Source organism: Larus michahellis, chromosome Z, assembly GCF_964199755.1.
Source record: "Larus michahellis chromosome Z, bLarMic1.1, whole genome shotgun sequence".
Taxonomy (NCBI): domain Eukaryota; kingdom Metazoa; phylum Chordata; class Aves; order Charadriiformes; family Laridae; genus Larus; species Larus michahellis.
The window spans coordinates 70,806,159-70,877,871 of record NC_133930.1 but is presented as its reverse complement, the minus strand read 5'-3'; the positions used below and the strand labels follow the sequence as shown (position 1 = coordinate 70,877,871).

Here is a 71,713-nt window from a genome sequence, read left to right as displayed (position 1 = left end):
CTGTTTTTGCCAGGTCAGAGATGTTTCTTTCTGCGTCTTAGGAATTAGACAGCATTAACAAATGTCAGGACTGCTAAAATATGCAAACAAAGGCACTATATCTTTGACTGGAATAAAAAAAGAGCAACAGCGTTCTCAGCCTCTTTTCCAGGGACACGCAAAAGCTGTGCAAACACAGAGGCACAGCACGCCATTTACTGAGATTTACTAAGGGAATGTAATCATTGCTGGTTTTGGGGTGGTTTTGTTTTGTTTTGTTTTGTTTTTTGCAGATCCCCCATCGGCACCGTACTACAGGCCGACACTCCAGGTCGCTCCACACCCGGCGGCAGCGAGCGGCGGGACGGCGGAGCGCAGCGCGCCGTCTCCCCGCCCCGCGTCGTCCGCGCGCCCGCCGCCCCGCTCCCAAAACGACGGCGCTTCCTCTAGGTGGCACACGTACCTCTCCGAAAATCCACACAGAGGCGGGCACCTGCCTCCTGCGTCGCGCTGGGCAGCTTTTTCGGCGGGTTATTGCAGTTTTAAATAATAATAATAAAAAAAAAAAAATAAAGAAAAGGCAGCCCCGCTGTCCCGGCTGTGGGGGCTCCGCGGGGGCTCGGCAGGGCGGCAGGTGGGAGATGGGACATCGTGTGTTTGCCACCCCAGGTAAAAGCGATGAGCGCAGAGAGCGAAGGTCGCCGTCAAGCAGAACGTTCTTGCAAAAAAAAAAAAAAAAAAAAGCTTTGAAACCAGTGGTAGCTCATGGAAACTGTGGGAATCGTTAAATAAAGTCAGACTTACAAAACAGTGGATGTTCGAATAGAGCAACTGTGTGGAGAATACAGAAAAGCCCAATTCTGCCCCAGAGCAGCCTGCCATCTCCCGCAGATGTGGAGAGGTGCACCATCAGCCCCAAAGTGTGACAAACAGCTTTGAGGGTGCTGCCTCTGCCTGGTCTGTTCTTGTAGCCCATGTCGTCAGGGGTTACACCTGTCACAGGTATGACCTCCATCTGTCTGCTACTGACATTAAAAGTGGTATCTCATTGCTTGCAGGCATTGCCCACAGATGAATGGCACATTCACCAAACATCCCATCTCTCCACTACTGCGATCTGCTGTCTTGCAATAGCCTTGTTAACCACTTCCTTGCTCTGCTCTTACCTCTGTGTTTGGAGGTCCTGGTGCTTACTCTTGACACTTGAATATATGCTGTTAAAAATGCTTTCAGGGGAAGGCAAAAATGTATAAGGAAAGATCAATATTATATTTATTGTTGAAGGCCTTATTCATAGAGCACACACAGTGATGGTGCTCTGCTTTGCTGTCACCTCTAAGCAACATCAAGGATTTAATTAATAACATACAAACATAGGATGTCCACAGGTCATGACCCAACATGTGCCATACAGATATGCATACAACCATAAAATGCAAAAAGATGAATGCAAAAAGATGATAAGGAGCAATTCTCCAAGCCTTCCAAGATTCTCCATTTTCTAAGTGCTGACTATTAAGCAACCATTTTTTTGATCTTTTAAAGTTTGCTTTCAAAAACCACATAAAGCTCTGCTAGTCAGAAGCCCTCTCCATTCAGCTGAACAGATGGAGCAGCTCTATCCTGCACTTGTGGAGGAGATCACATGCCTGGTACATGCTGTAGGCACTTGAAAGTGCCACCAACCAGCACCAACCACCTGGGACGCCAGCACTCCACCAGCTGCAGCAGCCAGCACACCCCTGTGCCCAGGGTTTTTGCCTCTCTGTTTGGTACAGTCACTGCTTTGGAATCCAGCCAGAACGGCTGCTGCCAACCTGATGAAAGAAGACATGACAAGCAGGCTTAGGATGTGATATTAAGGGTCAGCTTTTGAAAAGAAGCTGTGCTGCCAGCTGCAGAAACCCTGTCACTCCTCAGTGAGGTGTCAGACAGGGACCTGTGCCTCACATCACAAAATTTAGCTGGGGGTTTGGTAGAAGGAGGGCTTCTGAGCTGTGAAGTGTTAGACTTCAAAGGGGGGAACTGGAGTGTGGGATGTGATCAAGCAGGTGTGCAGCATTAGTACGTTAAGGTTCATTGCAAGATTACAGACCGTCTGGAAGATGTATTGAACACAGCAGCAATCAGTAACTGAAAGAAAAAAAAAAAAGAGAAAGATAGTAACTCAGCTAGTAACTCAGCTTTCCCTTATTGTAAATAACGACTTTCAGGTTTGGTTTTTTTCAGTAGAAGCAAGTATTTCCAATCACATTCCACTCCTAAATAAAACCTAGAAGTAAATACATACGGCTTTATAGAGGACTGCACAGTGGTTAGAGGCATCCGAGACTCTAGGAATGGTAACTAACGTGCGTGTGTGCTGTGACAGGTGGGCACAATGCCATTCCAGAGGCGACAGAAAGCAAAACACCTGTGTTTCCTAGGCGATTGTCTCTTTCGTGAATATGTAACTTGAGAACAAACACATGCCCAAATGTGCTTGATGGCAGCCATCATAGGCCGTTCCCCCCCCAAAAAAAACCCAGAACAGCGTGTGGTAACTCGTCGTAGCACACACGGCAGCTTGCACTGCAGCATCAGCAGGTGCAGCAAAAGCAGCAGATGAGCCGTATCCTCCCTCCACGCACAGCAGCCGCTTCTGCTGACTACTCGACCTCTGCAGGAAAGCAATGAGGGAATCAGAAGCTATCCCTGCCCCTGAAACAGGATGCCACTAACTGGTTGTTCAGCGTCACAAATCATCCTGAGCTGCTTTTGTTCACAGAAAAAAAAAACCAAACCCAAACCATGCACACCCACACAGAGTGTCAAACCTATCATTTTTTCCCCACTTTGAGCACCCTCTGTGGCTTATAGCCAGGAAAAACAGCTTTAGAGGGATTAATTTTACAAAAGGGAGTGGCACTATAGAATAATGACTATATCTAACAGCGCTAAATGGAAACATGAAAAGGCATATTGTAATATAGCAGCATGAGAAAAAACAGCTAGTCAGGTAATTCTATTTTTAAGAGAGTATCACAAAGTTGCAATCAGTGAGGAGTCTGCTATCACCCCGCAGATAGGATCTCCAGAGTCACAGTGCCTCTTCCACCCTGAGAAGACTATGCTGGTTGGTAAAGAAAGATGACTCAAGCCACATTTCTAAACAGGATTGTTCTTTGATAAGTAGTCTTATCAAAGCTTTTGTAGGAAACACTGCATACATAATAAGTTTCAAATGCAATGTGACACAAGTTTAACATGCTTAACCACTGAAATAAAATTTAAAAAAAAAAAATCTGCAAAAATGAAGTTTTAACTACAGACACATTAACAGCTTATTCAGTTTAACAAGAAAGGGATAAATCACAGATAGCAGAGATCTCAGTTAGAAACAGTTTCATTTTAAACGATGCCATAATGTGCTCTCTTTATTGCTTGAAACCACCTAAGCTGTACATGTATTATGAAATATCCCATTCTGTTTGATGAGATCATATGTGCATTATTTAAATCACAAGAATGTCAGCATTGCCAAATTATAAATTTGACGTTATTTTGAAAGATTTTTTGTCAAGACACTCTGATTTTGGTACTAAAACACACTTATTTTTCCATCCACTCATATTTCGATGACCCTTTGATAAATTACAAGGCAAATCTCTTTCATGATTCTATTTACAGAAAGCATCTGTGTTCTCATGTTAAAAATAAACCCTCTATATCTTAAGTCCAAGGTCTGACTTTTAGAAACAAGTAGAGTATCAAAGTATACCTTTCCTGACCATGGAGTCTCCTTGCTTATCCATAATTATGACAGCTAAGCCCAATAAAAGTGATTTTATAACTGAATTTTGGATTTAGAGATTCCTGTATAGAAAACTTTGTCACTGAGGATTGAAATGTTTGTACACATGTAACATCAGATTTGATTGCCTGATTAGTCTTGTTTTGGTGTGGGAGATGTTAACTTTCACTATCAGCTGCGAATACAGACCTAATCATAACACAGGCATCCCCTGAAATTATTTAGACAGAAAAGAGTCTTACCAATAAAACAGGGCGTTTAACTGTGTTCAAAACTGTAGAAAGGGCATACTTCATGTCACAAGGCATGAGCCAGAAACAGCAGTAAACCCAAAGCGGAGCACAGAGAGCCTAAATCATGTCTTAGGAATGTAGGGAAGACTTAACAGTGCCTGATTTGCCCAGCATAAACAGCAAGTGTGTGCTCTGCAGTACAGTGGTACTGTATGAACTGTTCATCAGTACTGTACAGCAGTAAGTATGAACTCTACAAAGCACATGTTGCACACATAATATGCACTCAACATTTTACTGGGTCTTATAGGGTAGGCTATTGCATATAAAAACTGTAGGATAGTAAAGGAACCCAAACGCCAAACAACATCCCGTCATCAGTCATACAGAAATGTACAAATGCCTTCAGTCAGATCTACTACATTCCCCTCCCCCACAGTTTTGGCCTTGATTCAGGCTCAGACTCAAAACTCATCCCTCAGCCCTTCCCTCTGCCCATAATGCTGCCAACTGTTAGTTTTGGCAGCATACCCTGCATTATTTAGCACATTTATTAAGAAAGAGAAAAATAGCCCATATTCAAAAGTGGAATGCAAGCTAGACAGAAACTAAAACTTCATCCTAGGCTTTTTTCTCTCCTGCACCATCCCTTCTCCAGCACAGAAGCCTACGCTTCATCCTGCCTAACAGCAGGGTGTGACCAAAGCCTCAGACATCAGCTGCCTCTCCACGTCTACGCCTTCTAGACATTGCAGAAGGGCTTTGGATGACAAATAGCAAAAGACAAAGCCAGTGGCAGACTTATTTTTGATGTTTAAAAGACATCAGGTAAATGACTTTTCAGAGTGCACATCTCCTTTATTTTGGAAGGCTGTATGAAGCCTGGAGGATGAGGGACATTATGACATGCCAAGAGGCAAGGAATTGAAAGTTCAACATTTGGAAAGAAATTGCTTGAGGAATTGAAAACATTATTCTAGTTTCCAGCTAAACACTTACTTCCAGCATTTAATGAATGCTCTGGAGAAAGAATGCTGTGGTTAGAGTCAAACCATTGTTCCACCATTCTGATGAATTTTTAAGAACTTTGGTGTAGCCAGTCTGCGGAGTGACATTATCCTGTTTCCCGCTTTTTGATAGTCACAGTTTCTGGGCTTACATGATTAGGTAAAAGAAAGATCTTAGCTTTTTGCAATAGACTTGAAAATGTGACCCCAGGAGCTGATATAATTAATAGACAAGCTAAAGATCACCAGTATGTTTGGGGTTTATAGTGTGATAATTGAAAGTGTGTTACATGGTGACTCATGGGTTGGGCTTTACAATAGCTGGACTAACAGTATACAGACTCCCCGTATCCTCAGCAGTCTGCAGACAGCTTGGGAAGATCAGGATTGGTATTCCTAACAATTAATTTTCAAGATGATCTACAAAGGAGAGCAGGCTAGAGGGAAAGAAATCTCCTAATGCTTTTCTTTTTCTTAAAACTTCGAGAGCTTTACAAAAACAAGACAAAACTAATTTAATACAAATTTTTTGCAAGTCACGTTTTTTAAAATATCTTGACCTCCTCCCTGTGTTCCTTACTTAAAGGTAGGACAGGCACAGCCAACAAGTGAAAAATTGAGAAACAACCACTAAACTCTCAGATAGCAAACCTCACTTTGCAGTCAGCTGACAGGAGGTCGGAATAAAAATTGAAAAGAACTAATTAGTCCTTGATGTCCATGGGCTCAGGTAAATAAAAATTTCATATTCCGAGATTTCTGTATGTTGAAATAATGCACTAAATTGCACCACCTCCAAGCCTGTTTGGAATGATTCACATCCTTGAGAGTTGACTGTAACTAGAAAATCTCTCTTTTGTTCCCTGTGGAGATGCAAATACATAGCTATAGAGAAAGAGCAATCAATAAGGATAATTTACTACAAGATGAAATTGAACCTACAGATTCTCAGCATGTCTTTATATGCAGATAAATTATAGTGACAAAGTCAGCAGCTTTTAGCAGCTAAACTCAACCACTGCACTCCTGATCAAGATAGAAAAAAATGGCACAGCGTGACTGATTCTCCATCTCAATGTGATAGATGCATTACAGCTTAAGCAGAAGAGTTGTCATTAACAAAAGAAATCTATGTACATACACATGAGGACTGGATTAAATGTTTAATTATAACCTGCTCATTGTGAATTTTATGGAACTCAGTAACATAGTCATTGATGGTGGAAGATGCCTGACATCTGCCTGACATGTTAAGCACTGCCTAGCTCTCAGACAGATGTTGCCTGACTCACCCCCTTCTCCAGACACTCCGAAGATGACAGTTCCCTGCAACTGCAGAATCGCAAAGCCCATCGACAGGGTGCACAGTAGCTTTTACCATTTAATTTTCTATACTGAAAACATATCTTAAATTCAGTAGCCTTTCTCCTGCTGTCCCACAGGCCTATGAGCACAATCCTTGCATGTGTAAGTGGGACAAAGAGACAGGGGGATTTGCTCAGCACTGTACAGCTGACTGATGGGGACATGAGGATTATTACTTAAATTCCAAGTTGTTTTGCTACACAGACACCACAAAAACAAGCTGGGGCTTGCTAGACTTTGTGAACTGGTGAATATTTCCTAGATGCTGCATTCATGTCTTTCTCTGCAGTCAGATAAACCTTTGGATATGAAATCTAAAATACCTAATAATCTAAAATAAAAAAAAAATAAAATATCAAAAACTGAGATCTAGACAGCGTAATTTCTGATGCTGTGGTTTATCAGCATTTCCATAGCACAAGCCACAGGACCAAATCATTTGGCCATCTATGGACTGGGAAACTCTTTCTGGTGGAACGAAACTAAAGCCCAACTGACAAAATCAGGGATAGCTTACAGAGGAGACAGTCCACTAGCACCTGCTTGTGTTTCAGTAGCTTACAGCTCTCTGACATAGGCAAGTCATTGATTTGTTGTCTAGTTTGAGCGCTTCCTCGACCACTGATTCATCTATTCTGGGAGAATATTTTGTCAAAGAGCCCCAAGGAAACAAATGGCATATCCAACATGGTAACCAAACATGGAAGTAAGTTTCAAGGTTTCTCTCACTGAATCAGAAATGTTGGCAAACAGCCATAAAATTGCCAGAAGTGTGTCTATGCAGTGTTTTGTAGCGCTTGTGTACACATTGTTTGAGAGAATACATGAAGAAACACTGGTTAAAAAAGAGAAAATCCACTTCCAAAATAGTGTCAATACTATTAAAAAGAGAGAGACAACTAAAGAGAGGCATCTAAATTTGAGTTAGTGCTTATGCTTCCACTTGAAAGAAATCCAAAACCAGCATGTTTTTCTGTTCTGATTTATTTGCATGTTTATTTTGATCCGGCTAAGGAATGTTAGGTCACCAGTGCTGTCTCTCTTCCCGCTTCCCAAAGAATGAGACCCAGCTGAGGGAAGAACAGAACCTCCTACTCCAGATATAACTCCCTAAAGGGTGTTACCTGGAAGAAAACACATCTGTGACAAACCTGTCAATAACTTTTTTCCTGCCCAGTGATAACTAGCCCAATTCTGTGCCAGACCAAGCAGAAGAAACTGAGGAAGAAACAGACTTTTTCACAAAGCCAGATTCTCCCCTGCTACCATTAATTCTCCCTGATATAGGCAATATCCATGATACATATTATATCTATGATACTAATGTAGGCATTTAGTATTTGAGGGGGGCTTACAGATAAGCAGATTGCCAGAGCTCACACATAACTATTGTGAGGTGTAGTTGGTAGGAGAACTGGCCTGTGAACAGCTGATGTTTTTGGAAACCGGAAGCCCATTTCTCTTGCAGTCATGTTATCACCCAGTTTAAGGATTTTAAAAATTTTCTGCCTGTTTTGTTTATTTGTATGATTTTAATTTGTTTTCAAATCCTTACTACTGCATCCCCAAATATTCCTGTTATCCTATGATATTCCATTCCTCTCAGCTGACATCCCTGGTGATTTCCTACAGGAGTCAATGATGTTTATTCTCTCTGGTGAAAGCAGTAACACAACTGATGATGGCGATTTTTGCTAACAACTGCACCTACTTTATCAGAAGATGATACATTAAGATTATTCTGTAGAAAAAAAAAAGAAAAAAAAAAACAAAAAACAAAAAAAAATTGTCAGGTTTTTCAAAATCCAAAGCTCTTTAACCTGTATTAAATCACATTTCACTGTGGCACTGAGCTGTTTGCTCTAATTGTAAAACAATGTTTTGGAAGAACTTCAATTTCTCTGGAGTCGAATCACTGTAAACTAAGAAAATCCGCTGTGAGTAACATTTTCCTCTGTGGTAAGCTGCTTTTGAGTAATATTGAGCTAATTACATATTATGTATACTAAAAATTACCTTCCTGAATCTCTCAACATTTCCCTTTTTTCCTTTTGACTGTAGAAATCAGTACCATTGCAGTGCTTGTAAGGTCTACCTGCTTGCTAAGTGATTTGTATTTATTTGGCATTTTGTCAATGTCTATATGCACATTTAATATGCCTGCAGCACACATTGGTGATGCAGTTATGAAAGGCGTGATGCCTCCCTAAATGACTGCTTTAAGGTCATGATTGCACAACTTACCCTTGCACGATTAACTTTGAAATGGGAAGAAGCCACTTCCAACTGTGTAACAGCTTCTTTAAAGCTACCTTCAACTGGACACTGAAACTGTCCTTCAGCCAGGAACTGCAGAGCAAAAAAAAAAAAACCACTGTCTGAGATCCCAAGCTCCAAAGCAAGTAGTTTGCAACTGAAGTACCTTATTTTCTCCATGGGTAGGTTTTCAGTTCTTGGTCAGGAGAATAAACATTTATGAATTTGTAAAGACAGTCTTTTTGAAGGCAGTTGTCTTTTCCCTAATAGCATGGTGTGGTTTTTTCTGAAGTGCAGGAAAAACCAGCACGGACTCCTCACTTTGTCATTCATGTATGTTTCACAGTGTTACTTCTTGAGGTTTGTTAAGAAACGCCAGCCTCTTCTGAAAGCAGTGTGAAGGAATCCTATTTACCACATAGCCTTGGAGTAACAAATCAGTTAAACAAATAAGTAGAAAGCCTGCCTTTCTTTAGACATGATTTTCATGCTTTTTGATTGTTAAAATAACATGCCCTGCTTAAAACTTTAACAATATGTCAGTAGATATGGACTGGTTTTGTTTACCTTATGGCTATATGCTTGCCAAAGCCCTGTCAGAACCATCTTTCTATCACTAGTGCGTGGCTGTCCTGTAGCTGACAGTCAGGAGCAGTACGAATGCTGAACTCTGATGAACTGATTCTGCAACATTGGTATTTACTCCAGATTCTGTCAAAATTAGCTTGCACTCTTTTTACATATAGCTTTCACCGCTTGGGTGTTTCCGCTGTACAGTGGTCTACTTACCAGTGTATGTAGATTTAGCTCTTCTTCTTGTTTCCTTTTTCTTTACTATAGAGGTCTGAAAGATGTTTATTTTCTTATTTTCATGGCACACGGTGCTTGAATCACAAATTCATTAGTAAAGAAAGAGGAAATAAAAGGAAAAAAAAATAAAAACAAACCAAAACATACAGAACACTAGGAAATCACCATATTGTGTATAAATGCTCAATTATTTAACCAGAAGCAACTATTTATATCAAGAAGCTCTTTATCAGGAGTGGAACTCCACTCATTTCTACATATCTGATCACGGAAATGGTGGCCAGTGTGAGCGAAGAAGTGGAATGTGTCACTAGGGTAATTTGATTATAAGAACATGGCAAGCATTGCAAATAAAACCACAAATTTAACCTTCACATGGACAGCCTTCATTGGCCATACCAGTTAGCATTCTTCTGTTTGCTGCTGGTGGAAATTGCCTGCACCATTTGGTACTGAAAACAGGGAGCTTTCTTGCTAGTATAGCTGTGCCTTTCTAAAGTGTTAGGCCAAGAAAGTAATTTTGTTGTTTTGATAATATGTGCTAATTGTTTCAGTTAAAGATGTGGGTAAACAAGTTGGCAGCATGGTTGGCAAACGATTAAAAAGAAGACAATTGGCGATATGGAGTAGGATTATGATTGCAGACTTCCCAAGAGAATGAGCAAAAGATCCCATGTATCTCATAGATCCCATGTATCAAAGGTTGTGTCCATGTGCTACAGTGAGGAAACAGGTCACTTCCATGACACTTCACAGTGAAAGAAGCAAGGGCGCTTGTGAGCCTCAAGAAGCAGCGTTGTGCAGCCTACCTGAATGAAGAAAAAAAGCGAGGAGCTCTGAATGAACAATTCTTACTTCCTCTGTCCCCCCGCACAGCACCGTGCGCCGGCACGGCCCAAAAAACCTTTAGCTCCGCGCTTGGTGGGTGACTCGGTGGGTTCCGCAGAGGATATTTTTCCTGTCACCCAGGGGGTTCCCCCCCGCGGCCCCGCGGGAGCGGTGGATGACAAAAGCCGGTGGTCGACGCGAGGGGCGGCCGGGCGCGGGCCCGCAGCGGCGGGGGGGAGGAGCTGTCCGTGGTGCTGCCACCGCCCCGCGCCCCCCCGCCCCGCCCCGCCCCGCCCCGCCCCGCCCCGCCGCTTCCCACCGCCCCCCCCGCCGCCGCTCTTCCCCGGCGCTGGGTCCCCGCCAGCGCCTTGTCATGCCGAAGGAGACCTCGCCCGTCCTGCGCCGCCTTTGTTTGGAGGAAAGGTTCAAAGTCTTGACCCGGTGCTTCTTTTTTTATTAAAAAAAAAAAAAAAGTAAAAAAAAAAAAACATAAAATGGAGAGACCGCCCCGACGCCCGCCCGGGAGCCCGGCCCTCCCGGCCCTGCGAGGGCAGCGCAGGGCGCTCCGCCCCGCCGGGGCAAGGTCGGGGGCCGGCCCCTGGGCTCCGCTCCGCCGCGGTGACGGTGACACGGGCTCAGGGACGAGACGGGTCCCGCGGGGCCGGGCCGGGGCGGGCCGGGGCGGAGCGGCACCGGCTGTGGGGAGAAAAAAAGCGGCGGGAGGCTCCGCCGCGTCCTCGGCAGGCGGAGGCGGCCCCGGCGGCGGCACCGCGCAGCGACCTCCGGGCCGGGGCCGGGGCCGGGCCGGGTCGCGCTGCCCCGGGCTGCCGGGTGCGCGGAGCGGCGGCGCCGGGCGCTCCCATGGGCCGGGCCCCCCGCGCGGGCCGCCATCGCCCCCAGCCCCGAGCAGCGGCTGCAGCGCTCCGCGGAGCCCGGCCGCCGGCGTGCGTGAGGCCGGGGCGGGCCGGGGCATGGCGCGGCGGGCGGGCAGCACGGCGGCGGACGAGCTGGCCAACGCCGCCGCCCGCGGCGACCTGCAGCGCCTGAGGGAGCTGCTGGACGGCGGGGCGGACCCCAACGCCGTCAACTCCTACGGCCGGACCCCCATCCAGGTAGGGAGGTCCGGGAGGGGGGTGCGGGCGGCGGTGGGGGGGCAGCGGCCCCTCCGCGTCCGAGGAGCGGCGGCGGCAGCGCCGGGGCAGCCTCCGGCGACGGCCGCCCCCCGACGGCTGGGCTCGGCTGTTGCTTGAGCGGCGGTTCCTGTCGCCTTTCTGGAAAGGAGAAAGTCTGCGACGGCCGCAACAGAGAGGTTTTAGTCTTAGCAACCCTTGACTTTATTTTAACCAACTGAGATAGGATGACTCAAAACCGAGAACTTTAATGCTCATCTCGCAATAAACGTGCAATAAAAAGTAAGGAGTCGCCTTTTCAGCAAGAATTACCCTTTCGTCGTGCCTCGTCTTCTTCTGTCTACGTCTATTACTATTTGTCCTTTCCTTTCCCATGAAAAAAGTATATTCCCCGATTCTCACGACATATTCACTGACCCTTACGAGTGGAAATAATCCGCGTGCGGTAGCCTTGCCCAGCAGACCCTGCAGGTACAGAGCTAGAAGTCCCCCTGGGGCTCAGTCCGCCCACATTTTACAGTCGCGTGAAGTGGTAGATAGATGTAGTGCCCGGTGGAGTCGTACGTACTAGATTTATAAAGCCGAGTAATTTCCGAGGTAGTTATAGCCAGCTTCTTCTTAGATTTTCGAAATAAAACGAAACTGGAATAATCTGAGAAGCTATATTTAAGTTTTAAGGCCAGTCCTTCCGAAACTCTCTCCTACAAAATGTCGGTGTTGCATTTCACTCGAAACACGTATCTGTTGCCGTCCTCCGACATGTTTTTTTTCCTGCGCACCTTGGCGCAGCAGGGATTTAGCCCATGCGCTGAACGCACTGCCGGGTGCGCGGGGGGGAACGCAGGTTAGAAAACGGCGAGCCGAAGGGGGAGGGCTCCCGGGCATTTTAGTGCTGCACTGTGCAGGGAAGTCGGGCTAAAAGTGCGTTTTTCAGTCTCTCCGGGGGGCAAGGGAAGCGCGGGCGCCGCACTGTGGGGAGGGTAGTTTCCGTGCACACGAGCGTCCCTTTGTTAAGGACCCCCTGGAAAAGCGTCCCCGGTGAGAGCGGGACGGCGGCAGCCCCCCGGGAGCCGCTCCACCGGCACGGCTCCGCGCTGGCCGTTGCAAAGCGGCCCGGGACTTGCCCTCGGCTCCTGCGCGGGGGTGCGGCGGGAGAAGGGCGAGCCCCTTCCCCCGGTCCCTCTGCCCCGCTGCCGGCTTCTGTCGCGGAGCAGCTCCGGCGCGGTCCAGTCCCGCACTCCCCCGTTCCCGACGGGGGTCCCGCACCCCTCTGACCCACCTCCTCTCCTTTCCGCGGGCGATCCCCCGCTCCCGCAGGGCCGAACGAGAGATCCCGGGCGGTGCTTGGGCGGCGCTGACGCTGTCTCTCCCCGCAGGTGATGATGCTGGGCAGCCCGCGGGTGGCCGAGCTGCTGCTGCAGCGCGGAGGCGACCCCAACCGCCCCGACCCGCGCACCGGCTGCCTCCCGGCCCACGACGCGGCCCGCGCCGGCTTCCTGGAGACGCTGGCGGCCCTGCACCGCGCCGGGGCCCGCCTCGACCTGCCCGACGGCCGCGGCCGCCTCCCCCTCGACGTGGCGTCGGGGGGCCCGCACGGACCGGTGGCCCGGTACCTGCGACATCCGCCGCCCCGCGCCTAGCCTCCTCCGGGGCCGCCCCCCTCCCCTAATTTATTGCCTCGGTAGACGCGAAGTCGAGCAGCACTCACGTGTTGTGAATAGTCCCCGGGGTCGCCTCTCCCTGCTCGGATGCATGAAGGACCGGTGGGATACGCATGGTTTTGTACGCTGTATTTTGCACGTTTCTGTATGTTATCCTGCACTTGAAATTGCACGCCCCTCCACGTTCTGTCCCACTTCCACCCCCCCGTTTTGTTTTTTTTTTTCCACACGAGAGTCCAAACACTGTGAAGAGAAATAAATATGAAGGAAAACCCCCGCGCAGAAATGGCACAATAAACAAATAAACCCTTCGTGTTTTGACAGGACGGCGTCTGGGCTTTCTGTTTACCCTCCTCCCCGGGTCCCCCCGCTCGCGCTTCCCAGCCCTCCCCGTCTGAAGGGGACGGAGGAGGCTCCGGGCTCTCCCGGTGCCGAGCCGGCTGTCCCCCATTTGGTTGGAGGCTCCGGCTAGATCGGACTCAAGGGGCGCCGGAGCCGATCTCTGCCTCACCCTAGCAACACCGGCCGGGACAGCGGGGAATTGAGGCTTCCTGATGCCATTGCGGCTTTGGCAAATACCTTCGTACAACTACGTACGGTGCTGTGCATGTCTGTGCATGGGCCCGGGGCGCATCCGTGGTTCTTCTCATGAATGTTGTAAACATGGGACCTGGAAGGAGAAAATAAAGAGCGAATTGTGTCTCTGCAAGCCCGATACCGCCCTCGCTTGAAGTGATAGGTGTTTTACCAACTTGCAGGTGACCTTCCCTGAGTTACTGCGAGTTTAACAGGATTTTGAAGAAATCATGACGGTTGCAAAACGAAGGCGGCGTGGAACTAAAAAAGTAAAAACCGTACGTCCGAGCTTGGCCCCAGGGTTCCCCAAGCTGCTGGAAGGGTGGTGCGTTTGGTAAAGAAGCAAACAAGCCGCTGTAATAAGAAGTGGCTGTAACGACCGTGCTGCTGGAGGAGGAGCGGGGGCGGAGGGTAGATTAATTACCTGGGAGGTGATGATCCATCTTTCACTGGCCGCCCCGGCGCGGGGAAGCTGGGAGACCTTGCCTCCCTCTCGGACCCTACGCCGGGCAGTGCTCGCTCGTCCCGCCCGTTGAGGACAGAGAAGGGGAAGGATGGCGGGGCAGCGGGAGAACGCTCGTACACTTCCCCAGAGCGAATCCTGGGCGCGCTGCAGAGCTGCCTCTAGACAATTACAGGGGAGAAAAAGGTTCTCTTCGTGTTGCATTCCTACCGAGTGTCCAACTCCTAGTTATTTCATACATAGGCATTAAAAATAATATATATGCTTTTATATAACCTATTGGATGACGTAATTTATCACAACACAGTTTCATACAAAGCGTGCTTTATAATTACTTTGCATAAGTTGGCACGCTATTAATATGTAGTTATGCCGTTTATGTGCGTTAAACATCTATGTAACACCTATATTAAAATATGTATAATATGCGTACATATAAAAACATTATGATTATGTATAAAGCCTACGTATTTGCTTATGAATTATTTTTATATGCTTATGTTTAATTATAACTACATTATATGCATATAAAATATGTACAAAGCCTCACATTATATTTAGTCTATGTTCATGCTTGTTTATTATAAGAACGCCTAGAATATATATTTTATACATATCTTTAAGTAGAAAATACATAAAATTAGAATGTGCGGTCATAACACCTTATGAAATTGTGCCGTATTCTGTCTTAGCGCACAGGATAGCCATAAGATAGCCAAGGACAGCACTGGGAACAACAGCAGTCAAGAGCCTGCATCCTATGCCTGATGGAACTGGCATGGAGCCAGGACCAGACATAGAGATAGGGCAAGGCTAGAACCTGACCACTCTCTTTACAGAAAAGTAAGGGTCTAATAATCCACACTTCCAACCCTAGTTAGACCAGTATTCTTATTTTTAAAAAGTCGGTTTCTCCACGAACTGGAATTCTATTTAAAATTTTTAGTATCTCCCTTACGGCTTATGAAACAACAATAATAACAACTGTAATAACAAAAATACTAACAACTATAATAACAGCAATAATGCTAACAAACAGCACTGCTAACAAACAGCACTGCTAACAGCAATAATAACAACGCATAAAACCGGCAGGGAAATAACAGACTTTTCTAGGCTGGCCGCACCAAAAGAACAGAATATGCCCTCAAAACCCAGCAGGGCTAAATGCCGAATGGCTATATAAATGTGCCTGACGCCGCAGGTGCGGAGCCTCTGCCCGGGCCAGGCCCATGGCGGGGGGTACTCACCCCACGGGAGAGTGGGGGTCCCCGGCACCATCCCGCTCGGCTGCGGAAGCTTCCACCGGCACCTTTCCTTCCGGCAGCGGCATCGGCTCCAGGTCTTGGAGTCCTCCCTGGGAAGAAAAATAGTGATTGTTAGCAGCAAGCAGCAGCAGGAGCAGCAATACACATTTCGAGAAAGCCCGAAAAGCGTTAAAGTTTAACGTGGCAGACAACTCGCGCTTTTCATTTTTAATATCGTAGCTGTAATTGAGGACGTGCGCACACACACATACACGACCTGGGCGCCCTGGGCACGGCGAGATGCTCCTGTGGCCCGGCTCGGCCATGCATTCAGCGTTGGTGGGTATTTGGTTTCTATTGCCACAACTGTCAGCTCATCCTCCCACCGCCTCCCCGGCACCTGCACCGTACACCGGGGCAGGCGTTCATTTCGCTCTCTTTTGCCTTGCCTGTGGCGGACGAGTCGCCACGGGAGGGGGAAAGGAAAGGAAGAGGAGCTGGGGAGGGTGGGGTGGATAAAAATAAATAAATAAATAAATAAATAAAGCATCCCTCGAAGAACTGTTTTAATTTCGAAATGGCTGTTTTCACTCACTCATTTCCCAGGCTTGAAATCGGACTCAGTCCAGGAGAAAACATGACAGGCTCTTCTTCATTAGCGCCGCTGTTAGGGTTTTACTCTGTGCCCAGGCAGAAGAAGGAAACTTCTATCGACATCGGCGTTACTACTGTTTGTCCAGCCGAGAGAAGGAGGTGTTTGTTACGGGGGGGGGGTGTTGCATAAGCATATATTCACCAGCCCGCCCCGGGACTCCCCGCCACCCACCCCCGGAGCCTTCCCTGCCGGCTCCTTGCAGTCCCTGCGCATCCCCGGTTCCGCGCCCAGCCGTGCCGGGCCGTGCCGGGCCCCGCCGCACCGGGGGAGGGAGAAGATGCACCCGCAGGACTGACACCTTCCCTGCCCATCACTCTTCCCCGCGCCTCGCACGGAGGTACCCCGCAGCCTGGGAGGGGGGGTGCGCCGACAGAGGGGCTCCCGGCGAGGTGGGGAGGACAAGGTGGGGGGAAGCGGGACCCCCACTCCCCCCGCCACACAGAGATGCTCTGCCGGGCGGCGGGCCTCACTCAGCACCGTCTGTCGGGGGGCTCGGAGCCCCTCCGGCCGGGAGGGAGCCAGAGACGGCCCGGCGGGGCGGGGGAGGGGGCGCCGGCAGGTTGCTCCGGGCTTTTCAGCACTTCTCTGCTGCTTCCCCCCCACACCCCCCCGCTCCAAAATCTCACCCTTCAAACGGAAAACAAAGCGGTCCGGCAACTCGGAGCACGGCCGGGGAGAGGGTCGGGGGATAAGAAAGAGTTAATTACCCGTTTCGGTTACCGGCGGGGGGAGACGAGATCCGCTTTTTTTTTTTTTTTTTCGCTCCGCTACGCAACGGCCCCGCGTCGCGTTCAAATGACCATGTGACAAGGAAATAGCTGCTCGCCCGGGCCAATACTGGCCTGCGCTTTTAAAGCGGCAGGGATCCGCTAGCCGCCTCCCCTACAGGGTACCAACGCCGCCCCCGGGGGGACGGGCAGGGGTCGCGGTGCGCCGGGCTGCCGTAGCCCTCGCCCCGCCGAGGGCCTTCCGAAGGGAGCGGCGTCCAAAACCAACGGAACAACAAGAAAAAAAAAAGACCAACAACAAAATAACACACACACACACCCCCCAACCGGAGCGGGAGGCGGCGTGTTTGGAGGGGACAGCCCTGGGGGGGGGAGGGCAAGGACATGTCGTCAAGGCTTTATTTGAAAGCAGGGGAGCGCCCTGCGATTGGCCGCCCTTCACGCCCGTTTGGTGGTGGTGCTCCTCGGGGCCACCCGGTGGGAGGGGAGAGGAGCCGGCGGCCTCCCCCGTCCCCATCCCCCGCCGCCCCGTCCTCCTTCGCCCGCTTTCGAGGCGGGAGCCATCATCATGGGAGGCGTTTAAGGGCAGAGGAGGAGGGGGGAGAAGAAGGGGGGGGAGGGAGGGAGGTGAGGCGAAATGGGGAGTAGAAATTAGTCAAACGGAAAACAACAAAAAAAAAAAACAAACCAAAAAAAAGAAGAAGAAAAAAAAAAAGAAAAAAATCCTCTCCAATGAATGGAGGGTGAGGGGGCCGATTCACCGGTGGGGCCCTGCCGGGGAGGTATTTCTACCTCGGCACACCGAGGGCTCCCCCGCACCCATGCCCCCCCGGATAAGGTGCACCGTCCGCTTCGGGCGCTCCCGCAGCCGGCGGCGGGCCCGGGCGCTGGGCTGGCGCATCCTCCGCCGCCTCCTCGGGGCGCTGGGCCGGCGGCCGCCGCCGCGCCTGGCTCTGCTGCTGGTCCTGCGGCGGAGGCGCCGCGGGAGCCCCCGGCCCAGGTAGGGAGGGCCCCCACACCGGGGACCGGGGCTGCTCTGGGGTTGGGGGGGGGCGGGGGGAGTGCGGCGGAGGTCGGGGGCCGGGAGCGGGAGGCGGTGGCGGCAGTGGTCGCCCCGCGGAGTATCGGGTGCCCGCCGCTGCCCGCGGTGGCCCGGCCGCGTCCGTGCAGCGCCGCGGAGCCCCCTCCGCGCCACATGCTCAGATTGCACCGGGAACACGTGAGGTTTGCACAGGCGTGGGGGTTATTTTTGTTATTTTTTCCCTATTTTTTTTAACGCAATAGAAAACGACAGGTTCTTGAAAAGTTACTGTGACTTATTTCTGCCTTTGCTCTCTCCGCGTCCGTCCCCCCCCCCCCTCCCCCGGAGAAGTTTTTCATTTCTTTTTCTCCCGGGCTAATTTAGAAGAAATAAACCCACCAGCCCCTATCAACATTTGCAGACGGTTCCTTGCGAACAAGGAACATAATGCTCTGAAGAGAGAAAATGGCCACTGTTTCGTGTGTATTGCTTTCCACTGTTGTAAATGACACCGAAATACAGTGGCCTGTTTTGCCTTCCCTTACTGTTATATAAATATGCGCAATAAGGGTCAGAGCAGCCGAGCAGAGTCAGAAAGAGTAATTAAAATACACACGTGTAAAGGAGCATGAGAGGCATTTTTAGAGACTTTTTCCTGATTGCACAATGCAAAATCGTATTGTTGTGGATCTGCACGGCGCGGCTTAGGCCTCGATAATTACACATAATTAAACATTTAATGAAAAATAAAGCGAATATTAATTTTGATGGGTATTCGAGCATTGTTCCACAAAATTCTCGTAGAAGGTCATTAGAGGGTTCCACAACCTCCTCTATCCAGAGCACAGACTGGAGAAGGACAGATGTAGAAGAGAAGGAAATAGAAATATTTGCCTGAAAATACCTACAAAAATAGAGATTATATATTTTTGTGTATATATAAATATACGTAAAAAAAATTAACCCTTCAACTATAGGACTCGAGGTGTGGAGATAAAGAAATTCACAGTTTGCCTGCACTAGTCTCTGGTTGGATCACTTTCAGTGCCTTTCGAATATCAATTGTGGGGAGATACACACATACATACACTTGTGTTTATATATATATGTATAAAAATCAGAAACAATACCCAGTATTCCTTGCTACCTTCAAATCCAATGGGGTTTTTGTATTTCTAGTAGGCCGAATTTCTACATCTTATACTAAATGGGGGAAAAAGAAACTATAAACTCTGGCTGACCTGAAATGCACGAATCTCGAGTACGAAACATAAATACGAAGGTGCTGATTATCTCGAAGTAAATTAGGTGTAGCAAGGACAAGACACTCTCATTGATGAGGCAGTGTGGCTTTTTTTTTTCCTCTCTATTTCCACACTTGCTGTAAATACTGCTCTTTTTTTTTTCCTTTTGCTTTGCTTTTATTTTTTTTTCTTTTCTGTTCTTCCTTTTTTCTCCCCCCCACCCCGAGCTTTTCATCGGGTAGACCGAGTTCTTCTAAAATGCCGGTTAGGTCTAAAATAGTCACTGAAATTTGCTGAAAATCTGTTTCTGAAGGGGCTGGAGAGGGGTAAGGAAAGCGTGTGTGTTTAATCTAAAAAAAATATGAGATTTTTTTTCCCTTTTGCCTAACCGCACTCTTTCCATAATAGGGTGTAACAACATTACAGTCACAAAAGTAATGCAGAAATATTTTGGCAGCTCGGAGACAGGGAACCCCGAACCCGTAGTATTTCAGGCCGCAGTCTGCAGCAAGACGGTGGCTTAATATTCGGATTAGGTGCAAATCTATTTCGGGGGCGGGGGGGGAGGGAAATAAATTTGGCAATAAAGAGAAAACAGCTCTTTTTGCCCTTATTTCCTATTTAGAGAGACGGATCCTATTCTCAAGCTTTGCTCAAAATCACTTTGCTTGATTAAATAGACAGAATGAAGAAAAAAAATGTCATGCCCCGAGCAGTGCGAGAAAGGCGGGGGGGGGGTGTCTTTCGTTGAAACGGAGTCCACGAAGCTGCTTCTGACCCCCGAGTGGGTCCGAGACAGGGAATGACACTGAAAATCTGTCTGACTGAGGCGACCCTGCAGCCACACACCCGCCCAGAAAACGGGGCACGCCATGAGATATTTCACTTGCCACCTCTAAACGTAGTTATTTCTTAGGACGATGGGAGAGGTTTTATTTGTTTTGCCTTTTTGAGTGTGCGTGTTTATCTGTTATTTGTCTTCGCTTTGCTGTTTGTTTTTTAAGGAAGGGAACATTTCTCCTGACGAACGCTTAATTACTTTTTGTAAATTCTTAGGTGATTATCCAGAACCAATTGGGTCATTTTACTTTCCGATGACTCCATAGCCCAAAACGAGGGACCGAAATAATACGCATCTAACATTTTCTGGAAGGTTTCTAATAAAAAAGTAAAAATATCTAGGGATATTTTCACAGTTATTTCCGGCAGCATATTACATTCAGAAATGCGCTATGTTGAAGTTTATATCACACAATTTGGAAAACAGAGACAGAAGAATTTATTATTTATTAATGCAGGTGGTTAAGTTGTTTGTTTCTATTTGGGGTTTGTTTGGGGTTTGTTGGTTGGTTGGTTGGTTGGTTTTTGGGGAGTGGGGTTTTTTGCGTTTGGGCTTTTATTTTTTTGGGGGGGGGGGTCATTTTTGTGTTCAAAATACAAGTTTATCCCACAAGTTATAAAGGTCTAAAATTAAGGTGCTAGATTTTCCTGTTCTTACACAATATGTGTAATGAGGGAAATTATCTTTGCAAATATATTAATATTTTAAACCGAAGAGAAGGACACTGTTCAACTATTTCTTTTCATCGGCTTTTCTTCATTTTTAGCATAACTCCAAACAATTGATTTTTTCGCCCCTTAATTGTAAATCAGGCTACTTCCATGCAACCTCTCCATTGCACCCCCCACCCCTGCCTTTCCTGCACCTTTTTTTTTGCCTATTTACAGCCGAGGAAATCCTAATATTTTGTTCTCTGTGGTTTGTATCTTTGTAGTATTTAATTAACCCTAAATTTATTACCGAAATATTCGTTAGATGATAAAATAACGCACGTAAATGTTAAATGCTGTAAAATACCTTTTTTTTTTCCTTTTTTTTGTCATTAAAAGGTTAGTACTTGCTAAGCCTTAAACAGGGCGTAAGGTGGCTGGTTTTAGTAACTGAACATTACCTTTTCTGTCCTGTATGCTATTATTAAAACATCTCAGAACAATTTGCAGGATTGGTGTACTGTAATATTAAAATGGATCTGTTTTCAGTGTCAAAGATGTGCATTGTTGAACAGCGACTTTAAAAAGAAATCAGACGAGAGATGTAGGACAGGAAGACTTCTTAACGTGGAACATTTTTTTTTCTTTCTTTCGTGAAAATATCTTTGCAGTAAGGTTTGTTGGGAAGAGAAGGTGGTTTCTCCTGCCTCAAGATACAAGTATGATACAAGGGTCCTTTTCAAAACACATCATCAAGGGCTCGTCTATTATTTCCCCAACTTCAGATATGACCGTGTGTTGTTATGTTTCGAGTATTTTGAGGTCGTTTGGTGGTACCATGATTGTGCAAAATAGGATTTGCATTTGGAGGCGGGGGGGGATGGATATTAGTATGACTTCAGTAATGTAACTTTAAATTGTGTCATTTTAATGGTACACTAGCTTGATAAGTGATTTGGAGGGTCAGTAATCGTTAGCACGGGACCGTATTTGCTGTTTTACGCCATTCTGCTATTTCGTGGGTTTTCACGGATTTTAGCAGGGATGGAAATGCAGACAGGCCATCTGACTCCTCTAGTAACGTCTTTACTTACAAATGTGTTGACGTGTGAGTGTATACATTTTTTTATACTTATATATTCACAAAAAGACACATATTTATACACGCACACAGATGCATAAAATACCCTAGCGGTACTATTTCACAAAAAGTAAAATTAGCCAGCGATAATACGCAACCCTGCCGCTCCTCAATATTGATTTGAAATTTCAAGACACCTGACACATGTAACCAAGGAGGTTGTCTCCTTGGATTTATCTCTACGTGGCTACCCTTAATGGCAGAGAGCACACGAAGGACGGGAGGGCACTTTGCCTGTTGGGTGGGGGATCCTTTCCTCTTAATTTCACACACTTTGCGGACTTTTAAAAAAATCCACTTTTAAAGTTTATTTGGTTTTGTTTGTTTGTTTGTTTGTTTGTTTTATTTAATCGCCCGCCAGCCCCGGGGCCCACTCTGCACCATGCGCTGCAGCAAAGCCACGGTGGGTGGGAACCCGTCGCGGGTCCCTCATCCCACCCAAGCCCCCTTCAAATGTGGCACCTTTCGACATTTGACGCCACTTTCCGCAGAAACTTGGGGAACCCCCGACTTGTTGCCGGGGGGAATAAATTTGTGTTTATTTCTCCTCATCCAAGGATGCCTCTGCCTTTCGGCCGTCGGTACACGTAGACATAAAATCGTCGTTTTTCCCCTTTCGCCCCGTTCCTGTGCCCGGGCGGGGGCGGCGGGGGCGGGGGGGAGATTAACGCCGAAGGGAATAAAGGTGCATCTGCGCGGCAGATACTGCTTCTGTGGCAATCGCACCGGATTTCTGCAATTAAAAAGAGGAAAATGGGGAACTGACACGGGAGGGAAGGAAAAAAAAAACCCAAACCAAACAAACTAAAAAACTTCCTTAATCTGTTTTCTGTATTTTCGCACTTCACTGTCCGACCTCGGCGGTGGCTCCGAAACCCCCCACCCTCCGCATCGCTCTGCGGGAATGCCGGAGCCTTAAACTCCCCCCCCACCCCTCTCCTTCGCCTCGCCTCGCCTCGCCTCTCGCCCAGCCCCTCCCGTAGCCGAGCTGCCGGAATAAATCCTTCCGCGGGCGCCGGTGCCGACACCCCGCTCTCCTCGTAGTGGGGGGGTCGTCTGGGAGCGAGTGGGGGTGTCAGGGCAAGCCGCCTTGTCCAGGAGGGATGAGTGAGAGGGCGGAAAGCTGCGGGAGGAGTCAGGTGCTTGGTTTTTTGGGCTTCACAGCGGCAAGGCGAGGCCCTGGCCAGCCTCTGGCTGCCGGGATGGAGCCGTCCGTCCCTCCCCTCGGCAAGGCCGGGGGAGAAACGGTGCTCTTCTGTCCTGTGCCGTGAGGCGGGTGGCAGCCTTCCCGCGGGCACGGCTTTCTTCCTCGTCCGGGCTGACCGCTCCCGGCCGGCGGCGGCACGGAGGGACAGACCCCAGACCCGTGGCTTGGGGGGCTCGGGGCGGGGCAGCCCCTCCCGCCCCCCTCCCCCAGCTCCGGAGGCAGAAGCCAAAACTATCCCTCGGATCCAAATACATCCTCGGGGACAAGGGTCCCCAGGAAAACTCTGAAGTGTCCCCCCCGCGCCCGCCCCACACAAGATAACTGCGGTGCGTCCCACCTGGCAGCCCGGGCAGCCCCGAGAAGCCTTTTGCCGGTGAGGCTGCGCCCCGCTCCCCTGCCTTCACCCCCCCACCCCGTGGTGAAGGTTGAGGGGGCCAGGGATGCGGCCCCCATCCCCCTCCTTCTCCCGCACTGACGGCACCCCCAGAGGGAGGCAGCCCCTCTCCGGGGGAAGGAGGCGGGGGCGGTGTTGGTTGTGGTGGTGCGGGATATGAAATCGCGCTCCCCCGTGGCGGTGCCGAGCTTCCCCCGGCTCTCAGCTTGGGGAGCAGACTGCCGGCACCCCGCCGTCCTCCGCCCCCCCGCCTCCCCGGTACCCCCCCCCCCCAAGGAGGCTCCGCGGATTTTAACGTAGTCACCAACACCGCGCGCGGAGCCGGGGGCGGGGCGGTATGCTGCAGCGCCCTGGGGGGGTCGGTAGGGCCGTACGCGGGGGCCGGGGGCCTCCTACCCCCCCGGTGGGGGGGGCCAGGGGGCGGCCGCTGCCCTCGGGGAGGAGGAGCCGCGGCGCGGTGAGGTCCCGGCCGAGGGGAGAGGGAAAAGCCGGTGGCGGCCGCGCGGTTTGGGCCGTCGGGGGGGGATGGAGGGGTCCCCCCGGGGAGAGGGCTCCGGTGACCGTCTGTGCAGCGCCGCCGCCCGCGGGGACTGCGAGGAGGTGCGGAGGCTCCTGGACGCGGGCGCGGATCCCAACGGGACCAACTCCTTCGGGAGGACCCCGCTCCAGGTAGGGAGCAGCGGGGAGTGTGGAGGTGGCGGGGGGGGAGCTTGAGGAGGGGGGTAGCTGTCCTCTGCCACGCTGGCGGAGGGGAGGGGGGAGGGATTTCATGTTTTGAATGAATTTTTATTGTTCTTACCGGACTCGGACTCCAGCCGCAGCTGCCTAAAATACAAGAGGGCGCTTTCCTGAACCTTCGCCCTCCTGCAAATACAAGGTGGAATCCAGAGGGGCACCGCTGGCAGCAAACGAATTATGGTAGAGGATACTGAAAAGGAGAAGTGGGACTGCAAAATCGGTTTCCAGATGGGTGCAGGGAGTTGATTGCACTTCGATCAACTTTTCTTGCTTGTTTGTTTGTTTTAAATATAGCCTTAACGGGCCTTTTTTCCCCAAGGAAATCCAAGTGTGGTCCCATACTAGTATATTCATGTGAAAGAACGACACAGAAGACGGCGTAGAAATCGTCACAGTGTAGAAATTGTAACTTGAAAATAGTATTAATAGTCTTCACTATTATTACTAGTATTTTTAATTCTATTCACTATTCATCAATAGATGTAATATTGATAGATAGATGTAATAAGGACTGGTGTGCTAGAAGTGTGTTATATTAATCGACATACTTAAGCTGAAAGTTTTTAAATGCTCATTGAACGATTCAGGTACTGTGATTTAAACTGGAGTTGTGTATGAAAAGGTTTTCTCGAGTTGTCATTTGAAGCAACATATTTAATAATTCACCAGCTAAGCTGAACAGCCATTTTGGTCCTTGCACTTTATATAGAAAAGGAATATTTTTTTTTAAAGTAAGTCACTCAGAAAGACTCTTAGAAAGTTATTCGTTTTATTTCTGTTGTAGGTTCAAATTCCAGATGAAAAGGGTCTCCAAGTCGTTGTAAATTTTCTCCTTCCTCCCCTCATTTCAGGGTGAGACTAAGTTCTGTTTCCCTTACCAGCACTTTGCAAAATGGCTGCCACTCTGACATGTGGACTCTTTCTATCTTTCTCAAAAACTTAACCTCTACAGGAATTTATGTATTGTGAAATTTATAAGCATTTTCACACTTCTATTATAAACAAAACCAAGTATTTGTAGTCCACAGCCAAATTCTCTGGAGAAAGAAAGTAATGAGAAAACCTATTGTCTCAAGATATTTTCTGCAGTGTTAAGATTCAATTTATGGAGGTTAAAATTCCATTGAAAATGACCAGGAGGATGCAGGAAATAAAACCCCCAGTGTCACTTTCTTTTGTTTGTTTGTTGGGGGGGGTGTTTGGGGTTTTTTTTTTTTGTTTGTTTGTTTGTTTGTTGTGCTTCTGCACAATCGTGCATGATCAGACCTTACCAGAGCTTTCTGCTTTCGCTTTATCTGCAGAGTGGCATCAGGGTTCAGAAAGACGGTTTTGAGCATTACCCATGGGCGCTCAGCTGCTTTCCTTGGTCCTGTGAGAAGCAGCACAGGTTTAGCCAGAGCTGAGAGAGAGAAAAGCGGTAGAATTCAGGAGTGGGGTAAAACCATACCAAAAATAGGCGAACTGTTGCTGGGGAGGTTACAGCCAGCTGCCTTGCCCGGCTGTTCGTTGGTAAATCAGTAACGCATCCTAAGCGGCAGGAGGGATGCCTCAGGGCTCCTCAGGGCTGACACAGAATGCACAGTGTGTACATATATTTATGTGCATAATGTGTACATATATTTACGTACACACATATATTTATGTACGCAGTAACGCATCCTAAGTGGGAGGAGGCTTGACACAAGGCTCCTCAGGGCTGCCACAGAATGCACAGTGGGTACATACATTTATCTGCATAGTGTGTGCATATATTTACACCACACTATTTATGGTATAATAAAGGGTACATATATATGGTATATGTAAATGGCACATATATATTGTGTATATATATATGTATGCACCTGTGGATACCCCACAAGCACCATATATACCATGGCATATATAAATCGTATAAAATGTGGAACAGAACATACACATACGTATTACCTCGTCTGGAAATCACGCGCATCGTAGCTGATATCTTAATTTATCGTGGAATCAGAGAATAACTCTAGTAGGTAGGGACCCACCAGCCTCACCGCGTACAGCTGCGCGCATTTACGCGGGTCAGGGCTACGAACAGCTGCCAGACGAAAACCAGGCACTAAAGACCCTGCCAGCACCCGCTGCCCCCCAGCCCCCTGTCTCCCCGCTCCCGGCTACCTCCGGCTACCCGCGCTGCCGGGCGGCGCTGACGCTGTCTCTCCCCGCAGGTGATGATGCTGGGCAGCCCGCGGGTGGCCGAGCTGCTGCTGCAGCGCGGAGGCGACCCCAACCGCCCCGACCCGCGCACCGGCTGCCTCCCGGCCCACGACGCGGCCCGCGCCGGCTTCCTGGAGACGCTGGCGGCCCTGCACCGCGCCGGGGCCCGCCTCGACCTGCCCGACGGCCGCGGCCGCCTCCCCCTCGACGTGGCGTCGGGGGGCCCGCACGGACCGGTGGCCCGGTACCTGCGACACTCGCTGTCCCTCCCCGCCGCCGCAGCGGGAACCGGGCCGGCCGCGGAGGGGGATGAGGGCTGACACCCCCCCACCGCTGCTTGTGTCCCCCGCTGACGCCCCCTCCCCTTAGATAGGTCTCCTCTCCTCCCGGGCGCCCGGCTGCTGCGGAGGGTCTCCCTCTGTCCCTCTCCGGCACCCCCAGGGCGCTCCGTGTCCTGCTTCTGCCAGGCAAGGCATACTGATGAATTTTCTAAGAAACAGCGGAAAGAACCGAAAGACGGCGGCGGGGAGCACTCCTGGTCCTTCCCGGTAGGCGGAGGACAAGCAGCAAGCGATTCTCCAGTGCTCCGAGGCGGGGAAATTTCGTCGTTTCCCCCGCACCATTTATTTTTAAATTGATGCGGTTTGGAGAAGTGAAAACGCTCTGTTTCCCTTAGCGGCTTGCTCACTGCCCTGCAATCCACTGCCTCGATCTCCACCAGATACTTGTCTTATTCACAGCGGTATTGATTTTATTCATGTTCACACAGTCCTGGAGAGCTTTGCGTTTTAGTGTTAGCTTGAGATTCTTCTCTATAGCGCTAGGAAATAGCGAACGCCTTAGTCATCCCGTTTAAAAATTTAATTCATCTCCAAATCTTCTCCCCTCATCACCCCGCTCAACTTGGAAAGTCTTAAAACATGTAACACTGAATGAGACTACAATTTGAGAATTACTGCCAATGTTTTGTATAGATGTATTCAGGGAAGGCTATCCATATGAGAAACCAATGGGTAGTCGTTTAGTTACCGGGTAGTTTTAACATTTGGGGATATCTCGTTGATTCAGAAGATCTGGCCAACGAGCTCGGTATTTTTAAGACAGCTTTCCATGTCTTTAAACCAGATATTTGGAAAAAAAACCCAAATGACTGGGCTTGGTTATAAATCTGAATTTCTTCACAGGCATTGCCTCTGTTTTTCCTACGCGATTTCCATCATCCCCTCAATGTTCGTACCACTGATGTATGATGAAATACCTGTTATTATTCAACAGTAAAGTATCAAAGAGGTTGGCTAAAAAAAATCCTTGTGTTCAACTATTAAACGATCCTGTACGCAGCACTACTCGGTGTTGGGCGGTGTTATTTATTTCGACTTTGTTCGTCGCTTACACTTTTTATGTCTGTGCATAAGTACGTGTATGCACACACAACATGTTCACGCTGGTCGAATACACAGGGCTTAATACGCGGGTGTGTATTATTCACGCACATACATACTCGAGTTAAAAGCATCCATCAAACTCATTAATTTCCGTATTTAAAACAACGCTTACAGAGCAACAGGAAAGATCGACTGCACTTCGTACTTTTGCATGACTTTACGATCTTTCTAAAAGCGGATTTTTTTTTTTTATGTTTCGTTTCCTTATTAAAAAAAAACTCCAAACGATGGCAAGCACACATTACAGACAGAATAAGGCATCACGGGCGCCTGCTGTGCCTGAAGGTTATTTTTTTCCCGATTACCGCAGATACGTTGGTGTTTTTGTTGGCCGTGGGTTGCTCAGGGCAGGGATCGCGGCGCCAGAAGACGCGCTCCAATGCCCCGATTTTTTGCCTCCAGTTTACCAAAGAACGGCTTTCTGCCGCTCATTTTTTAAAAAAAATAGAAGGGGGAGGGGAAAAAAAATATCTCTCCCCTCAAAGAAAAAGTGTTATTTCCTAGCCATTTCCTAGTTATTTCTCCCCAGAGGGCGTTCGGCGGGAGCGGGGTCAGCAAATCAGTCTGGGGCGAGGGCAGAGAGGGCGGGACGAGTGTGTTTTTCTTTTTCTCCCCCGGGCTGCATGCAGTCCAGCTCAGCCTTGGATGGTGGGGACCGAGAGCAGGTGGCGGTCACAGCCGTCCCCGCTGCCGGCGGACCCCGGGCGGTGCGGCGGGGCGCGGAGCATCCTTCCCTGCCTTCTACGGCCCCCGCTGCCCGACGGCTGCCCACCTAAGGAGCCCCCTTCCCCGCGGGAAGGAGGGTCAGAGCCCCGGCGTGTCCCTTCAGAAACAAGTCTGGCGGAGAGGCGTCCACAGCGGGGTGCCCACGGGGCTTTTCCACGCAGCCTTTCCCCGCCGGGGAAAGCCGTGCCGAAAGAACCTGACTTTCCCAGAGGCTTTGGCCTCGGAGCTGCCGAAGCCCAAAACTTCCTCGGGATGTCATCTGAAGAGAAGAGGATGACGGGTTTTGGGGACGGAGTCAGGCGCGGTGATTTCGGAGGCGGTGTAAGTGCGGTAGGCGACAGAACGGGGCACGGCATTCGCCGGGGTGAACGACCCTCCTTTTACCGTGAACAGGGAAGGAAAGGAAGAATTCGCACTGCTTAGAAAAGTAAACAAAAAGGTTTCTCCCTCCAGGTGTCCCGCCCAACCTCTATGAAAAAAAATATTCTCAACTTTTTTGTCTCTATAAAAAGGTCCTTAAAAAGATAGGTTCGTCACGTTGAGGTAGCAGCTCTATGTTGCTTTCCTTTCTGTCGTAAATGTTCACTCTTTGGATAAGGATCCAGCAGCACTATGTATCACAAAGCACCCTTCAATTGTGTGTGAACGCCAGCACCTAGATAATTTCACTACATGTTTTCCATTGTGGTATCCTCTGTCAAGCTTTTATTTTTTTTTTTAAATAAAAATACCCTCAAGGTGTAAAGGCATTAGAAAAACATGCTGAAAATTTACTATTCAACACCATGACTCCCAAGCTTTAAAACAGGCATCGTCCTCTTCACCTACATTTAATAACGTTTATTGTGTCCAAGGGTCCATAGGCTTTGAATATTGCGTTCACAGCCTTGAAAGCTTCACAGAAGCGAAAAACAAAAAGCATTTTAGGAAAGAAAGTAATCACCTGACCTTGCTTCGGTGTGGTGGTGCAACATCCCCCTCCTCCCCCGCCCCCCCTCCCTTCCACTTTTGGCCACTCGGTGATTGGTGCGATTCCCCATCCCTGGGCCACATATCAATTTAGAAATCAGGCTGACTTGCGAAAGCGTTAAGGCACTCCCCTATCTCACCTCGCTCCTGCTTCCCCTACCGCTTGGAAACTGTAATGACAATCAGTCACCCCCTGACAGCCTGGTACATCTGTACCTGGATCGTGGCCCAAAGGGAGGTGATGCCAGTACTCCAAGATCTACCAAGTTCTGGACTTGCACAACTGGTGGAAAGTACCAGAGTATCTCTTTGTCCGAGTTGGGTCGGGGTGGAATACCTGATGAAAGTCAATAATCTCGGACCCTAGAAGTAGTGATTCTAGTGAGATCCTTTGCGCTCTCCTGGATCACAGTGGGCTGTGGCCAACACCTCCCTGAGCTGAGATACTGCTCCGGCAAACATCTCGAGGATTGAAAGGCTGGGGCAAGTCAACTCACCTCGAGTCTCATTTACCGCCTGCTGAGCAACGCCGATGCGTTGTGAGAATGTACTCCACACTTGAAGAGGGAAATTTTAACTACATACTGGTGTTTCTCTTTCATCCACCTCTCTATATACACATTAGCTCTCACGAGTGTGGATGTTCTTACACTTTACTGGATCCATATATTTGTCTGTAAGGGTGTAAAAGGGGCACCCCTTGGCTCCTTGGAGTTGTATGTTGCAAAGGGACCTTTGGTCCTAGCAGTTAAAAACTTGCTTGTGTGTGTGACCCCTCGAGCGGTGTGTTTGTATGTTTGTGCTCTTAGGTGTATGTATTAATTTGGGATACCTTATAGTAAGTTAGTGTGAATTTTGCCATTCTAAAATCTGTAATTACATTGCTGTTCAATTATTTTGTTAAATCCTTGTAAATACTTAAATTGGTTAATTATTAAGTGCTGCTAAAACTTAACCTCTTGATCTACCTCAAATCATTAATGAAGTTTGAATTGCTACTAAATCATAACCATGTCAAATATTTCAATCTGCAGCACTGGGCCAAAGCTGTGTAAATACGTCAACCTCACTGGCCTATTTCCATAGAAAATAAGCCTCAAGCACTATGAGTCTCAGGAGGAAAATGGAAATGCTCAGAGCCCTCATAGAAGACTGATGAATTTGGAGATGAGACAGGTAAGCCACAGGACCTGGTGCTGGAGAAAGGACCTCTGAAGACACTCATATCTTACTAAAGCTCTGGTGGGGCAATCACTCACAGCAGTAGAGATGAGGGGTGATATACTTAGTGATTCTAGATTTTTTTTTTTAAATCAGGTCTCAATCAGTCCTAATCTGACACTCACTGAAATAATTCACAGTTTTTCTTTTTTCTTTTTCTTTTTTCTTTTTTTCTTTTTCCCCCTCTTTTTTCCCTCTTTTTTCTTTTTTTTTTCTTTTTTTTCTCTTTTTTTCCCCTACCCGAACTTACGGGAAAAAGAGGTAAGAATACTTTAAGATACTGTATGAAAAGACATTAAGACAGAACACTCTTTTTCTCTGTGGAAAAGAGGCCAGAGGACAAATTTATCTGCGTTTCTCTCCCTTTGTTAACATGTATTCATAAGTACCTGAATGCTTTTGGTAGAAACACTTGCAAAGAAAGTGTTTCTGAGCTGGAGAAAGCCCAAGAAGGTAAACTGAAAAGAAAGGTGGTTGTTAGGAGTTGAAAACCAAGAACCTTGAAATTAGAGGCTTCAGGTTGCCTCACAGAAAGGTAGCCAGACGTCTGCCACTAGACCATGCATTGCTCTTGGTAACGAGCGTAAGCTCCGGACTGAGGGTGGGCTGTGAGAAGCTGCACCTACTGCTCTAGCCAGGGACTGTGCAACACAGGGAGAGGGTTTCCACAAAGGGCCAAGGGGACAAAATATTTAGAGTTCAGCTCACACTGTCAGCAGAGGTCATGATATTAGAAATATCCTGCTTTCTTACCACCAAACTAGGTAGCTCGTGCTGCCGTTGATGTAGTCACTCTTCTCAGGAAGCAGCCTCCTACTTGTGACTTCTGAACAAAGACATTGCTACACGAGGAGGTGAGAGTAGTAATCTAGAACACCAGAGTCTCATCTCCCAGGTGGGGAAAGTCCCAAGATAACCATCTTTCTCTCTACGTGGTGCTGGTGGTTGACAGCACTGACTAGGCAAAAAGGTAAGAAAACAGTCATGTTGAGAGCTGTGGAGATGGAGCAGAGGCACAGGGTGTCCAGAACAGGGAAAAAAAGAGGCAGTTCCAGCTCAAAGAAGAGGTGCCTGGACAAAGGGGAAACAAACATGGCAGAGTCTGACAAAGCCTGAAGGGATGCACAATAGACATTTACCTCTACTCCACCCCATGCCAACCTGGGTCAATGGTTTTGTGTGGCTTCTAAAAAAAAAGGTCATTCCTGCAGACATCCAATGCACATGGCTGATTAGCAGCGGCACTCACAAGTAGACAGTCAACGCTGTTTGGTGAAAATCCTGGGAGAGAGGGCATCCCTTGCCTTCGGAGATCAGGCATTTGAACACTGTTAGCTTTAAATTTTTTTTACATCTGTTTTCACTTTGGCCTGAGCAGCCCAAGGGCCAGAGAAGGAATATAGAGTCAAGCCAAGGTACTAACAACACCATGGAGAGGAGAATTTGTATCAAGTGTGGACCAGGTCCAAGGACAGAGCTGATTCCGCTGTCCTCCTCACATGCACTTTAAGGGAAAAGCAACTCCTACCATCACCTACCTCCTATTGGCTTATCTTCTGGCTTATTTTCATGCAGATATAAAAGAATCATTTTTATATGTTTGACCATGGTATGAAAACAAATAAAATGTATTTCAGAACCTTCTTATGCAGTGGATAAAAGCCCATACAAAAGCAACTTCCGATAAAGCACTAATTAATAAAACACAGAATCTAAGGTCAAATTAAAAGATTTCCATGAGATCAAATGTCTTCCTCCTTGTGCTAGAGGAACCATCCTGTAGGAAATGAAACAACTGGACAGACTTCATGTGTCCTCTAAGATACATCTCACTTACTACATGCACTATTCTTGGTTCCATATGTGGCTAAATCTGGGGATGGAACGTTATGCCCAAACTACTTTTTTCTTTCTCTCTTTCCAAGGTGTACCTAGAAACCAGTGTTTTTTTAACTCATATTGTTCCCTTAAGCAATGCTATTCAACACGGTAGGCATTAAGAGATTCCACAGGTTTGCATTATCCATTTCTTTTCTACAGCTGTACAGAAGCACACAAGGTATCACAATTTATGAGTGTATTTCATTTGCACATGTGCTCCTTCTGTGTCTGTTTTCAGTAAATGTTTGTGCAGTTCTGTTCATAGCTAGCATGGTAAACTGTTTCACCAGACGTCAAGCTAAATAATTTCATGCTAAACAATGTGCAGAAGACACCTGATTCCATGAGGAATGCCTGGACATTTGAAAATACTGAGAGGTGTATGCATCCAAAAAGGACATCCTGCAAACAGAACAGTCCAGCAAGCTAGTTCACAGAAATTATACGCAGAAGTTACTTTCACATTCTATGTCAGTCAACAACAATTTCTAGAAAATCACAGTTCACATAGCCATGGAAAAAATAGATTATGTTAATTAAACAAAAATATGGAGAAACTTCTGGATTCCACTCAGATTTATTCCACGTGAATTTAAACCATTCTGTTTTCTGGTATTGCTACTGAGACCACAAGGCATTTATCTCGCTCTCCCCTGAGTAGAAAACTGAGTCTGAAGATTTATGTTGTCACTCATACCTGCCCAAGGTTTCTGGAAGCAGGTTATATATTCAGTGGTAGTCACAAGAGCAATAATGTTATTCCTTACTTTCATGAGGATAAAGTTGACAGACAATAGAAAATACAGGCACAGGGTTAAGTGTGGGCTTTCTTACCTACACAGAATCCTTTTACTCTCTTTCAGTAAAAACACCAAACCAGTGTTATTTTCTCCCACACATTTTAACAAAGATCAAGAGATCCAGACTGCCAGTTGTATGTTAGGAACTGGGCCATTGAACAATGACTTCACTGCTCATTTACAAGAATTAGTAGAAAACAGACAGTCCAAAGTTGGTTGTTTTTTGGATTGGTTTTTGTTTTTTTTTTCAGCCCAAAGTTTTCCCCATAGAAATAGGGTCAATTCCAGAATCAGTTCAAGACTGCTGAAAACTAAATTGCTTTTCTTTTGGAGTGCAGTTCTGGGGCAGCTGGCAGACTTCATTTTTCACAGGTGATGTAAGGAAAAGCCTTTCCTCCTGCCCCATTGTGCTGATGCCATATTGCACTCTTTCACAACCTGCTTTAACTTGCTAATATGGTGGAAGTGGTTCCATTTTGGGAACGGGACTACATCTTTTTTTTTTTTTTTTTTTTCCTGGTCCTGTGAACTGATGAAACCTGAAGAGGAGTCTGACGTGCATCGGAGCTAGAACGAAAATAAGCAGCAGGGAGGAGCAGGAGAGGTGGGGAACAGCAGGCCCATCAGTACACCAGGTGCAGCGTAGAGAGTCGAAAAACCCCACCAATACCTGTGAATAATTCTAGACAGAAATCTTTGTAATCTCCTAAATTCATGCAGCTGGGCCTCCTCTATGACACCCTGATGTTCAGGCAGAAAATGCATTTCCAAGTACACATCTAGTCACGCATGGCTTTGCACCATAAACTGCCTGAGCCACCTCATAGCAAAGGTGGTGGAGAACTTGACAAATATCTAAATAAACAATTGCAAACTTCTGCAAAAGAGCGATTAAGTGTTAATTTCAATTCTTTTGCACTGTCCTGCTTCAGTCAGTACCGCGATGACAGTTGGGAGAGGAAGCAGTCGTTAAAACAGTTAAGCCAGAGTTTCCGTTTCCGGGCAGATCCTGCCCAGTGCTGAGCACCTCCTGAATGAATTTATCCTCTTACTGATACTCAGCTGGTTTCGATAAACAAAGTACTCTCTTACTGGTTACAGTTCTGGGAACCCCAACTGCTCTTTTGAGCAGTTGTCTGTTTTGAATACTAATATAAAAACTAAATTCTGATGTCACATGCCACCTGTGCCGATGCTGAGAGATGCTTTGGATGATAGTATGAAACAGCGTGAAGCATTAGCTAAGTGAAAATGAGATATGAGTGGTCAATCTCATGTCAGGACAGATCCATGTTATGCTGCACAGCATGATTTAGAGGAAAGAGAGAAAGGAGAGAAAGGGTAAATCCAATGGCTTGCCTCACAGTCTAGTTTGTGCCATATCTGAACCTGCAATATTGCATTGGCATTGGTACCTTACACTGTGAGCACACATGCTGGAGGATGCTCTGAGCGAAATAAATGGAGATCTCCTCCAAGAGAAAAGGACTTTGAAAGCCTTGGATAGCTGGGGTAAGCAAAATACAACATCCAACCAGTCATCGAGAAGCAGGGCAGGATACAACAGCACCTCCATGGTCAGACAGCAAACGCTCATCATAAAGTATGGGGTGCTGGCTGGGAACATAGACAAGGGTTGTTTGGGTCCGAATGCTACTGAGCCCAGACCCACAAGCCTCTTCCATCACAGACCCACAAGCCTCTTCCATCACAGCGGAAGATCTGCCGCCTGTGACACGAGCACCGAGATGCAGCAGAACTCCTAACGAATGCTGCCGTGGGGACAGCTGGACAAAAGCTCCTGCGAGTGGGTGGACGTCTTCCTCTGGCATTTGTTATTTGCATGTTGAACTCCCTCTGCAGTGGCACTTCTGCTTGCGGTCTGCGTGGATCTGGACAGTTCATGCAGTTCCTTTGGACGCTGGCGGAAAATTTTACAAGGAAGCAGTTGTCTACTGATACTGTATTTCCCAGTCCTTGGCCAGTACTGGCATGCCTCCTGCTTTGCGCACCCATGATGTTTAACAATCACTCACTTCCGTTCAGTCTCCCCTCTGTATACGTGCAGAAGAAAATTAGGCTTTCAGCATTTATTTCTAATACACCCATTGTTTTCCAGCTGCATTTCTCTATTCCCCCAAGGCAAATCCCAACAGGAGCATGAGCGACTGGCCTGTTCTTCAGCTCTAGGGATGATGTCTTTCCCCCAAAAGCCTTGAAAGCATTTAAGCTATACAAATCAGTGCGTTAGTTGAGGACAATTCCACCGGCGAATGAGAAGTAGGCTTGAAAAATGTAAGGTTAAATTTCATTAGCTAAAACTCTACTAGGCTTTCCATGGTTCTAACTTATCTTGCATGAGACATGCAATTTTCTCACAGAGATACTTCATTTGCTTCAGCCCTCACTATGTAAGTACCTGTGTTGAAACAGTCACTGTTTAAATGAGGCTTTAAAATGTAAGAGTTTGTGAAACATCCACAGAGAAACCAGTCAGGTCTTGTTGAAAGCTTTTTTAATGTTTGTAAGAGACAATATTTGGTATAGGAGATGTCAGCGTAAAACTGTAGCAGTAAGTGTATTCCAGGTTATGTTTAACACACAGAAGGCACAAAGTTTCTGTAAGAGAAGAAATGACAACCTTGAGAGGCATACATTTTGGAGGCTGAGATGTTTCAAAACTAGGCAACAGCAACAATTTAGCATCCCAGTCTGGTTAGCCAAAATCGGGCCAAGGCGTGATCTTCCAAGAACCTCAAGCCAATCTTTTTTAATGCTGATTCTGATGTTACGATATAGGAGCAGTGTCAATACTACGCACGAGAAGGTGGCACCCCAAGTCCATCACAGCAAATGGACTGAGGAGTGGTTAGAAAAAAAATAAAATTGCCATGGAGAAACAGTCCAACCGAAGAGAGGTAATTTCCATCAATGAAGAGTCATTGTCTCACTCTTGTCAAACCACAGACATTCTGAGTCTAAGAACGGCCACTGTTCTCTGCTAGAATGTTTACTCGGGTTTAGTAATGCAGTACATTAAATTTGTATCTTCTTGTTCTCTATCATACCAGCAGTACTTCCTACAATAAATTTCATACCTTTCTCAGGACTGTTTAGAAAGACAATTAAAAATAGTTATTTGGCCTGTCTTCATATAATTAAACATTACCTGTGATTTTCTTGCCAGTTACCATCTTCATCATGTAGTCCGCTGGAAAAGTATTTCGCAATAGATTTCAAAGAGTATAAAATGGATACTAAACTTTGCAAAACCACACTACACACTACCACTGTGTTACTAATTTTATGTTAATTCTGCATGAGATACCTTCCGATACCAAGCCTATGTTGACAGAGCAAACCACTGAATGGTTTGGGTTGGAAGGGACCTTCAAAGCTCACTTAGTCCAACCCCCCTGCCATGGACAGGGACATCTGTCAGTAGATCAGGTTGATCAAAGCCAACCTGACTTTGAACAATTCCAGGGATGAGGCACACACAACCTCTCTGGGCAACCTATGCCAGTGTCTCATCACCCTCACAGTAAAGAATTTCTTAGGTCCAATCTAAATCTACCACCTTTCAGTTTAAAATTGTTGCCCCTTAGCCTGTCACTACAGGCCCTGGTGAAAAGTCTCCCTCCATCTTTTTTATGAGCCCCCTTCAAGTACTGAAAGGCTGCTATAAGGTCTCCCCAGAGCCTCCTCTTCTCCAGGCTGAACAACCCCAACTCTCCCAGCCTGTCCTCATAGGAGAGGTGCTCCAGCCCTCTCATCATCTTTGTGGCCCTCCTCTGGACCCATTCCAACAGGTCCATGTCCTTCCTCTGCTGAGGGCTCCAGAGCTGGACGCAGTACTCGAGGTGGGGTCTCACCAGAGCAGAGTAAAGGGAGAGAATCCCCTCCCTTGACCTGCTGGCTATGCTTCTTTTGATGGATATGGTTGGCTTTCTGGGCTGCAAGTGCACATTGACAGCTTGTGTTGAGCTTCTCATCCACCAACACCCCCAAGTCCTCCTCAGGGCTGCTCTCCATCCCTTCGTCCCCCAGCTTGTCTTGATACCCCAGCGTTGCCCCGACCCAGGTGCAGGATGTTGCACTTGGCCTTGGTGAACCTCACAAGGTTCACATGGGCCCATTTCTCAAGCTTGTCCAGGTCCCGCTGGATGGTATCCCGTCTCTCAGGCATGTCAACTGTATCACTCAGCTTGGTGTCACCTGCAAACTCAATCCCACTACCTTATACCATTGATGAAGACAATACATAGTATTGGTCCCACTACAGGCCCTTGAGGGATACCACTCGTTACTGGTTTCCATTTGGATATTGAGCTATTGACTGTAACTATTTGGATGCAGCCATCCAGCCAATTCTCTATCCTTACCTAGTGTTATCATCAGCTTTGCATATGAAGAATTTCTAACAGCAACGTGTTAAGAAAAAACACTAACCGTGGACCTGCTCTGTGGCATACTGTCCTGTGACAATGTAAATACTCAGTACATAAAACAAGAAAATTAAATCAACAGTTATATGTCACTAAGGAATGTGAGAAAAAACCCAATGGGGATTGAAAATGGAAACTCAGATACAACTCTCTCTTAGAACATCCAAATATGAACTTTATGGCTCCAATCCATTTCACTGTCTAGAGGGCAAAGATAATAACAATGAAAACCATTTTTAAGGTCAGCCATCTGATTTGGCTAGATATGAAAAGGTAGTAAAAGACATGTTAGATCTGTAGCTTTCTTCCCATCTTCCATCAGGCTCTGGATCCTGCAATCTGAGTTCTTTAAAAAAACCACCCCAAATATGGAAAGTTGGTTAAACTATTTTCCCCAGTATCTGAAGAGCATCTGTACTGGTTTTGCTAAGGAAGATATATCAAAATCTAAAGGCTTTCAAAAGCTTATGCACCTGCTTTCTTTTTATTGTCCTTAGGATTTTTTTTTTTTTTTTTTTACATTACTGTGAGAATCCGCAGCTTTCATATTTCTTATCTTTCCCTTGCTTTCCTTGGATGGCATTCTGATTCACTTATGTCTCAGCAATCCCTAGTTTTTCAGGGACTTAGAACCAGAAATTTTAAGCAGCACAGTATTTTCTAGAAGTGGTCTTTCTAGATATCTCCACCAACCTGTTCTGTGAATAGCAAAAGTCATTGTCAGACGAACAAAATTCACTCACTAATGTGATTAGAATGACTAGAAACAAATAAAAAAACCCCACAATTTCCACACAGTTTGGAGAAGCACAGGCTCCATTCCTTTTATTTACTACACAAGCAGCAGCAGATTATTTTATTGAAGTCAAATTGTATTAAAAAATGAAATGCATACATTCAAAGCACTCAAGCACATTCATCACTTAGAACACCAACTAAACCCAGAGTTGTCCATATCAATGAAGGTTCAATCAACCCTCATATCAATGAAGTAGCAAAAGGCCAGTACAGTGTTCAGAACACTGGCAGTTAAGTACTTTTCTGTACAGTTCTGTAAGTCACGGAAGTACATCTTCAGGCACAAATCTGGCTTAGGCATTACATAATTTTTTTTTTTTTTAATGAGAACATTCATTCATTACACAATTGCTGCCGTGAAAGAGCCAACACAATTACTAAACCACGTCTCCTAGCACACAAAGAACACTGCTTTTTTTTAAAAAAAAACAACAAAAATATGCATAACGTATAAAAATAGTATAATATTATTTTGAAATTGTCTGAAATTTTTATGGTATGTTTCTGAAGTGAAATGTAACCATTTGCCTTCCTTTGTTGAAGGAAAAGATGGGAGGCAGAAACTGCAAAGCAAATAGCATACCTGTGAATCTGCTTTCTTAGCTCTTATTTTATGAAACTGCAACAATTACCTAGCCTTTCCTTTCCTCATCAACTAAATGGTATCACTGAGTAGAGGATGACAACTCACTAACTTTTTCTTCAGCCACTGTCTGATCCAGCTTGATAGTATAGCTATTCCAAGTTTAAAACATACTCAAAATCTAACTTTAGGCATCTTACATATTATCAAGCATGATAAAGATTATAAAAGCTGTCTTACACATTATCATTGGTCAACGTTTACTCCATTCTTTTATGCTTGTAACAATTTTTGAAGATATTATAGCCTTTGGAAGTTCAAAAATGATCCCCTTTTCCTTGTAAGCACACAAACTTCAAGGTCCATCCAAGTGGTTACTGCTTTGGCAGGATGACCGAACACTGCACTGTTGTCTGAAATACAAAGTCAAAGTAGATGAATGCTTCCTCTGTCAATACAGAGCAGACTTACTTTTCAACGTAAAGGCAGACTACATAGCTTCCATTTAGATTACAAACAGGCATAACTCTTTCCATGTGCATAGTATCTCCAACTTCATCCAACACCACAAGCGTTAAAAGAATTAGAAGGAGGGCATACCCTACAACAGTTCAATCACTTGTCATTACAACTTTGTAACAGGTGTACTGGTACTGAGAACAACAACCTGTATTGGGTTTGCATGGCAAGGTTTTGGTAGCGAGGGGCCTACAGGGGTGGCCTCTGTGAGAAGCTGCTAGGAGCCTCCCCCATGTCCAACAGACCCACCACCAGCCAGCTCCAAGACGGACCTACTGCTGGCCAAGGCCAAGCCCATCAGTGATGGTGGCAGCACCTTTGTGAGAACACATTTAAGAACGGGGGAAAAAAACCTGTGCAACAGCAACTGCAGCCAGAGAGAGGGATGAGAATACGTGAGAGCAACAGCCCTGCAGACATCACAGTCAGTTAAGAGGGAGTGGGAGGAAGTGCTGCAGGCGCTGGAGCAGAGATTCCCCTGCAGTCCGTGAAGACCATGGTGAGGCAGACTGTGCCCCCGCAGCCCACAGAGGTTAACGGTGGAGCAGATATCCACCTGCAGCCCGTGGAGGATCAATGCTGGAGCATGCAGATGCCCCAAAGGAGGCTGTGACCCCATGGAGAGTGGAGCCCACACTGGAGCAGTTCACGGGACTGTAGCCCATGGGCAAGACTCACGCTGGGGAAGTTTGTGGAGGACTGTCTCCCATGGGAGGGACCCCACGCTGGAGCTGGGGAAGAGAACAAGGAGGAATGGGCGGCAGAGACAGTGTGTGATGAACTGACTGCAGACCCCACTCTCTGTCCCCCTGTGCCACTTGAGGGTAGAAGGCAAAGAATTCAGGAATGAAGTTGAGCCCGAGAACAAGGGAGGGGTCGGGGAAAGTCTTTTTTACGATTTTGTTTTATTTCTCATCATCCTACTCTGATTTGCTTCGCAATAAATTGAATTGATTTCCCCAAGTCGAGTCTGTTTTGCCCGTGACAGCAATTGCTGAGGATCTCCCTGTCCTCATCTCAACCCACAAGCCTTTTGTCCCATTTTCTCTGCCTCTGTCCAGCTGAGGATGGGTAGCGATAGAGTGGGTTTTAGTGTTTTAGACACTGTTTAGGGTTTTAGACAGGCTTTACTGGGCACCTGGCATCCAGCTAGGGTCAACCCACCACACAACCATATTGCAGAAACACTAAATTAAGGACTTTAGGCTCACAAGCCACAAATTAAAAATTGTGCAGCTTGCTTTTCATTTTTAAGGCTAGCATACTGGCTTACATGCACCAAATTCATAGAAAGGTCTTCGCAAATATAATCAGAATGCTCTGAAAATGAAGTTCCTTAAACGAAAGTGATTTCTACATGTTTCTTCATCAATTTTGAAGAACAGCTATCAAGAATAGAAACCATTCTCTAAAGGTGCACTGATTTGGAGTGAATTAAATACTTGTGTTATGGAGGGACAGGCAACTTTGACATCAGCCACATTCAAGGGTAGGGCCTGAGAAACACTTCAATCTCAGCTTTTTCAAGAGGTCCTTAACCTGCAAGGACCACAATATGTAGACCAATGCAACTACAGATGAAGTGAAGCCTTGATGAATTTTCCCCCTCCACCTTATTCACCTGAGCCAATTCACTGTAGTCACATAAGTATGTTCACTGTTTTCACTGAGATATTTTTTGAGGAAGAAAGTGACTTAAGTGTATTTACAAGATCAGCTCTACATACATAAATTATAAACATCAGGTTCAGTTTGTGACAGACTAGAAAAAATGACTGAAAAATGTTAACCTTTATGCCCTTCAACTTGTTAGCTACCAAACATATTAAAGTCCAAGTGTGTCAATGATGAAGGGTGCTGAAACACATCTATAGATACCTCATCCAATCTAAACTATCCCACAGTATTCACTTACCAAGCTTGCTTATCAAAGTACAACATTATTTCTTGTATCAGAGGTCTGACAAATATAATTTCACATAGGCTAGTACAGAAGTTCAAAACAGGCAGTTAATATCAGCAGTTAATATCCTCACAGAGTCCAGAAGTTTATCTGAGAAGCATTCACAGAAGGTCTGACACCTTACCATAAGCTGATTTTCTTACACGCATGCTGTAAGAAAAATCAGTTCTAACACACCATTCCTTTTATCATCCCAGTACAAGTTCTCTCCTGATCCTCATGGTGTTGAACCTTACTGTAATAAAGGTACACAGCTCAATTCCCAGTTGTTATGAGTTATAATTCTTTTCCACGAGACTGTTCTTTCTCTCTCACCAATACTTTTCCTAATGAAGATTAAAAAAAAAAAATCTACTACGCTGGTTTCCTTTTGAAACTGTCTGTTGTCACTGATTTGTTTACTTTATTCAGCAATAAGCCCACATTTTACTTGATCAGCTTTTGATACCAATGCAGTGGCTGAAGTTCTTGTTGCTTTTGATGTCCTACTGTCAACTACAGGCAAACTTGAAAACGTCCCTACATGCCTGCTCTTGCTTCTGGATTACTTCCCTGTAGCTTGTTCCTGCTTCCAATCCTTGAATGCTGCGTTTTTGCACTGGAGCTGTTTCCTGTTTAGTCAAGTCAGTCTCCTGACTGGTCTTTCTGTGGATCACTCCTGCGCTTGGAGAATGCTGCCCTTAAAGTCCTGCCAGCTTTCTGTAGTTCCTTGCCCCTTCAGAGCTGCTTTCCATGAGACAATACCTACTACTTCTCTTGTTAAACCCAAGTATGCTCAGCTGAACTCCAGCATCTGTACTCTACTACTTGCCTTCCTCACTCCCCACAGGTTGCTGAACGTCACTATTTCATGAGCATTACAGCAACAACTGCCAGTAATCATCACATCACTAAACAACTCTTCTCAGTGAACAGAAGATCCTCACCCATGGCTGTCTCATCCTATCCAGAAATTTCCCTGACACCAGCCAGAAATCACTCAGACCACTGCGATCAATAGCATCACCTGTGTTTCCTGATCCATGAGACAAATACAATGTGGTCATACCCTGTTCTGAAACATTAAGGGCTTTGTACTCTGGCCACGCCTCAAAATGACAGGCTGTAGGAAGATGCTATGCCTGCAGAAGAGTTTGCTCCAAACTTTTTTTTTCAAGGTCATTCTACCTAAGCCTGGAGAATTACCTTTTTTTACAGCAACAAAGCCAGGAAATACGGAAATACTGGCCTACAGACATCTTAGGCAGTTAAAAAATATTAACATTCAAACTACACTTAAACTCACTGGCATATCTCAGATGAAAAGACACATGAAAAGAAATGGATGGCAGGCAGCCCTATCCTTTAGCAGAAAACCAGCCCTTCAACTTTTGCTTCAACATTCCAGGGTTTCCTAAAGACTACTGTGAGATTCAGAGGTGACACTACCACGTGTGTGGGTGGGATGCATACCTCCACAGCAGGAGACTGATAAATGCAGCTATGAAAACAGACTGGCAGCATATTTTCTCCTGCCCGGTGAAGTTCCTCCAGGCAGGGCAGCCAGATTACAGAGCTCATAAAGGAAAAGTTGCGTCCACGTAGAGCTTTATGGTTTCACATGCTTCCCCAAGCAATAGACACAGACATTGGCAAATGGCCAGCTGCAGCCTGGATGTAGGCTGGCATGGCTTTACATCGTCACTGATGGCAGACTGCCAGCTGCAGTCTTGCCCAGCTCTTCCTTGCCTGCATTCTTTACTACATTACCACAGGGCATGCAAGTGGTGCTGCCTTTGAGCTCTAGGAAAAGGTACCTCCGAAAAAGATCAGTTCGAAAAACCATACCATCTGACCTTCAAAATGCCCAGATTAAAATGTACAGAAGAACACATCACATCTACAAAGAGAACAATCTTTTAAAATCTTGAGGGTTCAACCACACATTAGTACAGAGGCACATGCATACGTATCTCTCTCTGCTGTATTGCATAATTGCCTCTCTCCTTATTCACTAACACAGACGCCTAGGACCAATCCTTCACCTACTTTACCACTATTTAATGCTTCAAACAGAAAGATTTTTAGCCTTTCCTGCCCTTCATAAGTAGAGATCAGAGGAAGACTCCAAAACCTCAGGTTTTCCTGTTACTTTTCCAGGGTACTTGGTTGTGTTAAACCAGAAACAATTGTGACTACTCCTCTCCTGACATAAAATCTCAAGTCCCACTTGCAATACCAATACCAAGACCTGTTTTCAGTTCTTCTAATGCCTTCAGATCAACTCCCTTTCTCAGTATATTATCGCTCAAACCAGCCACTATCAGCAAAGAGCACAAAAACATAAGAACTGCCAAGCCAAAGTGAAACTATCTCAGTATTCATCACTGATACCAGGCAGTAGCAGATGCTTAAGGGAAAGAGTGTAAGAAGCTACACTAGAATGGAGCGACCCTTCCTCTGGTGCATGATACTTTCAGCAAACAGCAGTTCTGGGACTAAGCTGGAGGAAGCACTTGAATCTGTGTTCTAAACAGCTGACAATGAACTAAAAGAAGGGTTAGCGTTCATTAAAGGGAAACCTTGCAAACTTACTGCCAGCTCTTCCCAGCCACCTGCTTTTTACTCCTGATGAAGAATCAAGACAATCATGCAAGGTGAACCAACAGGACACTGTTTACTGAAGGACACCTGCAGAACTGGAGGCATATCGCTCAGCACCTAAGCGGCATTATATACTTGGGAAACTTCCTTGCATGCCAGCATGACTAAAGTAGCTGAGGAATATCTGGCACATTTTTTAGATTATTTGTTCAAACTCTTTTTTTTTTCGTATAGCCAAGCATCTATATTAAATAAAAAGTGTGGTCCAGTCCTCTGAAAATGTTTTCTGTGTATTAGAGGGGAAAAGGAATACTGATTCTGTTGTCTCCTTTACCCATCCATGACACAACTTCCAAAAGACTGCAAAGGGGAAAGGGAAAAGTCAGTTACCTCTTAAAAATTTATAGCGGAGATATCAAAATAGCTGTTTCAGAGAACCAGGTGAGGAAGAGTTATAAACATAATCCAAGGCCTCCTAATAAAAAGTAGGTTTTCTAGAGAAGAGTCAGCAAAATAGTAATTTCAAGGATTCAGGTTTGACCTCCGCAAACCTGACCTGGTCAAGTACGCTTAAAAAGTGTCTGGGGTGAATTTTGCTTAGTGTGTCTTTCCTTTAGGACACTGACTAAACTAGAGTTAAGAGTCACTGATAAGAGAACTACATGGGTAACAAAACTGAAAATTTGATCCTGATCAGAAGACACAAAAGATTTTTACAGCATATGCAGTTCTGTTGATAGCTGAATTTCAGGGAGACAAATTCAGGTACATGTCTCTGTTCATTTTTGTTACCCATCCAAATTTCAGTCAACACAGTGATTTTCAGAAAAAAATAAAGAAAGAACACAAGAGAGGAGAGTTATCAGAGACTGGACTCTCAAAAGGTTCCCCAGCAGGCTTCCTCCTTTTCAGACTGCTGCTGCTTCAACTAACAGAGATCCTCATGGCCCACTTCTGTCTGCTCTTTGTCTTTCATATTTCAATTCTTTCCTTGTCTCCCACACCATCTTAATGTGATCCTCACCTCCTTTGCGCTTCACACTCTTGTACTCTTGGAAATGCCTACTTGTCACAAAAAGCTTGTTGAGAAGTTGGATAGACATCCAAACTATTTAAACACTGTTCTTTCCCTCTATGCTATGGCCAGAAACGAATCCCAAGCACGTCTGTGAAATAAAGGTGATATAAAACATGTAAATAAACTCTTGTCTAAGAAAAATTCTGCCTAAAAATCCCCTCAGCAATGTATTTTGAAATGTTTTTCTTTTCCATGTTCATTTTTTCATGCACTGTGGATCTTAAACCTGCAGGACAACACAATTCTAATAATTTCAATGGGGTTATTACCCTTATCTTGTAACAGACTTCTCTCCTTCCACATACTAAAGAGCACAATGTTTTTGGTTTCGTTCAGTCTTCTCCACTTGGCTCTCCATTGTTCTAAGACCTAAGCTAAAGCTGAGTAGAGGTATAGGTTTTTCATTTGGATACTCACATAGATTTGTATCTTACCTGTGCTGTGAAGGATAACACTTCACCAACCATATATAGATGTCCTTATTTTTTTTTTTTTACTTTTTGTAACACTGGTAAAACTGAAGCTAGATCTTTGCCATAAAGCTTGAGAGAGTCTTAATCTGTTTGCCTATCTTGAATGGATTTGGTTTGTTGAGGCATCTACTCTAAGAAGTTATGATTAAAGCAGAAACATCTTGGAGCATATACCTATATTATGCGTATATATGCACACACTGTCCCCAGTACTCATTGGCCTCATGTGTGTACTTACTTTCAAGGTGTGCAGGGTGTCAGTCCATTCCATGGAACCTATCTGAGGTATAGCAGTAAGGAGTATGCTAGTAGCCTTATTTGCATTCCCTTTCAGCGTCTTTAAAACTTTATCCACTGAAACCTAGAAATACAAGAAAACTAAGTGGCGCCTCTCAACTTGGATGGCATGCATTTTAAATACTAAAATAAATTCATTTAACTCATGCATCTCTATGTGAAAAGATGAAGCCTTAAAATGCCACAATCATTTTAGCCGATAAAAAGTTCTTTCCTCTGTGGGTGAATGTCTGATTACGTTTTACACAAACAGGAGAACCAAAACAGATCCATCATTTTCAACAGAGCTGCAAAGAAAGAACACCAGACCAGTTATGGGAAGACAAGCTCATAAACAGAGCTGACAAGCTTCATACACACAGACCTTCTGATTCAGACAAGAGGAGACAAAAGGTTTATTAGCAGCAAGGTAAGTTTATGAAAATAAATGAGGTAGCAACAATTGATTCTGTTCTTACTTTCACAATCATTCATCCAGAATAACTCACTGATACTGATGTAAGTAAGAACAGATTTAGTTCAGTATGTGATCTCTTACCAAAACCCACAGGTTCTAACCCAGATCCTTCAGGACAAGACCCAGAGAAAAAAGTTTCACTCACCGCTTCTTCATGTTCCTTCCAGCAGTCGTAATCTGTTGCCATGGCAATACTAGCATAACTCATTCCAGCTTCTTTTGCAAGAATCACTTCAGGCACTGTGGTCATGTTGATAACATCAGCTCCCCAGCTGCGAAACATCAAGCTTTCTGCTTGAGAACTGAAACGCGGGCCTTCAATTGTGATCATCGTCCCCTTGGAATGACACTGGAGCCCAAGCTTCTTGGCAGTCTCAATAAGAACCTGCAAAACATGCCAACATCAGGAAAAGGAAATAATTCCCCTGGTGCACTGCTTTTACATCCCATCAAAAAGATTACATACACAAGAAATCAGCTTTATACAAAGCAGTCAAGCTTCATATGGTTACAGCTGTCCAAAACCATGGATCAGTTTCAGTTTCCTTATCCAGCAATATAAATTAATAGTCCTGCTAATAGGAACAATCTTGAACTCATCTGATTTTGTTAGTATCAGTTGGATTACCATTTTCAATGCAGATCAAGAAGCTAGAGCGATATTTAGCCTGTGCTTACATTGAGAACAGAATGGTGAAAATGCTTCACTGAGCATTTTCCATACAGAATTTCCATGGAATTTCCATATTACCACACGGTGGAGTTAAGCAGGTGAGAACACTAATAGGAAATTCACCTTTTGAAAGTAAAACTTTACAAACGTATACTTCAAAGAGTACTCTGGGAATCTGCAGAGAAATTACTACCATTTCTTCCCATGCCTGTGACTGAGTGGTCAGTCATATACCATGTACTTCACATTAATCTTTACAGATCCAACTAGGACCTTGTATATAGCAGAACCATGATTACTTTCTCTCTTGGTAAACAACCTGGCTAACACCAGTCTGTACAGTAGGAATAAGACTATACCAGCATGTGTAAATGGGACTAAGACACCCATAACTATGATGGTATCTGTTTAAAATGACCATCAACAGAAAAGCAAAGCTCGAAAAGAAGTATAAAAGCAGCATGAAAAATTGTGACAGGACAGGAGAGACCATAACACAGCAGCAGTGAAAACCTAGTCTGACACCACCAGAAGCTGCGTTATCAGCATCACAACTTTCACACAGGCAAGGTGGAGCAGCCTCCCTGCAAAATGCTGTGAGAAGTCTGCCCTCCTGCCAGTTGGTGGACCTGCCATACAGAGGTGCAACCAGCAGTGATACCTTGAGGGTGCTATGTGTGACCCTGTGGGGTGCCCCCTTGCTGGCATGTGGGATCAGTGGATTGTGTGGAGCAGCCCAAGTACAGATAAAGCTGGAGTACCCACATCTCCCACTCCAGATGCGTGTAACCAGGTAAACCTGCACTCCCAGAAGAGGGTAGGTGTGCATGTAACCCACGTGTGCTGGGGAAAGGTATCCGTGGATGCCACCATGTGAATACGCGTGTAAGGGTAAAACAGAGCTTCTGGGGCTTAGCGACAGAAGGACACTTAGAAATTTGTAGATGTTTATTAACATGCTGTAAGTTAATGTAATATTAATCACACCTAATATTGTGGTTTATTGCTGACATGCATTCTGAATGTATGATTCATTGAATGCCAGTTAATTACACATTGCTAATACATCAACAGACAACTTCAATTGTGATTTCACTTAAGCCACAGTTGAGCAGTATTTCCCTGAAACTCTTTACAAAGTTCCAACTTTACTCTCTAAGATGTTGCAGTAAATTCCAGTTTCTGAAAGCAGCAATAACCAGGGCACCCTATGTTATTCAAAAGTTTGCAGCTGGAGAAAAGATAAACTTCTTTCAAATTCTCATTTAATTTACAGTGCATAAACCAAATAAACCAGAGTATTTTCACATATTTGCACATACACAATACAAAGTTTTCAGATGTTTTCATGCAAAATTCCTTAATTAGCCTACTACATTAATAGTTTTGGCTTTATTATTATTGCGTTTATGTATGAATTTCCCCTGAATTAGGATAAACTTTGATGAAATGATCTCAAAAATCTTCAGGGATAGTTCCAGGAAAAAAGCTTAAGTCATTTTTATCTGGTATTTTCAAACGAAGTGAAAGTACCCCTTTTCAGCCTCACAACCCATGTGTTCTTTAAAACATCTGTTAGGCTGATTAGAACACATAGGCTAATAAGATAATGATCACGTAAGACTGGGAAGTACCTAAATGTTTTTTCTCTGTTTCAAAAGGAGCATTTCTCTGTTGGCTTTTCAAAGAATGTAATACTCAAAGAGTATTGTCTCTAGCTACTTAACAATCGAATGAAAACTAGCCTTGGCATGTGTTTCCTGCAACCTCAGGAAATGGCTTATGTGTATCTACTTACCTTTTTCAAAAAATGAGAAAGAGACACAGCGTGAAATACTGCCAATCATTTCAGCAATAACATGTGGCTTTATTCCAGTTCAGAAAGTGTACAGTTAGCTCTCAATAAATTCCTTTGATCTGTTGTGACATGACATGCTCAAAGTCAGTAAGAAACTATATGCCAACTAATCTTTGGTAAGAGCTCTTGTTGCATGAAGTATTTTGAATAATTTGCTGCTCAATGGAAGAAGGGCAAAAACATGCATATGTATAACATGTAGCGGTTTGCTTCCTCATGAGATTCAAAATTGCAAAACACCTTGATCCCTAGTGCATTGAAGCATTGGTCTGCTAACAGTGCTGTGGACTTGCTGGTTGATATCTCAAAACCACACAGCCAATTAATAAAAAAGGCTATAATGACACTGAAGTGAACTGGTGACAATAACAGAATAGCTCAGTAGTACAAATACTTATACATGCTCTGGGTATAGTTTGGGCCACCTGCTTCCCAATTCAATGTTGTCCTGCTCAGTGTAGTAACTGACTGCACAGAGGACAAGCCTCTTGGATAGTTATGACAGATTCCGTTAAGTATTGCTGTGTCCCTGCAGAATGTACCTCCCTACAGCTTCTGATCAGAGCATTCCACAACAGCACAAAATGCACAGTTCAGTCTTCATTTTCCCTTTTCCTCAGGTCTAAGAATAAGCTAAGGTGGCATATTTAATCACAGATACACTCCTCCCAGAGCTTATAAAGGTGTTGAAAAACAGAGCAGTGTTTCACACTGCTTAGTCTAAGCGGTTTTAAAGCCTGAATATCTTGAAGTGACAGAACTAAGAGCAACAGTTAAGAATAAAAGGCTACTGTCATGTGGCTTGTTTCTATCTTTAACATCCTTCAAACTAAGCCTTGACTCTCCACCACCATCCACTGCTACAACGCACAAAAGCACAAATGCAATATTATACTTTCTATGAATGCTAAAGTACTATTTATTTAATTATTTGTATGAAGTATGTAGAGTGCCTCTGCCATAGGTACAGTTTTATTAGGAACAAAAATCAACTAACTTTCCTGCTTTCTCCACTTTGTTGCTTTCCTGGCTTGTTACCTGATAAATAAAGATCTTTTGTCCTGTTATTAAGGTGCTGTGGGAATCTAGGTTGCCAACTCTCATCTTCCCTTAGGAAGACAGCTCCTACAGACACAAGATCTTTTACTTCCCATGTCTTCTAAATGTTACACTTTTCCTTGAAACCATAACATCACTGAGGAACAGGAATAAATAGGTGCAGATTGCCTCTGTATTCTAAGAATGCATAATTAGACTACTACATCATGAGTAAGTGCCATAAAAATAACATTTCTAAATACTATTACAGAATTCACTAACCTCTCTGGTTTTGGTGCAGAACGGCTCTGCCATTGGAATATGACATACTCCTGAAAGAGTGGAATGTTGCCCATCGTATAAAGTACAATGTCTTTTAGTTGTCCTAGAAAAGCAGAAAACATGCTCTGAGATAAAAACAGGTAGAAAACAGAAGAGAAAGCAAGAAATTGACACAAATCCAAAACCATGGCATTCCTGCAAGGGAATAAAAACATCAGTATGATATTAATGACTACCTGTAATCCTGTTGTACAAATCTTTCAGAATTGAGCCCAAGAGTGTAAAACTGTGACTCCAGTAGAGCACTGTCAACTAATTATAGAGAAAATCTATTGTTAACAAGACGCTGAAATGATGATTTGTTCCTAAATGACAGAAACAGACACATTATATGCAAGAATCAGCTAAATTTAACAGTCAGGCAAGTAATCTCTGAAAAAAAGGACACAGTAAGCTTTCAGGAAGGGAAGGGATCAAGTCTGAATTACCACAAAGCTAGTCAAAATAGAGCTTATTCATATCATTGCATTCTTACATTGAAAGGATGGGAATTTATACGACTGTCCTGAACAGGACTGCTTCCTGAACAAAAGAGGTGTGAACTGAACCAGAAAAATCCTGGAACAGGATGTCTACGTATTCTCAGAAAGATTACACACATGCATTGGTAGCTTGCAAACAGAAGAATCCTTTTTCTCCCTTCTTTCAATTGAGAAACTGTTTCCTTGCATGGCAATGGTAAAACATGCTGCAGGAATTACCATCCAGCAGCCACTTTGACAACTACTGGAATTGTTACCCACTATCACTTTACTTTCAAATGCACTGCCTCAAGCTAATTTAGCCAAGTGGATGGTGAAAACCCTCTGAAACAAAATTCTTTGAGACATTCCCTTCTTCCTCCTAGTGTGTCACATATTATACTTTATAGGAGAAAAGGCAACAGCCAAATTCAATCCACAGTTAAAATACAAATTTCTGCTGGTAATACTGCTCACAATAGTTCCCCACACAAATCACCAGCAAATATCTAAAAGAAGGTTTTAAATACAACTTACATATTAAAGCAAATTTGAAAAAGGAAAAAAAAATAGAAAAAAAAAGAGAATCAATGGGGTACCTTTAAGGATTAGATTATAAAATAGGAAAAGAGATCAGCAAATTAAAAACATATGCAAAATGGGATACAGCTGTTAACATTGGTTGAAACACTAACATTAATTTTTCCTTTATGGGATACTGAAGAACTGCAAACAGAATGTATCTGATTTTACACACTTTTTTTTCAGTGTCTGCTAATGAATTATTTAGTATTGCAGGAAATGGGAAAAGTCATAATTCATTTCCTGCATTACAGTATTTCAGATGTTGTTAGTCAGGCTCTTTCACTCAGAACGCCCTAAGGAAAGATCACATATATGCAAACATTAATCTCTGACTTTCAGATACCCTGTGGCCATTCTTATGAGAGAATGGTCACATCACTACACGGTCCAATAAAGAAATCCCACTATGTTTAGCACCATACATACAACCTGCATGGGGATAAGTAACAACGGTAAAACCTATGACTGCTCTGAGCAATGGACCACATGTGTCTGCACTCAGAGAGCAACAATTTCTCTTCTGCATGGAAGGCTGCAACTCTGCAAAGGCCACAGCTATTCGATACAGGGCCAGCTGCCAGCTGATATGTCTGTAAATTGCTTGGCTCAGGGTGAGAATAAAGGCAGATTCGAACCAATCTCTGATTCTTGTTATCTATGAAGTGACGACTGGCACAGAGGAATGCCCTTTAGGCTCTCCCTTCTACAGCCCTGCTACGAAAGTCAGGAGTTGGCCATCCTGATCTGTCCCACTCACCTGTCTGCAAGCTACAGGGCAGCAGTACCTAATTTTCAATGCTTCGATACCACTTCTCTGTAGCCCTTGTAGAGAGAATTAAGGTTACAGAATCACAGATGCTTTCCTCGCCTTACTGTCACAGAGGCAAAGAGCCAGAGAGCAAAGGACAGTATCTGCCTAAGGGTCCTCTCATTAATCAGTTTCAAGACCTTCTGCACATAGCCTGGGTGACTCATGAAGCCAGCCGGGAACAAGAAATAAGGAACTCAACAGCCACTCTTCAAAGACAATCTGCTCCTTCGATCTAACAGTTTTAAACGTGGAGAAGTTTGCATCCCCTCCATCAGAAGGCGAGCCTGCTTAACAACAGAGAATGACTGAATGTTATACAATTGCCTGACTGTTTACATTAAAACAGGAAGAAGTCACCAAGTGCCTGCCCAGAAACTAGCCACACTACTCATAGTAGAAGCGCACAATCCAGAAGGATCAAGCACAGCATAAAGGGGAAAGTACAGAGATACTCCCAGTGGGGGAGATCAGAAGCAGCACCTGAAAGCACTGGACTGACAACTACAAGCAAGCAGCTAAGAGCCAGGGCTGCATAGCTCCTGCTGTCCATCTGTATTGGGCCTGGCTGAGGTGGAGTTAATTTTCCCCATAGCAGCCCTCACAGTGCTGTGCTTTGTATTAGTAACTGGAAAGGTGCTGATAACACACCGGTGCTTTGGCCACTGCGAGCAATGCTCAAATAGCATCAAGGCTGTCTTTCCAACATTCCCCCACCTTACCGGTAGGCTGGGGGTGGGCAATATCTTGGGAGGGGACATAGCTAGAATAGCTGACCCAAACTGACCAAAGGGATATTCCGTACCACATGACGCCTGCTCAGCAATAAAAGGTAAGAGAAAGCAGTGGGGGCCATTTGTTAATACAACATTTGTCTTCTGGAGCAATTACTACGTGTACTGAAGCCCCACTTCCTGGGAACTGGCTGAACATTGCCTGCTAATAGGAAGTCGAGAATAAATCTTTTGTTTTGTTTCTGCATGCAGCCTTTGCTTTTGCTTCATTAGACTGCCTTTATCTTGATCCATGAGGTCTTCTTCCGTCTTATTTTCCCCGGAGAGAAGTGATAGAGTGGCTTGGTGGGCACCTGGTGTCCAGCCAAGGTAACTCACCACACCATGTGACCTCTGCAGGACTCTATGGAGAACACCCACTGGACCCTCATGCTGCCTCTGTGCCAAATCAGTGGATGGTGGTACAGGAGAAAAGGGAATTCTTTCCCTGGAAAAGGGGCATGTATGTTTTTATGCATAAATGCTTGCATGTCAAGCTCAAGACCACAGTGGTACTCATACAGCAAACCTTTCACTGTTGCATAGTTTTGCCATGCCTGCCTTGCCCTTACCTCTGTTTCAGATTCACAGACACACACACTGCAATTTTGAAGGTGTTCCCAGAATTTGCATTCCTCACCCTGTGGCAATAGCAACACTTTTAACCAGACAGTAAGGTTGCTTTTGCTCCTTCATTTTGATTTTATCACAATGACACAAGATTTTTCCGGCAATGCTAACTATGACTGATGCTAGGAAGTCAAATAAGTGAGCCAATCACTTCCATCTGTGACAGACAGTCCTCTACCACTTGCATCATCACCCTCCTCTATCTTTCAGTAATGTTGAATTATCAACAAGCTACTGGCATCTGCTGTATAAAAAGGAGTCTCAGCATGCTCTGCCTCTTCAGGGACACTGAAAGAAAGTTCTCCCACGAAAAATTTTACAGAGTGCAACAATACTGTAATAACTGTAATGGTACATGTGACACAAAGAATTCAAACAATAAAGCTGGCAGCTGTTACAGGATTTCTTTTATGAAGCTATTTTCTGCATTTTCCTTACTGATCTGAGTCATCTAAGTAGTTACCTTCTTACTCTTCTTTTCCTAGTGAACATCAGCAGCAAACCAAACAGAAAGCATTTAGAGCCCCTAATCTGCCCCTAGCCAGTCGACTAACAGTGCTATAATAAACTAACAGGAGCCAAAGAAAAAAAATTCTTCCAGATTTTTTTTTTATGCACTTGTTTCAAAGAAGAGAACAACTGTTGTAGCCCATAATAGTACCTGTGGTTACTTTTGGATTTGGAAGTAGGGAGAACACCATTGTAAATATTTTGGTACTTATTCAACAAAATGTATCTTTCACTGTTTAAATACACACACTAATACATAAGCATGAAGAAAGCAGAGACTGTATATACGAAATCAAACACTTTCTAAGAGAGCTAATGATCCAAAGAATTAAGATCTCAAAAGTTTGGAAATGCTGCATAGTTCCGATTATACCTATTCAGTGTTCCCCACTAAACCTGTGTCAAACCTATGCCCTAAACTAGACAGAAGTCCTACACAACTCCATATACAGAGATCGTGTCATTAATGCCACAGAGCGTATGACCCCAGGGGGATAAAATTACAGTTGTTGCCTACTGCTTTCTGCTCAATTCTAGCTCTTCTTCTATGCACTATTCCTTCTTCTTGCTTCATACCTGAAAGGAGAATTATGATGAGACAGGGATCATTTAAATTGCAGCAAATGTCTATTGAGAACTAGAGCCCAGATACCAAAACGTACCTGGACACCTAGAAGGGACTGACTTTAATGGCAGCTTGCATAAATCCTTCTGAACTAGACCCAAAGCCTGCTTCCTATGTAGTGCCTGGCATTGGTTAATCATCATATAGAAGGCAGGGTACCCTTCATGAAAAACAACTGACTGTTTTTGCAGCTTTAACCAGTACCTTCTTTCCATGTCTGCCAACATAGTTTGTTTGCAGGTCCTGGTATTTCATTAGAAGGTATTTCAGAAATTTGCATCTTTTCAGACTTTGGTGGACAATTAATCTATTTTGTCCCGTGGGAGTATCTTCCCGTCAGCAGCATTGTTTTCATAATGATTTATGATACATAGCACAATCACTTTTACAGATGCTACACACCTGTGAAAGGCAAAAATGCAGACTCTACCTCCCAAAGAACCAGCAGTCTAACACCCACTGGCAAAGAACATCAGGGAAAAAGACAAAAGAACTCAAACTGTCAAATGAAACAGACTACCATGAATTATCAGTTTTCTGAATTAAAGGGCAAGGCAATAAAGAATTTAAAACTCACATTACGTGTTGTTTTCCACACTGAAACATTCTCACATGCTTTGTGAGAAGCTTCTTGGTTTCCTGAAGCCATGAAAGAAGTCCCCGCAAGTTCCCACTCTCCTGTATCAAAATGAAAATTTACTTGCCTGAATTAAACACTGCTCATCTATGGGCTATGCCATTACTACTGCTGATCATCTGAATAAACTCTAAATGAAGACACAGATCAGAGAATCACAGAGTGGTTGAGGTCAGAAGGGATCTCTCAGGTCATCAGGTCCAAGCCCCCTGCTCAGGCAGGGCCACCTAGAACTGGTTGCCCAGGACCATGCCCAGGCAGCTTTTGAGTATCTCCAAGGATGGAGACTCCACTACCTCTCTGGGCAACATGTGCCAGTGTCTGGTTACCCTCACAGTGAAAAAGGGTTTCTTGATGCTCAGCGGGAACCTCCTGTGTTTCAGTTTGTGCCTATTACCTCTTGTCCTGTCACTGGGCACCCCTGGAAAGAGCCTGTCTTGGTTTTCACCCTTCCTTCGGGTATTTATACACATTGATGACATCCACCCTCCCGAGCATCCTGCTCTCCAGACTGAAGAGTTCCAGATCTCTCAGCCTTTCCTCACAGGTGAGATGCTCCAGTCTCTTCAGGATCTTTGTGGTCCTTTGCTGGACTGCCTCCAGTATGTTCATGTCCCTCTTGCACCGGGGAGCCCAGCACTGGACACAGTATTCCAGGTGCAGTCTCACCAGTGCTGAACAGAAGGGAAGAAGGATCACCTCCTTCGACCTGCTGGAAACATCCCTATTAATCCAAGATAATACTATTTGCCTTCTTTGCTGTGACGTAAATGATCCCTGTCCTTTCACTCATCTTCACATCAGATAAATATACTTATTTGTTCTATAACTTTTTTTTTTTTCTGGAAAGGGACATGTTCTTAAAACCCAAACTTAACCAAGCTGATTATTTTCGTTCCAGCTCAGAAGTTATGATGCAGAATGGTAAGTGCTAGGAAATGTAAAGCTATGTGAGGAGATTAGATAGCTTCAAAATGAATTGTTAATTTTGGTAATGACATTTTAGATGAAGGATGGTGTCAGATTTCACATCTGGTTCGTTTCCTGGCTCCGTTAATGTCTTTGTGCCTGACCTCTGCAAGAGTTAGTTTCTCCATGTTTCCACCCCTCATCCATAGCAGATAACAACTGCAATCATTCCAACTGTTTCTTGTTTAAAACTGCAGGCTCTCCGCACCAGAGGCTACTTCTTACCATACATGCAGTTCACAGCTTTGCATGGTTAGGCTCCCCTTACCTACCTAGGAGTCTGCTAATGCTGTCAAAATAACTGGTGCTCTACTCGCAATCATCCAAACCGTGTACCAAATTATGTTTAATATCTTTCCTAGATAAACCAATATCTATACTAAAATTACTAATTTCCAAGTACTACTGGCAGAATAAGGATGATTATGATGTAATCTGTATAAACAAAGCGATCAGCCTAAATACTTTTAGACTTGAGAAAAATAAGAAAAAAAAGACCATTGTCAGTAATCCAGCTGCTCTCCACCCATAAATCAACTCTAGTATAACAGGAAGCAGTTTATATGGGGCTTGCTCCTGCAGGGTACTTAGTCATTTAGATACACCGTATTTATTAAAACATGCTCTCTTACAAGAAAAAGCAGTTCAGTTACACACACAAAAACTGTCAGTAAGTCAAAACTTGAACAGCACTACACTGCAGAGAACAAACCTAAGTATACATGTTCAGTTGGCAATGAAATATTGCCATCAGACCCCCAAAAGCAGAAAGAAGCTGCATAAACCATTCCGAACACTTAAAATTGGGTGTAATACCCAAATAAGACTTCCAGATATAGTACACTTATAGATACTAAGAATAAATTTACCTCTTAAAAATGTGCAACTACATTTTTTAAATACTTGTTGTAGTTGGCGACCTTTAAATGCAGCTTCCCCCTCCCCTTCCCCCTACCCCCCTCCACTTGGTTGAATTTTTCTAAACATCAGATAATCAAGGAGGGGAGGACTGACTGGAGTACACAGATTTTGGAAAAAATTTACTTCCTTATGATTCTTAGCAAATAAAAAACGTTAGCATCAATCCTTGTTTTAAAACAACCTCCTCTCTTTTCCCACTGTGTTCCAGTCGATCTCTCTTCTGTAGAGACTCATTATTAATGTGTATGTTTTCCTACACAGCTCCTACTACGCTTTCTTGCACCTCTCCATCTCATTTGGGATTCTTCTCAGAATTTAGAACAGCTTGTACTCTTATCCTTCCCCACATCTGAAAATAGGAGATCTTTTCTCTTCAGAAGACTCTTCCCAAGGAACTATACAGCTCAAAGCCTTGTATTTCTTCTATGTGTTAGAGTTGTACTTGTAATCTCATTCCTGTTTCCTATCATGTCTTCTTGTATGAATCTTACCTTTTGCCATAAGAACTGAGGCTATCACCTCATTCCACAAGAACTTAATTTAACATGTTATTATATGGCTTAACCTCACTTGGACCCTTTTTTCTCTCCCAAAAACTAAAAGCACAATTAAAAACAAATTTTACTCACCTGTCAATGAACTGGTCAATTATGACAAGATCACCAGGTTGTATTTCTTCTCGTAATGAACCACAGGCAGTAGTCACTAATACATGAGAACAATTTTCTTCTTTTAATGCCCAGATATTGGCACGGTAATTGACATTCGACGGCATAATCGTATGATGCCTTCCATGCCTGCAAAGATACACGTTGCAAGAGAGTAAAATAAATCAGACTGAAATTGCCTTCCTTCTCCCAGATGAAGAGAATTCCAGGAAATGTAATTTCCCTAACAACACTGGAAGTGGAACTGATCATTTCAGCCACTTTCAGTGTACCTTGTTTTCCTAACTGTATTAAGGTTCTCTCAGCATTTGATTTAAGAAGTAGCAGTGCAGTTTTCTTTTTAAATGCAAAATTTTTAAGTTCAAGACTAATTAAAAGAATCTTGAAGATACGATCCAAATACACTTTGATAGCTTCAAGAGACCAAAAAGCATTTTTTTCTGATTTTTTAAATTCAGTTCTGTGGATTCTGAAAACCCAGGTGTAGCAAATTAAATGTTTCATACACTACAACAAATCTGTAAGATTTATATACACCCGCACAAATTTTCTGCTCAGAAGTGCTGTTTGTATTCCCAGAAAAAAGTGGCACATCACAGGAAATTAAAAGCAAAAAGAACACAATGTTTTAATCTGTCACCTTCCCAAAGTAAACAGTAGAATCACCACATTTTTCTCTTTATTCTTAAAATGATCTGACAGCTTTCATAAACCGTAAGAATGACTTCATACTGTTGCAGTATACTTTTTCACCAAGACAACAAATATTTAGTCTTATAAGCACAAGCTTTTGTGTTATCTCCATCATCGCTACAGAGCTACATCAGTCACATAATGATTAAACACATTTGAAAATTATTTTCAATCATGTTAGAAGAAAGGAGGAACTTAATTTCCTAAGAGATTCTTTCGCAGAGACCAAAAGGTCTTAAGAACTCCATCAATTTGGAACTGGGAGTTGAACAAAACATGACCAAGCACTGTCAGGCAGGATTCCCACGTTGTCATTAGCATTTCTGATAAGCTACTACGCATGTAGATTTATTGTTTAATGCTGCAGTTGCTGTCATAATCCTCCTCTAGAATATATATGCCTTTTTTTTTTTTTTTTTTTTTTCAATCCGGCATTCACGAGCAAGTCTGTTATTTTTCCCAAAAACATGAAGTGAAGTTGCAGGTACCTTAGCCCCAAAAGTAAACTCATGAGGGTTGTATGGGAATGATGATAAATCCCGGTGAGGACGTAAACCACGGCTGAGCTGTTCAGCCATCTGTAGCCCAAGGCCTACTTTGATACAGCACCGCTATGAGATCTTGGCTTAGCATTTCATTTGAGAAAATGAGAAAAATGTTGTCCAGGTGTAATAAGCTACATAAGCAAAGTCCATGCTAGATAAGAAAAGTAAAACCACAGTCAGGAGTGTAGCTGCAGAGATGGTAACAGTCAGTAACTTAACAGCAAAATCTGTTATGAAAAGATTTGGGGCCCTGAGTGCACCACTGGGTTGTAACTGCCCTGGCCAGCCTCACCCTGGGCCTCCACCCAAACACTTGGTGCCCATGAGCCGAGGTGTTCCTGCCTCCAAGCTCAGGCCCCAGCCTTCACTCCTGGCCTGAGCCATGTCACAGCTGCGCCCGTCCCCAGCCTTGTCTCCTGGATGGCCTTCAGACTTACTTTGCCTAGTTTGTCTCCAGACTGGTTTTCTGTTGGACTTCGGACACACGCTGTAGCCTTGTCTCCAACCCTGCCTCTGGCCTCATCTCCTACTGCTCCTGCCTGGACTCCCTGGATGGATCCTGTACTTGATTCATCACCTTGACTTGCGCGGGACTGCTGATGGATCCTGTTATCAGCACCTGGCTCTGCCCATGCTGTCCAGATGCTGAGAACTGTGTTAGTATTCTTATGTTTGATCTAGTAGCACATTGGTCCTAGATATCCATGGTTACATTAGTGTGAAATTTCCATGCACTGATCTGCAGATCCTGCTTCCAGAGTCTCTTCCAAGTATGGTAAGAGATGTCTGAATAAAAATGACCCCAGGAGGGAGAACTACAGGGGATGCAGTCTCCTAAGCAATAAAGGTAAGAGCCAGAGGACTCAACCAAAGGCAATGATTTGAAAGAGCCTACAGTGGTACCAGAGACACAGTTCATCTGGTAACAGGCAACTTCCCAGTTTCACAAAGGAAATTTGCAAACACAGGGAGCAGACAGATTAGTGAGGGTATTAGGCATCACCCACCTACCACCTGAGCACACAGCCTTGCAGGTTGCCGTTTTTACTAGGGCAGCATCCCCCACTAGACTTCTCTTTCCTAACCTAGATGTTATTTTTAATACTCTCACTCCCTGCAGCATCAAATTTTTTCAGGAAAAAAAACAGACTTTTGTTGGACTTTGCTACCAACCACACAGAGTAAGATGAAGTCAGAGTAAAAATTCAGTTAGCCTAACGTAAAAAGAAAAACCTTTTGAGAAAACATCAAGACACATAATATAAAACACCTTAAAACGCTCATTTACCTTGCCAACAGCACACAGTCCACATTTTTTATCTTTCCCAATATCAAGGCATCTGATGGCTGCAAAACAAGCAAGTAAGAACGAGTTACAGTGACAAACACAATAGACACCTTAACAGCTAGTTAAACATAAGCAGGATAGTTACGAAAAGGAAATACTGTTTACCACCGTAGCCTCACATTTTCTTCAGCTCAGCACTTGTAATTTGATATGGTAGGTTAGTAAAACAGTCTGGAAGGGGAAGCAGATTATCACTTTTTTTTTTGTTTGTTTGTAGTAACATTAATATTGCAACACCTTACTTTAGGGTTTGAAACAGTAATACTTCAAATACTTTGAAACAGTATTATTTCAAACAGTGCTACACAAACATGAAAAAAAGCGCATGTACATGTTGCCTTTAAATTGGCTAGCAGGTCTCACTCTCTCCTGTAAACTTTGGTTGCTTTTTGCTAAACAGGTGCCATTCCCTACTGAAAGCCCCCTCCCAACAGAAATCACATTTAATCTGTCCATTCCATAACACTCCCCGTTCACTCCTCTGTCCGCTCTCTACCATGGCCTCCTAGCTCACATTTATGTCCTAGACTCCTCCAACACACCCTTTACTCCTCCCTCTTCCCTGCTGCTGGGGGCCCCGCTTTTGGGAACTGAACTGTGATATGACAGGGAATGCCTGGTACCAGCAGCAGAAACAGGCGTCTATTTAATTAGATGCTAAACTGCACTTGTGATGAAAAGCAGTGAAGCTGGATGTGCTGCTTCTCATGCCCAATTCAGAACTGCTTCAGTTTCACTCTGTATTGCAGCGTTGAAGAAACCGTAAATAAGCTGGAAGCCACTCTGCCAATCTTTCCTTCCATGCCCTGGGATTTATAGCTGAAATAGCTATTAATAAAATTATGATTTATTTACTGATCACAAGTCTGCAAGTGTCTGAAAGGACTCACACATTTGCATTTAGAAATGTTCTGTTGCCTGCTGTTTGATATAGTTTTATGTGTATTTTAATGCTAGCTAGGAGATTTCAATCAGCACTTAGTTTTACAGCTGTTAATTCTATTACACATTTGAAAATTTGCAGAGATGTATAATAAAGTAATATGTGAGTCCCACATAGCTGCATTTTAGAGACAGTGATTTCTAATAAATTCAGCACTTTCTACTCCCTATTGCACAGCTCTTTTTAGTCATTTTTAAAGTGCAATCTCTTCAAAGCACCATAATTTACTCAATCACCTAGGTTTAAATTCTGCCAGCCACAGATTAGCCTTTTTTTTTAAAGGGAACATTCCAGAAAATTTATTTTTAGAACTGTAGTGTATCCTGACTTATTTTAAAAAGTCTCCATTTAATATTAACCTATTGACACTTAAACATTTAATCTATTTACCTGACTTTACGTATACTCTTCTGAAGCAGACGTGGCTTTAAGAGTGAAATTTCACACAGAGTGAATCCCTTGCTGTCCAGTTGCCAAGGCATTTTGATATTGCAACATTCCATAACAATGAAGGTTCACAATAATTGGCATTTGGGGTTTTGTTTTTTGGGTTTCATTTAGATAGCACACATTTGCTGCGTGTAGTAATAAGCATGCAACTTAGCTCACATCAGGATACAAAAATACTCTTAAAAACTAAGGAGGACTTCAGCCAAAATTCCTTGCCTCCTATCAAAATGAATACATAAAGCTCAGTAAGTTCAAGACTGGACCCTTTGCTTTACAAGTGACAGACTCAAGTCTATTGCAAGCAATAGATTCAAGTTTATATAAATTTCCAAAAGATTTGGGGTAGAAAGGTGCAATCTAACTGCTATTTGATATTCACCCCCACCACAGAACTCCACTGAATTCTGGCATACGCTGCTGCTGACGCAGCAAGAACGCAACAGCTTTGAAATCTTAACAGGCTTCAAAATCTACTTGCAGCTTCCCTATCTGCTGCCATCCTAGTAACTTCAAAAGGCTTCAGGGTGGCTGTGTAATAGGACCCATTGCCATCTTTACACGCATTTCCACAGAACACATTCAGGGCATCTTCCAAGTGACTGCTTGAACACCTTTCTTGCACAGGATTGCAAGAAACGTGGCAGAGAAAAAGAAAGATTTGCAACAAAGAATGCACTGCTAAATGATGAACTGACAGTTTAAGAAAAGAATTTGCAGATACTGCATCATGGGTGATTAAAAGAGAGGAATTAAGGATAAATCAGAGTGTGTAAAGCTATGAGGAAGTGAAAGACACAGAAATTTCAAACTATATGTTAACCATGTAACAGAGCTAGTGTATGCTTCCGTTCTGCTCTCTTTCTCCCGCAAGTTCTCTCCAGTGCTGTACCTCTCTACTATTATCTCAGTTGTAGTCAGGAGCTTTGAAAGGCTGATAAAATAATAAAAACTTCCAATGTCACAATGCAAATTTAAAGCTCTGATACAGTATTTTTAAAGCAGGATTAATAAAAGGCCCAATAAAAAGTTCTCAAACATTAATAATTCATATACTTATTTAACTACTCCCCACTTCCACAAAATCCAAGTCAGATATATATTACTCAGTGTTGCAAAACAGAAAAGGAAGCAAAGAACCCTGAGCAGTTAACCCTAAATCATGACAGTGACAAACAACTGGAATAAATCCCCTTTGTTTGCAACATAAATAAACACAAAGTATTGTTAATGCGCGCCTTGCAGAATTCATTTTTTCTTGGTCTCACCTAAGAAACAAGCTAGAACAGAAAAGAGAAAGAACAAGCAAAATAAAAATATAGCGAAAACTTGAGATGGAAAAGTATCTCATAGGTTCCCCAAGCCTTCATTTAACTTGTGATCTAGTGTAGGAACCAAATGATGTACATCGTTTTCGCAGGAGAGGAGCTTAAGTGTTATGTCACATGATCTGATTTTCCTGAGGCAAGCGAGGAAATGCTCATTTGCAAGGTGGAACCCCCCCTGGTTTTTTTGCCAGATATACCTATCACCAAAAAAAAGGGAGGGGGGGGGCATCTAAAATAATCTTCTAGAACAGGAAGATATTTTGTTTATTTGGGGAAAGGTGACTCAACCAAGTTCTGTTATCCGCTAAGTAAAACAATCTAACAGAAAGTATATACTGAAAAAGTTTTATTAGTAGTTTCAAAATTCAAGGATGAAGATAAATCTTGTTGCAAGCAACTTTCTTATCCTGTAAGAGAACAATATTTTCCATATCTGGAGATGGAATGCCAATAGGTTTTAGGGTATTTTCCATAGAAAACCAAATTTTTGATGCAATGAAAATGGTGGAAGGAAAGAAGGGAGAAAAGGAGGCCGGAATATTAACAGCTGTAAGCATTTTTATTTTTAAAAAAACCTAACGTACTGCATTTTCACTAGTATTACTAATGTAGCTTGAAAGATCATATGAGGACCAAAGTCAATACAGAGAATTGCAAAAATTCTCATAACTCAAGGACTCTATACAAACAAAAGCTATTATTCTGCCTCTGATAGTAAAGAAACAGCATTAAAAAAACCCATCTATTTTGCTGTTGTCAAATGTCACAGGTGACAAGGAAAGTCACCACCAGAAACGTTTTCAGCTAAAAGTCTTTTGGCTATGTCCTTGCCAAGAAACCTGAGAATTTAAACCCAAAACTTAAAGAAATAGAATTTTCCTTTCCTTTAAAAAAACATGCATTTTTTAAACTATGTCTTGTATTTTCCTTTTGGCATTCAGATGTTCATTTTCATTCTTCCTAGTTTTGCTTGAACTAAATAGGCTTGATGTTCCATCTCTAATTCTCTCTACAACTAAAGGACCACAAAGTTCTGAACAGTTTATTTAGATTAAGCCCTTTACCTCTTAAAATTTCAGGCAGATTCTCTCTCCATTGATGTCACAGCTCTAATGCAGAAGCATCTTTATGGCAGAAAAATCTCAATTTGGCTTTACTTCAGTAACAATCAAGAACAAGATACACCTTTAGAAAAATATACTAACATAAACCACAAGCTTCTAAACGTTTCCAAGCACACTTAAAAAAGTTCTCATTTGTTCTTTCGCATTCAGCAATAGCTACTTCTCTCATCTCTGTTATTCTAAAATTATAGTTCATAGAATCAGAATTATAGAATTGTCTAGGTTGGAAGGGATCTTTAGATCATCAAGTCCAACCATCAACCTAACACTGCCAAAACCACCACTAAACTACGTCCCTAAGCACCACGTCTACCCTTCTAAATACCTCCAGGGATGTCAATTCCACCACTTCCCTGGGCAGCCTGTTCCAATGTTTGATAACCCTTTCGAGTTATCAAAAATGAGGGAGGTAGGTAGGCTGTGTAACAGCTCCTTCCTGAATGCTAAAAAGTTTCAGCAGCAAAATAAGCAAGCATTAATCCACTTAATGATACCAATCAAATCTGTGAGGTTGGGTTTTGCTTCAATTCGAGTCCACCAACTTGAGCCACTCAATGCTCTTTATGGCACTGTAACTTGTGGTCTAAGTCCTGCACATGTTAACACTAAGGCTGATGCACCATTTGCTCCACGAGGATGAAAACTGTATTCAAACACTGAAGTTAACACAATTCTATGCAGGAGTGAATCTACAGGAAATAGCCATTAGACCAATGGCCTGAGTTGTTAGGAGTTCAGATCTACATCAGAGAGAAAAGAGACAGGCCAGCAGGGGAAAGAACAAACGCTCAGTAGGGCTGTGCTCCCTTGCACAGATACAGACGTCCCACGAAGTTGCAGTTTTCCATCCAGGTGAGCTTAACAGTCCCAGTGCAGCCCACTGCAGTATCTAGAATCCACACTTGGGTTCCTACTATGACTCCTCAGTTATACCCCTGCCCCATACACAAAACCAGAATACTCGTAAGCTTTTTCTTTAAGTTGAGCCTATGCTAAATGCATAATACACAAGCTCAGACACAGCCAGTCCATTGATCAAAGTTTCTCACGAACCACAACAGGCAACCAAAATTTATTTTCCTCTATTCATGTTGCACTCTGTGAAGAACACAGAAACCTGCTTCCTAAATGAAATTTAAAAAGCCTTCCATACTGACCAAAGCTGCAGGATTGAGGAAGATTCTTCCACTCCCTTGTGTAGAAGCCATCCTGCAGGTACTCCTGCTCTTCTCAGTTAACACTAAACCCTGCTGTAGGCCACCTACTGGTTTGGTTTAGCCAGTGGATTCTACTTTAAGACCAGCACTGGCTACCGTTTGGAGAGCAGGATACAGAAAATGGAGGAGGCAAGTTCCCTTCATTCTCTTGCAGTTTGCTATGAGATTTTTAAGGATGGTGGAAAAGTCAAATGTATTTTTCTGGTTATGTTTTCTCCTCAATCTTTATCTCTTTGCACTTCTTGAATGGTGCACACACAAAACCCCACTTGCTCTTCACACTCTTATTTCCCTCTTAAACCATTTTGAATGCAGGCACAGATTCAGATTTTCAATCACACACTACAGCTCTGAGCTTTCTGCCAAGCTTCTATGCATAGAATGGCTCTTGCTGCCACAGGCCAGATGTTTTATTGTATGTATAATAGCTTACAGTGGTAGATTTCATAAGATACAATTTCGATGGCAATTACAAAGCAGCCAGACTCCCCTGGTCTTATGACACTAGAACCCCTCTCCCCCTTGATTTCCTGCCTATAAAACTCTCTCTCATCCTTTGTCTTATCTGTTCCTACTATAAATGCTTTGGGGCAGGAATTGTCCCTCACAAGACACTTGGCATTGTGTGTAGAGAAACACCACTAGCCTCCACTCCCTTTTGCTGAGGAAAAGGGCTGAAGCAATGTGAAGGAGAGCTGGTCAAGAATACCTATGCCACAAACACAGTTTCAGAGCTTCATTTTCAAATCAGTTTCAAATTATGTGGTTCTAAGTATGACTGTAATGACAGCATTGGTACGTAAAGCGTAATTCAGTGAAAATGGGAAACAGGTGACTCTGGTGAACAGGGAAAATGGTGGCTCATACGCCTCAAAGGACAGATTTCTGCAATTCGGAGAGGTTCCCGGAGCAATCTGACACATGCTACAGGTCACACAACTGCACAAATTTGAGATAGAGGGTTTATACCTCTTGATTGCAAATTCAGGACTGAGTTTATAAATTCATCCAATCTACAAACAAGAAGAGGTATAGCCTCCTCTGCACATCATCTTTGTAACACCTTGTTTCTACAAACTAAGAATCACACAATACATAGCAACTAAAAGTAAACAGTCTTGTGACAGTACCTCCTTTATGCATTCTAACAGTCTAAAAATTCTTGCAGTATACAAACATATTTTAAACCAGCAAAAAGTCTCAGTAATAAAAAAATAGGTTATACATACCTTGCCGTAAGGAGTATCAACATATTTTTCTGTTCTTCCTTCTAAGATATCTGGATCATCCAGGCCAGTTCCACCAATAATTCCAATCTTAAACAGAAAAGTACATATTAGTCTTCTTGAGATCTCACTTCATTTAACAGCATGTCTGAAAAACTAACCAGGCAGCTAAAAATGTATTTTCTGACCAAGATGGGGCTAAACTACAGATCAAAAAAACATAGTATGCCCAGCACAGTTTCCCAGAAAGGAAATTTCAAATGACTGGTTTTAAACAACTGTATTTAACTTGCCAGTTTCTACACTATGATTCTCCTTTTTAAAGATACCACATTAAAAAACCTATGGAAAATACACAAAGATGTGCCAGCTCATCATTTATTCCCAATACAAGAATGAGGGGTGTTACTTTGGAATGCCTCTAATGAGTGAGAAATACCTATATAAAGCACATTATAACAAAGACTTCTTGTTCACATGGGGAAAAATAGTCCTATACATAACTACCATACTGAATACCAGGCATTACTATATAGTATTATACCTACAAAATAATGAAAAATTATTTCTCAAAAAATCAGAAGGGTTTTTGTATTGACTTGTCAAGATCTAAGCACTTCACCATTTCTGTAAGTCATCTCTGTATAGCCTCTGAAAAGGAGGACAGGTCAACAGCATCTTCACAAATGAAATAAAAAGAATCGCTGACAATTTCACCTGCTGGGAGCACTGCTATTTACAGTTAGGTCATCTGGTACCTAGGAAGGTTAAGTGCTCATTCAAATTTTGCCTGCAGCTGGGTCACTAACTGTCTCCTGTGTAGATGCACTAGTGTCATTTTTTATTAAACTCACAGCCTTTCCCCAAGTAGAAACTTAACAGACTCTTGCTTTTTTAATGAAGTCTTTTCAATGACTTTTCCCCAAATTTTTTTATGAAATTGACTAACAAATTCAAGGCATAATGGAAAGGGAAAAAGGAGGGCAAAGCAATGGGCCACTTAAATAAAACATATTTTATTTCCTTAAGAAATCAGGCTAAAAGTCCTACGACGAGTTTGATATAACTTGTAGTGAAGAAGCATGAAGTGACTCACAACTACCACCTATCTGTCATGCTTTCACTGATTTCTTGTTCTTGCTTATTGCTTATCTGTCCGAATTGTTTTTTAAAAAGGGGAAAGAAAAAAAAAGGTAATTTGAAACATATAATCTCACTGAGACTAAACTCACCTCTGATTTCATATTCCAGCTAAAGAAAAATGCATCTCAACGTTCTTGTTTCTAGTTCATCATTGGAAAGTATCTTGGCCTTGTCTTTTTAGTGACGATTCCATTTTCAATCAAGTCAACTTTTCTCTTGATTTCAGAACACTTCTAGCTCTTTGGATGGAATGGGTACTCTCAGGCCCTTCACAACCTCAAGCTTAGTAATGGTATTTAAAAATAATGTCACCATTTATCACACACAGGGCAAATGCTACTGCTTTTTTCCCCGCTTCCAATGAGACCAGTTGTTGCAAAGTTTGTCTCACTTTTAAGTTGAACAATTCATATAATGGCCCAGTTGCTTACCATGGAAGAAAAAATTGGAACCATTCTGGCATGACTTATTACTGCACGGTTCCACATTTTTTTATTATTTTTAAAGACAGAAAATTTCTCAAGTAAAACCTCCAGACTTCAATACAAAACAGCCCCCTTCCACAACGCCCACCCAACTGTCTCTCACTCTAGTTTTTTCTTAACTTTCACATTCAGAGAGACCTCATTTGTTCAACCACTATAATAGCTGGCTCATCAAGCATTTTGTTTCAACAAGCAGAGGCCCTGTGGTCTTCGTTATACATCAAATACCTCTCTGAGAAGGCTTTCCACACCAGATGGTGTAAACGCTGATACGCTGAATTAGTTTTAACAGACTGCCTATTTCTTTTTGCTACCCCCCTGTGGAGCACGAGGAGCAGCACAAAGGAAAATACCAGTAAAAATCCACAAATTCCAACCCTGAATATACTCAAGCATTAGGGAAGACCTAGATCATTGTTTGCAGTAGTACTGATGCATCTGTTCCCACGTTGCTTATTTTTCACATTCAGATTGTTCGATTGTTCACAAAAATCCTGAAAACTACACAAATTTTAGGATAATTTTTTTTGCCTTAAGAATCACATAAGAAGCGTGCAAAAGGAGCAATCATAAAACTCAAAATCAACAAAAGACCACCTTTAACATTGTTCATGCATGCATTCAGTAAACATGAAAGATTACTACGTTAACAGAAGCCAGGGACAAATTGGTGCCCCCCCGCTTTTTTTTTTTAATCTAGAAAAAAAATGGTTCCTTCAGTAACTTAACTAGTTTTAGTTTGGTATAATGCTTGTTTTATTTGTGCCCTATGACTTCAGATCGAGAATATTCAAAAGGGAGTGCTTATCTGCCTGAATTTTTATGTCTGACGAAGCGAAAACGCCACTTTTGGGACTGAGGAAAACAGTGCAATGCTGGAGGTAACAGCTACAGCTACATGACATAAAAGTTATTTTGGAACTGCAATGCCTTAAGGTCATTATGAACACACAGATCCAGCACCGTAACAGACCATTCCTGTACCAGAAAGCAGGACACCTGACCTGTGGCAGCACAGAGCTTGGTTTGTTCAGGGCAGCATAGACCTGGTGAAGCGCCTTTCAGCCTTGCTCTTGGGCTCCCGACTTCTCCTGCTGCAGTGGCATCAATGCCTCCCGGCGCTTGCACAGCTCAGTTCCAGAGCAGGCTTTTACACCAAGGGCCATGCTGTCAGAAATGGCAGCAGTGCAATGAGCTGGCAAAACCACCAGGTGGAGAACCCACAGCATGGAAGAAGAGCTAGACTACCCTGAATTTGCTTTTGCCTTCCTCCTCAAACACCTCAGCAGCAGTTTGGTCAACCTTCAAGCCACCTTAGGCAATACTGGCTAGAGAAACACTGGGCTCACTATAATTCACAGGAGAGCTACTACAGTGGAAGCAAAATTCGTCCAGCAGAGATTTATTGAAGCAGTTGCTTCTCCAACCATGTAACACCAACTTGGAGCTGGCAGCTCCAACCCTAAAAATAATTTGACCTCCCTGCAAGAGAATTATTTTTCCTCCAGTTTACATAATCTCCAGGAATATCAGCCATGTCTGTGGGCTGGAGACCCAAAAATCTGATTCTATGTTAAATTCTTTCCTTTTAGTGAATTATCAAAAGCAATGCAGCTGCTCTAGGCTCAGTGGGGAGATTTCCTGCCAAGGGAGCCAAGGTCTATTTCCACAGGCATTGTGGCAAGCAGCCCAGGCACTGAAGGCAAGAGATGGCAGAGAGGAGCTGACTCAGGGAGAAAAGTCTCCCCTTTCCTCAAAAGGCAGAGACAGTCACATCTAGGAGTGACCCCAAAAATGGAGAGATGCAAGACTGTACGCTCCATTCCAAACTTTGCATCCTACAAAGGGACATGAAGGACATAACCTGTAAAAATTACTGGAAGCTGTAGCTGAGGTTATCTGGAATTAAATCTAAAGTAAAATGGCATTGCAGCAGAATGAAACATTAAGTATTTTACTACGGTATAGTCCGCCTCAAACATTGGGATGAAGAGCAACAAAAGTGAAACCTAACAAAAAGTTATCACACCAGTTAACTACAAAATCAACAGCATTTCTCTGTGTGAGTCTAAATGATGACCACACCGTAGTGTATGCCTTTCTTCACCTGCTGTTTGGCACAAGACATAGAAATATCAGTGCGGTAACAGCTTACACTTGCCCATCTGAGGGTCTTAAACACTAGTGTATATTAGGCATTGTCGCAATCAGCTATGAGTCTTTGTGCAAACTAAAAACCAACAAAACCATCTGTTTTGGGGATAATGAGAAAAGGATGGCATTAAAGACTTTCATGTAAAAGGAGATAAACAGCAAGCTGCATACAATTTACAGCTAAGACAACCTCTGTAAAATAAAGACAGCTTAGAACTGATTTCTACACGCCAAAATGACGGGGAGAGTTGCTTCACCTCGGAAAACTTAATTCGTATTTTGGTCAGAACACAAACCCAGAGTTTCAGCCTAACTGGCCTGCTCACCCCTGACGCAGGCGGGCACCTTTTGGAGCCATTTTGTTAAGCACATGGGACGGACAAGGCGCAGGCGAAACTTTTCTGCCGGCTGCTTCCTGCCCTGGGGCAGCCGCGGGGTCTGCGCGCCCCGCCGCGGACACCAACCCGCCCCGCCTCCTCTCACGGACAGATCCCACACGCCGCGGACAGGTCGGGAACCCTGACAAAGAGAGGCATACGGCTTTAATTTTTAGGAAAAAAACTAAAACTAAAAATTAAAAATTCGCCTCTTCCGGGCGGTAGAGCCAAGGCAGAGGCCCCGAGCAGGCAAGGCGGCGGCCTGGGGCGCCAGGCGGGGGGGGGGACGGCACTCGGCCCAGCGCCGCCCGCCATGGCGGCCTCTCTCCCGCCTGCCACCGCTGAGGGCCGCCGGGGCGGCTCCCGGCGGGTGGAGCAGAGGAGAGGCGGGAGGCCACCATCGCTTCCTTCCCAACCCATGGCGGCGGCGCGGACCCGCGCTTACCTTCACGGCCGCGGCGGCCATGTTGGCGGGGAGGGCGAGGGTGAGGCGGCGGCGCCGCGTGTGGCCCGGCCCCGCCCCCGCTTCCCGGCGGGGTTTCGTCCGCCGTCCTCGCCGCCGCCCGGCGCTCCTCGCTAGGTGGCAGCGCCCGCCCGCGCTGAGGGGAGGCGGTTCCCCGACACCTCCGGCCCGAGGAGGGCAGGGGAGGCCCGGCGGGTCCGTCCCCGCCGCCCGGGTGGGAAAGACCAGGGACGGCCGAGGCCTCCGCTCTCCCCGGGCCTGAGGGAACGGTGTACGGGTGTGAGGCCGGTACCGGCTGTCCTGCCTCATGCAGCTCGCACGGCTGGGAAC

General features: G+C 44.4%; 2 protein-coding genes across 4 annotated transcripts; one reads left to right on the top strand and one right to left on the bottom strand.

Moving 5' to 3' along the window:
- The first annotated feature begins 10,663 nt into the window (after positions 1-10,663).
- Positions 10,664-13,383, top strand: LOC141736392 (uncharacterized). Its single transcript, XM_074570485.1, has 2 exons — positions 10,664-11,383; positions 12,778-13,383. The coding sequence occupies exons 1-2, from the start codon at positions 10,766-10,768 to the stop codon at positions 13,039-13,041; spliced, it is 882 nt and encodes a 293-aa protein (XP_074426586.1). The 5' UTR covers positions 10,664-10,765; the 3' UTR covers positions 13,042-13,383.
- Positions 13,384-33,708: 20,325 nt separating this feature from the next.
- MTAP (methylthioadenosine phosphorylase) lies at positions 33,709-71,492 on the bottom strand. 3 transcript variants are annotated; one of them, XM_074570508.1, is made up of 8 exons: positions 71,366-71,492; positions 66,765-66,851; positions 60,417-60,475; positions 57,852-58,019; positions 50,244-50,346; positions 46,538-46,777; positions 45,877-45,999; positions 33,709-35,812 (listed from the first exon to the last, which is right to left on the bottom strand). In XM_074570508.1, the coding sequence occupies exons 1-8, from the start codon at positions 71,384-71,386 to the stop codon at positions 35,747-35,749; spliced, it is 867 nt and encodes a 288-aa protein (XP_074426609.1). In that variant the 5' UTR covers positions 71,387-71,492; the 3' UTR covers positions 33,709-35,746. The 3 variants fall into 3 exon arrangements, with proteins under 3 accessions (XP_074426609.1, XP_074426611.1, XP_074426610.1); XM_074570510.1 differs by lacking the exon at positions 33,709-35,812 and adding an exon at positions 38,435-39,435 and having other exon boundaries at positions 71,366-71,483; XM_074570509.1 differs by lacking the exons at positions 33,709-35,812; positions 71,366-71,492 and adding exons at positions 38,435-39,435; positions 70,889-71,027.
- Positions 71,493-71,713: the final 221 nt, after the last annotated feature.

What these genes read in the sequence shown, in the direction of transcription:
- LOC141736392 (XM_074570485.1), top strand. Translation starts at nt 10,766, where the DNA reads ATGGAGAGACCGCCCCGACGCCCGCCCGGGAGCCCGGCCCTCCCGGCC. An exon ending in ACGGCCGGACCCCCATCCAG is followed by an intron (nt 11,384 to 12,777) that starts GTAGGGAGGTCC and finishes CTCTCCCCGCAG; the next exon opens with GTGATGATGCTGGGCAGCCC.
- MTAP (XM_074570508.1), bottom strand. Translation starts at nt 71,386, where the DNA reads ATGGCCGCCGCGGCCGTGAAG. An exon ending in TCTGCACCAAAACCAGAGAG is followed by an intron (nt 46,778 to 50,243) that starts GTTAGTGAATTC and finishes CATGTTTTGCAG; the next exon opens with GTTCTTATTGAGACTGCCAA. An exon ending in GGAAGGAACATGAAGAAGCG is followed by an intron (nt 46,000 to 46,537) that starts GTGAGTGAAACT and finishes TTGTATTTCTAG; the next exon opens with GTTTCAGTGGATAAAGTTTT.